The 71,785-nt window shown below is 41.4% G+C and overlaps 3 protein-coding genes across 3 annotated transcripts in view; 1 reads left to right on the forward strand and 2 right to left on the reverse strand.

Moving 5' to 3' along the window:
- The first annotated feature begins 375 nt into the window (after positions 1 to 375).
- Positions 376 to 19,840, forward strand: Etnppl (ethanolamine-phosphate phospho-lyase). The gene is made up of 13 exons (XM_090356701.1): positions 376 to 531; positions 2,105 to 2,223; positions 2,434 to 2,593; positions 5,805 to 5,879; positions 8,156 to 8,246; positions 9,688 to 9,804; positions 12,502 to 12,584; positions 13,313 to 13,538; positions 14,947 to 15,101; positions 16,304 to 16,393; positions 16,597 to 16,727; positions 17,449 to 17,516; positions 19,481 to 19,840. Exons 1-13 carry the CDS (start codon positions 476 to 478, stop codon positions 19,607 to 19,609), a joined length of 1,500 nt encoding a protein of 499 aa, XP_090212827.1. The 5' UTR covers positions 376 to 475; the 3' UTR covers positions 19,610 to 19,840.
- Positions 19,841 to 46,348: 26,508 nt separating this feature from the next.
- Ostc (oligosaccharyltransferase complex non-catalytic subunit) lies at positions 46,349 to 55,494 on the reverse strand. The gene is made up of 4 exons (XM_090356703.1): positions 55,297 to 55,494; positions 51,218 to 51,311; positions 48,152 to 48,349; positions 46,349 to 46,925 (listed from the first exon to the last, which is right to left on the reverse strand). The coding sequence occupies exons 1-4, from the start codon at positions 55,433 to 55,435 to the stop codon at positions 46,907 to 46,909; spliced, it is 450 nt and encodes a 149-aa protein (XP_090212829.1). The 5' UTR covers positions 55,436 to 55,494; the 3' UTR covers positions 46,349 to 46,906.
- A 14,831-nt stretch (positions 55,495 to 70,325) lies between these two features.
- Positions 70,326 to 71,785, reverse strand: part of Rpl34 (ribosomal protein L34) — a 4,160-nt gene continuing 2,700 nt past the window's right edge. Inside the window, exon 5 of the mRNA XM_090356704.1 lies at positions 70,326 to 70,526. Coding sequence (XP_090212830.1) covers positions 70,442 to 70,526 — 85 coding nt within the window. The 3' untranslated portion in view covers positions 70,326 to 70,441. The remainder of the gene's footprint in view (positions 70,527 to 71,785) is intronic.

A 71,785-nucleotide genomic window follows, 5' to 3' on the forward strand; every position in this document is an offset into this window, starting at 1 on the left:
AGGTACATTTTAAAAAAGAATAAACTAAAAGAATGCACTAAAAGGAATTGAGAAAGGGAATCCCAGCAAGTACAATGGAAGAGGAGTAAAGGCCAAGACCAGGCAAAGGCACGAGAAGAAAAGGAGGGTTAAAAGCGTTGACAGGGGAGGGGTGGGAGGGGCTGTGGGCACTGAGAGGGCAGGGACAGAAGCCAGCAGTCTGGGGGCGGGCGGAGGTGGCCAGCCAGGCGGGTGACTTGCCAAGCAGGCACCAGGCGGAGGAGGCCAGAGAAGGGAGGGACTTGGCGAAGGGTAATGGGAGGACAGCCCTTAAAAGGAGGATGACCCTTGCTGGTTGATGCCATCAGTGACCTCCGATGCCCAGGGCAAAGAGGAGGGGTTACCCCACGAGAAGTAAGGGGAGGAAAGACCCCTCTACTGAGACGCAACAGACCAGAAAGGGGAGACCCCACCACGCCCCCCAGCACCTGCTGCCATGTGCGAACTGTACAGCAAACAGGACACCCTGGCCTTGAGGGGGAAGCACATCGGGTAAGGGGGTGCGGGAGGGAGTCGTAGAGTGCAGGGAGGAGGGGAGCCGCACGCGGCTGGGAGAAAGCAAGCCCGCTGAGCGTTCCCAAGGCTGCCACCTGCCCGCGCGAGCGTGCTTGCGTGCGCGCAGGGGAACCTGCCTCTCCTGCTTGCGTGCGCGCAGGGGAGCGTGCCGCGTGCCCACCCGGGGCGGAGCCTGATAGGGACCCCCCCCACCAGGGAACCGGGGTGCTCGCCTGCAAACTGCGGAGAGAGCACGATGCCGACTGCACCCCCATCCCACCCAACCCAAAAGCCTGCCATCTGCCAACTCAAATATTTTTCATGATGTCTATAAAAGCAACAACAACAAAAAACTTCAGTGCTTCCCCCCCATGCTTGTTTCATCAGTAAAAGCTCAATCTAGCTGGGGGTTTGGGGGATTGGCGGCGGGAACCTTTAAATTAACCTCTGCCCAAATCTCCAGGACCTCACATCAGCAGAAGTGGCTTGCTTACTCACCTTGGTCTTCCAAACTGCGCCTGGGATTTTAAAACGCCTCTCCCAGACAGTGTTAAAAATGAGTTAGTTCTACACCACTGACCTGATCTCTGGTCCTACATGAGTGTTATGCTGCCTGAGCGGCCTCTTCCAACTGACTTAATAAAATAGCATTCTATTTTTACAGGAGCGAGCCAATGGGAGTCAGAAGTGTGCCTACTTTTTAAAGATGGACATAAATATGAATTCTTATGGTGCAACTGTGAACCCCCAATCAATTGTCTGCAACATTCAGATAACTGGTGTATCAGATCAGAGCAAAAAAAAAAAAAAGATCAAGGGACCCCCCCCTTAAAAACAAACAAGAAACAATGTGCCCTTTGGGAAAATGCTGGTAGTTCATGTACTGAAGTTGGCAGATGATTGAACAGACTGACAGATTTTTCTTGCAAAATGACCAACTTCTTACCCATTAGCTGATCACACCCACTTTTTCTAATCACATATTCTGTTTGTTTTCAATTCTATGTAATTTCACTGGAAACCTAGCAAGGTTAGCAAAACAAATTCTCTGAAAGAAGGAATGTAGTTATATGGTTTTCTCTTATGGTATGTGTATAACCTGAACGATTTTTTCCCCCCTGTGGCCCTTTACCCATAAAAGATTGATAATAGTCTTCAGTTCATTTGATTGTGAGGAGAGCTTAAGATAATACCTGTGAAACATGCAACAGTTTCAGTTTCTGACACATAGTAAGACTCAAAAAGGGGAGAGGGGCCTCCCCAAAGAAAAGGTTTCTATTAGTTTGTGCGATTGTGACTATTCAGTGAGTTGATTCATGCATCTCTAAACAGAACTGCCAAATGATGGCAAATTTAATATAGCAAGCTTTAAGAAATATGAGCGGTGGCATGACTTAGGGATTAAGGTAAAAGGTTCCAGGTTGATATGAGACGAAAATACAAAACCTGTGTGTTCCCCGGGTTGTGTTTTTTCTTCCCTTTACGGAACTGTAACTTTCCACTGATGGTGATTCCATCTAGAAGGAAAAATACTGAGTTGTCCAGACCAAAATATTTCCTTTATTTCTAGGTCCTCATGCAAAGTTTTCTTTGCCGCGGATCCCATCAAAATAGTGCAAGCCCAGAGGCAGTACATGTTCGATGAGAAAGGCCAACAGTATTTGGACTGCATTAACAACGTAGCTCATGGTAAATGTCCTGTCTGTGTCATGCTTTGAAGGAGATGATATTTATCTCAATGTTTCTCACGATATTTATCCCAAGGCTGGCACTAACTGTAGTCCTGTTACTGGAAAGTTTGCCTCAAAATGCGCAAGACATGAGAATACACCTTTTAATTTCTTGTTTCAGATTCCACTCTCTTTCTAGGCACTTAGTATTTTGTCTCCTAAATCGTAGTGGGCCATTGTCACCCAGAAGTGACCAAAGCTGCCTTGGAACAGATGGAGCTGCTCAATACAAATTCTCGATTCCTGCACGACAACATGGTAGAGTATGCTAAGCGTCTTTCCGCTACCCTGCCAGAGAAGCTCTCAGTTTGCTATTTCACCAATTCTGGGTACGTTTCCTGCTCTCCATCTCATTCCCTTTAAACCATCCACTCCTTCGCTCCCTCCCTTTTGCTTTTGTGTTGAGTTAGAGAATAATATCTAAAACATTTGGAGAAAGAAAATTCTTCCCATTGGCTAAGTGACCTCTGCCTAGAAGCCCTACTTTTTATTTGCTTTTTCTCATGACTTGAATGCTACCTGATTAAATAAAGCTCACCTTTTTAGAGAATAAAGACCTAAATGCACATAGTGTTTTCAGAACACAAGTGAGAAACTCCAGCAAAGAAATGGCTCTCCTAAATATGCTAAAAATTTTTGTTTTCAGATTCCCAGGTCCAAAGTCCAAATGTCCCATGTTAGGTGTGGCCTTGTGTCACTATGCCACGAATAAAGCACCATGGTGACAGTGGGGGAAAGGAGTTATTACATGGCAGCCACCTGAAGACAGTGTTTCAGTACCTCTGCAACCATCTTCAGAGGCACAGACATTGGCTTCAGGTTAAATAGACAAAATCAAAACCACGACACCTGGCCAAAGCAGGAAATCAGGAAAACAAATCTTACTCAGCTGGAGCTCTACACCTCCAACCCCTAGAAGAGTAATTTTTTTCTCCTGATTCTGGGGCTTAAACTCTGGGCTTGGGCACTGAGCCGGAGCCTCTCTGTGCTCAAAGCTAACACTCTACCACTTGAGCCATAGCACCACCTCTGACTTTTTCTGAGTGGTTTATTGGAAATAAGTGTAATAACCTGGCTGCCGAATTGTTTTTGTTTTTGTAAAAATGCTTAACCTGCTCGACCCACGGCAAGTGTTAGGACTACCCGTGTGTGTTTTCAGCCTCATGGTCATTGACTGTGGGCACCGTAGTGGGATGTCACACAGCGACTATCACCTGCATGCTGTGTTTACCTCGAAAAGCTCAACCCCACTGAAGGTTGGGGCTGCTCTCTATCAGCCCGAAGCTGGAGAGTAGCCACTACACTACACTGCTATTAAAATGATTCCTAGCTCTGTTCACTGAGTGCTGGTGACTCTATTGCTGAGGAGTTCAGAGCCCCGCAAAATGGCTGGGATATTACAAGAAGAGTCTCATGGACTTTTCTACCTGGGCTAACTTCAAACTGCGATCCTCAGATCTCAGCCTGAGGAGCTATGATTACAAGCATGAGGCCACTGGCACCCAGCTAGAACAATTCTTTTTTTTTTTTTTGCAAGACCTGGGTACTGTTCCTGAGCTTTCTCAAGGCTAGCGGCTCTACCACTTGAGCCACAGCACCACTTCCAGCTTTTGGTTTTTTTCTGTATATGTGGTACCAAGGAATCAAACCCAGGGCTTTGTGCATGCTAGGCAAGCACATGACCACTAGGCCACATTCCTGCCTAGAACAATAATTCTTTTTTTTTCAGTACAATATAGTTTATTATACATCACTATATTATAGCAATGGATAGTGATTTACAAAGAAGTATTATTTACAGGAAGATTACATTTAGAACATAAGAGAACGTAATGCATGAAATCATGAGAAGCACTGTGCCCGCAATATTGGCTTCAAATTAAACCACATAAAAAGATGGATAGCACACAATATTACGGCAAGTTCAGAAATGAATGTTATATTTCTATTTTCTTATGAGGTGACACTGCTCAGAATCTTGTCTAATTGTTCTGTAACTGTATCCTCAACTTTTTCCTGTCTGCTTTTGAGAATATTAGAGTATCAACTTCAATGTACTAACATTTTTACTCAGTCAGGGTAATTTTCTAATCAAAAATATTTTCACTTTGCTCCTTAAAGCCTCTCATATGTCAATATTGTCTTCTGCCTCTGCCGTAATATTTTTCCATGAAAGTCTTGGTTTTATATTTTTCCATGTACAGTGCCAATGAAGAGAATTTTCAAGTCCTGATGATTGATTATTTCATAATTCTCCATCTTGCTTAATCATACAGGCATAAAGCAAAAGCACAATAGATTCTTACCCAACGTATTCATCTATATCTACCCTCTCACTATATGAATGAACAAGGCATCCTATGTTTCTCAGCTTTAGTCATTTCCCGCTCACTGAGTGAGGTCATGGCCTGTGACCTCTAGGAGCTTTCTAGCCCTTCATAGTTTATATTTCCTTTCCAGGTCATTTTCCCCAATTTCTAGAATAATAATTCTTATAACAGGATATGACTTAACTAAAATAGCTTCTTGTAAAATGGCAGCTACCCTTAAAATAACCATGCCTATGTAAAGAAGGCACTTCAACAGAAAAAATTCTCATTCCTACAGTGTGACACAGCATATCTATCCGAAAGAATAGTACTCTCCATTATATGTGATTCTATCCGAACCCCATATCTCATATTAGCTATGCACCTTTATTCTGGTCACTTAACATTTCTGAGACTGCTTTCTTTGTCCATTACAAAGAAATGTCAGCACTTTCAGAATTGTGGTGAAAACACATAAACACTGGGTGCTGGAATCTACTAGGCAGAAAGCATACCACAAATGATTACTTTCCTTCTCTATGTTTGGGTAGTATATTTAGTCTCAACCAGATAGAAAAAAATGACCTTCATTTTGTCAGGCAAGCTACTGGGCCCTCAGCTTCCCATTTCTCCCCTTGAGATTGAGCTTCAGCTTAGCATAGGCTTCATGTCCTCAAAGCTACTGATGGACTGAACAGGTAGATTGAATATGGTGAATTTTTTTTTGGTGCCAATCTTGAGACTTGAACTCAGGGCCTGAGTGTTGACCCTAAGCTTTCATGCTCAAGACTAGTGTCTTTACCACATGAGCCACAGCTCCACTTCTAGCTTTTTGGTGATTAATTGAAGTCTCATGGACTTTCCTTCCCTGAGCTGACATTGAACTGTGATCCTCAGATCTCAGCCTCCTGAGTAGCTAAGAATACCAGCGAGAGCCACAGGCACCTGGCTTAGGGCTGAACTTTGAATCACATATCTGTAATTTTTACAATGCTTCTTGCATGTGTCATTTGTTATTGAGGACATCTGGAGAATTTGTTCAAGCAGGTACATGTGGGCATGGAGTGCATGTGAGACAGAGGGGAAACCCTCAACTTACTACTTTAGTGGTTACCTGGGATCAGAAATTCATAATCATTTCATAATACATGCAAAGGAGATAGTCACATGCTCCCCTCCCCATCCCCCTTCTTTCCCTTCTCTCTCTCCCTCTCCTATGTTATTGTAACAGATCTGAAGCCAATGATTTGGCCTTACGCCTGGCTCGCCAGTTCCGGGGCCATGAAGATGTGATCACTCTGGACAAGTAAGTCTTAGACTTCTGAGTTTTATAAGCAAGAAGGTCTTTGGAGACAAAATTATTCTGCTCTACTGACACAAATACCACAGACCCAAGTGGAGAAAGTTGTGAGATCAACTTAAATCCATTGAATTTAATCATCAGGAAGTCCCTTTTTTATTCAAGGCTAACTACTATTTAAGCCATAGTTCCACTTCCAGATTTTCTGATCACTAGTTGTAGATAAGAGCCTCTCTTGCCCTAGCTCGCTTTAAATCACTATTCTCAGATTCCAGCCTACTGAGTAGCTAGGATTGCAGGTGTGCGTCACCTGGCTCTTTTTTTTTCTTTTATTCTCTTTCTCCATCATGTATAAAAAAGTATGTGTGGGTTGGGAGTTTGGCCTAGTTGTAGAGTGCTTGCATAGCATGCACGAAGACCCAGGTTTGATTTCTCAGTACCACATACATAAAAAAGCTGGAAGTGGGGGCCGGGAGTTTGGCCTAGTGGTTAAAGTGCTTGCCTAGCATGCACGAAGACCTGGGTTTGATTCCTTGGTACCACATATATAGAAAAAGCCAGAAGTGGTGCTGAGGCTCAAGTGGTAGAGTTCTAGCCTTGAGAAAGTCCAAGGACAGTGCTCAGGCCCTGAGCCCAAGCCCAAGACTGGCAAAAAAAAAAAAAAAAAAAAGCTGGAAGTGGTGATGTGGCTCAAGTGGTAGACTGCTAGCCTTGAGAAAGCCCAAGGACAGTGCTCAGGCCCTGAGTTGAAGCCCCAGGACTGGCAAATATGTGTGTGTGTGTGTGTGTGTGTGTGTGTGTGTGTAAAATATATCTTTTAGTTTTGATTTAGTGCAAAATATGCATTACTTTATGTACATCTTTGTTTTCAGAAGTTGCTATACATCTCTTTATCTCTACCTTTTGTACCTAAGTTCTATATTTTAGGACCTCTGTGGACATCTGCTCTGTTTTTCTAACTCAGCACAGTCCAGTAAAAATATAATGTGAGCCATATAAACAACTCTAGGTAATCTGGTAATCATGATATACAAGGCATCATTTGAATCTGTAATCTATAAGATACTACAATACCGTGGTTGTGTGTGCACTAAGTGTTGAAAGCCCAAGGTATGTTTTACATCAACAGTGCATCTAAAATCAAGCACGATGCCAGCGTCTCATTCCTGAAATTTTATCACTCAGAGAAAGAGATTGCGAGGATGAACTTTAAGATCATCTGGGGCAGAAATGTGCATGAAAAACCCCTTCTGAAACCATAGCATGGCACATTCACACACCTCTCTTCCTAAGCTTCCTGAGATCGAAAGGATCAAGGTGGCAGGCCAGCCTGGGTAAAATAGTCTACAAAACTAGATCTTATAGAGAGAAGACAGGACAGCTGACAGATGCATACTATTACAGAAACACACACACAACAATGGCAGTTCATAATCCATGCACACTCTAGACAAGGAGTAAGACTCCATTTAAAGAAATAACCAGCTAGGTACTGGTGGCTCATGCCTAAATCCTAGCTACTCAGGTAGCAGAGATTTGAGGACTGTGGTTGAAAGCCAGCCAGTGTAAGAAAGTCCATGAGACTCATTTCCAATTAACCATCAGAACATGGGAAATGGCACTGAGACACAAAATGATAGAACACTAGCCTTGAGCACAAAGAGCTGAGAGACAGGCCCTGAGTTCAAGCCCCAGAACCATCAGAAAACAACAAAAAAATGTGTAGATCTGTGTCTCAGTAGTAGAGAACCTGTCTTGCAAAGGAAAGGCCCTGAATTCAAACCCCAGTGCTGGCAAAAAAAATTACCAGCTAGACATACTGGTATATGCCCATAGTCCCAGCATCCCAGCTACTAATGAGACTGAAGCGGAAGGACAAGTTAAAACCAGAAAATTCAAGGGCAATATATGAGACACACTTTAAACATACATATAAACTGATATAACTATAAAATACATATGAATTTTACATTAAACTATAAAAATAATTTTTCACATTTAGAGATTTTAATTTAGCATCAAAAATCCTATTACACAAAGAAATTGTTTTTGAGGACACATACTTCGCTTTCTATGTGTCTTCATACAGTGTAAGAGGACATGGACAAACTAAATGCATGGTCTTCCCATACCAAAAAAAAAAACAGAACTAGATCTTGGTTAATTCTGGCCCCAGTGTTAGGCTCTCCCTTGGATGATTTTGGGTCAATGTAGACCTCTGGTTCCTATACTAGACAAGCATTGCTTTTGGAGCCATTGTGTTGTGTTTTTTTTCTTTTCAGTGCTTACCATGGACACCTGTCATCTTTAATTGAAATCAGCCCATACAAATTTCGGAAGGGCAAAGACATCAAGAAAGACTTTGTGCATGTGGTAAGTATAGTAGTATCCTATGGTCGGAATAATGCTAGCTAGCACTAGATAGATGTCTAGAGATGGTTCATCCCACCATTTTCATTGAAATGAAGCCAAAGAAAAAGAAACGAAGATCTACAACAGTGTGTGACTCTGCAGCAGAAGGGCTGCTGAATGACAGAATGTGTCTTAAGGCCCATTGATGAGCTTGACAATAGGCAAGTTCATTAAAAAGTAGCATATGGGGCCCAGAGCATGGCCTAGCAGTAGAGTGCTTGCCTAGCATGCACAAAGACCGGGGTTCGATTCCTTAGTACCACATATACAGAAAAGGCCAGAAGCAGTACTGTGGCTCAGGTGGTAGAGGTCTGGAGAAACCCCTGACATTGCGCAGGCCCTGAATTCAAGGCACCAGACTGGCAAAAAAAAAAGTAGCACATTATTCCAAGTGTCATTTTCTGTCTCTTGCTCTTTAATCTACCATTACTGATACTTACTGTTTCCTACCACTAATACCAACTCAAAATCTTGAGCTGAACTGTGTCTATATGACTGCTAAAAAAATAACTTGCTCTGTGCTGAATTATTATATAGACCTAATAAGTCAAAAAAGCCAACCAAGTTGTCAAAACAGTGGAATTAATGTGCTGTGTTGTGCAAATGAACAACGGACTTTGTCTTTTCCTTTTTCATACTGGAAATCGAACTCAGGGCCTTTTACTTACTAGGATAAAGTACTTGCCACTGAACTATATCTCAGATGAGTAGACTTATTTTATCTTATTTTGGCAGTCATAGGGCTTGAACTTTCCTGAGCTCTTTTGCTTAATACTACCACTCTACCACTTTGATCCTCAGCACCACTTCCAGTTTTCTGGTGATTAATTGGAGATAAGAGTCTTGTGGACTTTCCTGCTGGGCTGGTCTGGAACTGTGATCCTTAGATCTTAGCCTCCTAAGTAGCTAGGGTTTCAGGTGTGAGCCACCAGCCCAAATGAATAGACTTGCTAAAGAAAAACATTACTCCCTCCTCTAAGACATTAAAATCTGCTATCAATGCTAAAACCCCTCTAGTTTTCTCAATGATTATTGTTTGTGTTACTGTGAAATATTATCTTTTTAACTATGGAATCATTAATACTGTTTCCAATCATGGACATTTTTATACAGTTGTAAAACATTCTATACATTCTATAGTACATTTACCTATCTAAGAATGCTTTTTATAGGAATAGAAATAAAGTCTTGATTTATAAGAATCTGAAAACAAAACCAAGCTCCTGTTCATAATTCAAAGATATCAGATCTCTATGGCAGTCAGACATGTGGAGAGAAAGAACAATGGAACGTAGAGTCACTAAAATCAGCATGATTACCTTTCTAACATGCCCCAGGGGGGATGACTGCAAGTTTTTCAAAGAGATAAATAATGAGAAATTGCATCATTTGATATTTTTAGGCACCAACTCCAGATACTTACAGGGGAAAATACAGAGAAGATCACCCCGATCCAGCCAGTGCGTATGCAGATGAAGTGAAGAAAATTATCGAAGCAGCTCATAACAAGGGGAGGAAGGTTGGTGATATTGGAAGCATTCTTATATCTTCTTTTTTTTTTTTTTTTGCCAGTCCTGGGGCTTGAACTTAGGACCTGGGAACTGTCCTTAGCTTTCTTAAGGCAAAAACTCTACCATGTGAACCACAGCACCACTTCTGACTTTTTCTGTGTATGTGATACTGAGGAATGGAATCCAGGGTTTCATACACGCTAGGTAAGCACTCTACCTCTAAGCTACCTTCCCAGACCCTCACTCACATCTTTTATAAAATAGATGACATTGTTTGCAAACTGCCAGACCAAAGAGAAGTTTTCCTTTTAGTCTAAGTGTTCCTCTCAGGTCTCTGCTGTGATTTGCCACTTGGTTCCTATTTCAAGAAGTACAATGTTACAGTCATGTCACTAAGCCTGTTGAGGGATGCTGGAAATGCAACCACTGCTCCTTCCAGGGCTGGTGGTCTACTCCTGACCTCTGCAGTGGCATGCAGAGGATGGCGGAAGAGTGCATTAGGAAAGGTTCTGGGCAATTTCTTCCATGAAGGGTTAATGCATGGTAAGGGGAAAAGCCAGGGCGGCTCTGGGCCTCAAAACCATTGCAGACTTTCAGACACACAAAAGAAATCTCTGTGCTATTTCAGACTTCAAACAAAGCCTGAGGCTGGTCTGTGCCTGAGTAGACAGAAAAATATCGTTGAGACTGAGCCTGAATTTCCAAGACAGAACCATTCCTCCACTAGAGCAGCAAACTAAAGCAGACCCTCACTTTTTCAGTCTTTACCCAACTATCTTTGTTAAACAGTTAATACTCAACCCATTAGGAGTTACCAATGTAGATATTTAGTACAGCTTGATAACACTTTGCTTCCAACTGACTTATGACAGACACGGCAATTTAAAAATTTAATAGAAACCAAAATTATTTCCTTTGTCCAAAGATCCAAAGAATTCAATTTTTTTTTTTTTGGTCAGTCCTGGAACTTGAACTCTAGGCAAGAGCATTGTCCCTGAACTCTTCAGCTCAAAGCTAGCTCTCTACCACTTTGAGCCACAGCAACACTTCTGGTTTTGTGGTGGTTAATTGGAGATAAGAGTCCCATGGACTTTTGTGCCCAGGCTGACTTTGAACTGTTATCTTCAGATCTTAACCTACTGAGTTTCTAGGATCACAGGCATGAGCAACTGGCACCCAGCTATTTTTATCTTTTGAACCTAAAAATCTGTTGCTCCTTCTCCTTCTCCTTCCTCCCCTCTTCCTCCTTTTCTCTTTCCTCTCCTCCTTTTCCTTTGATGTCTATGCAGACCCTAAAGCTCTCTGTTGAAGGGAAGTTCCTAGACTCCCTCTCCAGATACAACCTATACCTCTTTACAATGCAGTAAACAAATGCTTTCAGGAAAAAAAAAATCACTCCACATGTACCCTTTGATTCAAAGGGAGGATGCCAATCACTTCTCCAGAATGTTAGTATACAATATTCACAAGCACATGCATGAATACCACCATGTTACCATGGCTAGAAGCAATGAGCAACTATCAGGCAAATGCTTGAGTGTTAGACATGCTTGCAAAGGAAGTCCAACAGCCTCAATTTGTAGCTATCACTAAATAATTAAAGAAGTAAAAAAAAAACTAAAGAGGTTATTTAGTGAGCTGTTTAATGCCTACCAATACAACTGTTGAGGAATAGTCTGAGATCTGCAGTCTCTTGATTTCCTATCTCAGTCTTGTAATTTGTTCTCTTACCTCGTGGTGATCTATTTCTTCCTTTCCCTCCAGACAATTTCACCTGTTGGCCCTACCCTAAGTTGTCTGCTTGTGTAAGCCTTAGCTCAGGGCAAGGCCTAGAAATATAGCAGACTAACTTATGGTATAGGCCACAAGGCTACCCTTCCAAATGCTTGGTGCTAATTCTAGCCTTAAGAAGTCCTGTTTCAATGTATGGGAATTAATGCACCATCTATCTGGAAAATATCATGTAACCCTTCTATTAATTACAATAAAAATATATGGAAAAAAAGAAGTCCTGTTTCACAGAGCTTTGAAATAGGCACCTGGGTTAACTTTTTAGATGTTCACACCAAGATCTGATCAAACCATCCATCTTCTGCAGCACATTCTGTTACCCTTACAAGGCCAGGAGGAGGAGAATAAAGGAGTTTATGAGGGGAGTCATATTGCCTGGGAGAAGGAGAGGAGACAGAGGGGTGGCAACCATGCCAACTGGTAGCTAGGTAATAGAGAGAAAGAGTCTGGGAGCCAGGTGGAAGGGGAGGTCAGGTGGGAGGGGAGACCAAGTGGTCAGAGGAATCTGGTGGATCCACCAGTTCTTGGGCAGGGTGGAGTTACAAGCATCCCTGGGGGGAAATACAATGGGACTGGCTGAGGATCTGATGTGGGTGAGTATAACTAACACATTCTAATTACACCACCACCACCACCGGAGCTTCAAGTAATTAGGAAGAGGTAGAACTCACTCTCTTACCTCCATGTCCCTTAGTCGATTTATTGGTAGATCCTGATCTTCAGACACTAATGATTTTAGATCAGTTGCTTCTTTTTTAAAACAAAAGGCTGTTGGGCGCTCACCATAGGTCTCTTCCTGGCTAGTTTTATAATCAACTATCCTATCCTATAAGAAATGCTCTTCTTGCAGGGGGTAAGGGGAAAACCAATGAACTCTGACCCTCCCCCACACACACACAATTTTCTCTTTTTAGATTGCTGCCTTTATTGCTGAATCCATGCAGAGCTGCGGTGGTCAAATCATTCCTCCAGCAGGCTACTTCCAGAAAGTGGCAGAGTATGTATTTGCCTTGCTTGTCCTTGGCCAGACTGAGGGCACTGTGAAAATTCTGTAGGGCCAATACTAATTGTTCACATAACAAAGGTTAATCGGTAAACAGGCACTACTGACCTTTTGCATACTCAGGACCCTCAGACGCTGATCCAGCAAATGAAGTATTGACCCACAGAGCAGCAAAGCCATCTTTAGGACTCTGATGCAGAACCTGGCCTTGAATCCTGTCTGATTTGCTGGGCGTATCAAAGCCTAGAGAATTAGTAGAAAACTAGAAATCATCCCTACTGAAAATCACTTGATTCTCTTTCCCACTTAAAATACTTCCATGTAGCTCACATTAAGCAGCACAAATTCAAACAATGTGACAGGTGTCTCATCTAGAAATAATGTGATTATATTGTAGAGTCTATCTGAGGTTCTGAATACTAGGATATCTTTAAGGCAGATTAAGGCTTCAGGTTATTTTGTGTATGTGTGTGTACTGGAGCTTGAATTCAGGGTTTGGGCACTGTTCCTTAACTTTTTGCTCGAGGCTGACACTCTACTATTTGAGCCATAGTTCCACTTCCAGCTATCTGCTGGTTAATTAGAAATAAGAGTCATATGGACTTTTCTACCTGGCCTAGCTTCAAATCAAGATCCTCAAATCTCAGCCTCCCGGGTAGCTAGGATTGCAGGCACAAGTTTGGGGAATCTTGGTGTCCTGAAAATACATCTTTGCTTTTCAGATATGTGCACAAAGCAGAAGGAGTGTTTATAGCTGATGAAGTCCAGGTAGGCTTTGGCCGAGTTGGGAAATATTTCTGGAGCTTCCAAATGCAGGGAGACAACTTTGTCCCAGATATTGTCACCATGGGGAAGCCAATGGGGAATGGGCATCCGATAGCATGTGTGGTGACAACCAGAGAAATTGCCGAAGCCTTCAACAACTCCGGGATGGAATACTTCAATACGGTAAGTTATGGTATACAACTTTAATCAGAACTGAAAAAAAAACCATAATGTACAATCTTATACTTTTTGCCAATATAATGAAGAATAAGGCTCAGTGGTACCAGCTAGACGCCACACGATTGTAGTTAAACTTTGATCTAGTCAGATTTTCTTTTAACTGGTACAACTATTCTATTTTTCTTATACATATTTCCTCTTGGTAACAAAGTCTTATTAATTTTTCCAATGTTAGGTGACTATCCTCTTAAACTTTAGAGGTTACATTTTCATTAACAATGTGATCCTCTTCGATATAGATATAGACATATTTAAACTCCAAAAACACATCTGAAGAATTTATTTAGATGATTCAATACTGTAAATGTTAGTGTCATAAGAGATACTAATTTTTTTAATTTTTTAATTTAAGCATGAGGCTTGGGGAACAAAAGAATCACTGTAAACTCCAGCATGTATCACAGCACTTCTCACACCTACAGTAAAATGCAAACCAATGATATTTGGGGCTTGGGTGGGGTGGAGTCCTTACTGGAATGTTTTCAGTCAGCTCTTCAAGATTTCCATTACCCAACCACACTCTGAAATCTTTCTTCCAAACAATAAGGAAAAAAAAAAACATAACATTGTGAATTAGTCAATACATTCCTTGATAGTCCCTCATATTAGTTCTACAGCATGATTTTGGAATGAATTTTGTTCAGTCCTGATGGACAGAATAATGCTGTATTCCGAGTCTGAGAAATATTGTATAAGAAAATTCTACTAAAATTATTATTTTCTAAATCATATTAAGTGACGTAAGCCAGACTCAAAGGAACATAGGCCCAATAGTCTCCCTCATTTGTCATAATCAGTAGAAACCTTGGGCTCTCCTAGGAGAGATTTACAATAGAACAAAATCTAGAGACATAGGCCAAATAGTATGACACTAAATGTAAGGACCTCCAGGATAAGGAAATAAAAGCCATATAATGAGTCACTGTTGTCCTTAATGTACTATGTTATCTCTCATCTCTTTTGCTATCCCTTGGTTATCTCATATTGTTACAATATTTCACCTTGGTATCTGATATATTTTATATGTGCTTACTTGGTTATTTGAAACTGGATAGGGAAGGGGGGAAATCAAGATAAGCGGGGGGGGGGGTGAGGGGAAGGGGGGAAAATGGGGACCATGTCATGAGAAAGGGTATCAATGTTTATGAAATAATGTACCTTCTATCTGGTGAATATAGTGTAACCCTTCTATTAATTACAATAAAAAAAGAAAAAAATTATTATTTTCTCAGTATATGTGAAATATATAGGTGTATGACTCAGGTATGCATATGAACCCACTTTTTTTTCAGAGATAAAACAATACCACTAATTCACCTGCTAAATTTTCATTCTTCTTTTTCCTTTACAGTATGGAGGGAATCCAGTATCTTGTGCTGTTGGTTTGGCTGTCCTAGATATAATTGGAAATGAAGACCTTCAAGGAAATGCTACAAAAGTAGGAAATTATCTTATTGAGTTACTGAATAGACAGAAGGCTAAACACGCTCTGATAGGAGATGTTAGGTATGTTTATCAAAAAGTTACTCATTTTTCTAAAGCATTTATCTTTATTCATCTAGTTATTCATTTTTCTAAAGCATTTATAGTTGAAATAAAGTATATGAAATCTACTATAGAAAACACTCTCCGGGTATGGTGGCTCACACCTGTAATCCTAGCTACTCAGGAGGCTGAGATCTGAGGATCAAGGTTCGAAGCCAGTCTGAGCACGAAAGAACGTGAAACTCTTATCTCCGATTAACCTCTAGAAAACAGGAAGTGGGGCTTGGGCTAGTAGCCTTGAGCTGAAGAGCTCAGAGACAGCACCTAGGTCCGGATCAAGCACCATGCCCCCCAGGGGTCGGGGGAAACCCTGAAAAAAAAAAAAAGCAATCAATGCAGAACTAGGTATCAGCACAGTTAATGTGGGTGTATATCTTTCCTCCTTCTTTTTTCTTGTTCTTCTTTCCTCCATTTTATATTCACTTTCCTTTTTATAAAGTTAGGATAATTTTGGCACCCAAAGAGAGATAAAAGGAAGAAACTTAAATCTGAGTGATTTGTGGCAAATTACTTAAAATGTGATCCTAAAATGGTGGATAGTTTAGCTTTGTATGTATATTGATATGTGAACATTTCTTTCTATATAAAACATATATAACTATTTACCATTATAAGAATAGACAGAGAAATTAAATGGCATGAGATGTGGCTTAGCAGTAAAGCATCTGCCTAGCACGTTCAAGCATCTGAGTTCAAACTCCACCAGTCCTGATTGCTTTCAGGAAACCATAAGCTGAAAGTAACAGTGCACAGAATTGATATCATGGAATAGTTAAAATCAGTAACAATTAGAGAGATCATATTCACCTTCAAATTAAAACATCTGGGCAGGGTATCAATGCCTACACCTGTAATTCCAGCTACTCAGGAGACTGAGATCTCCTGAGACTGAGGGTCACAGCTCAAAGCCAGTGTGGGTAGAATAAGTGGATAAGACTTTTGTTTCTAATGAACCAGCAAAAGCGAAGAAGTGTGGTTAAAGTGCTAGAGCACCAATTAGTAAAAGCAGCCAAAGGACCATGTGTAGGTCCTGAGTTCAAGCCCCATTACCAGCATGCATACATAGACACACACAATAACGTTTGGAGACAGTATTACTTTTCTGTGACACTGCAGTGTGTTGATTGCTTGTATGTGTGTTCACTGTTTTCCACCTTCCTCAGAGGTATTGGCCTTTTCATTGGAATTGACTTAGTAAAGGATCAGGAGAAAAGAACCCCAGCCACAGCCGAAGCTCAACACATCATCTACAGGTAAATTCATCTCCACATCTGTTTGATATCTTGGCCCCCTTGAATGTTTGCTTTACTCCTGCTTACCTCTCAAAGAAAAAAAAAAGATAAAATTAAGAACAGGGGCATCTTGAGTGCAAAACATTTTGTCTCTAGCTGGTTCATGTTCATAAATAATCCTATTTATCCTCTGTATGCTTTTGTCTATTTCCTGCCTTCATCAGAATGAAAGAAAGCGGAGTGCTCCTCAGCGCTGATGGGCCACACAGAAACGTGCTCAAGATCAAACCTCCCCTGTGCTTCACCAAGGAAGACGCCAAATTTATGGTGGATCAACTTGATGGCATCCTGACAGGTTGGTGCCCAGACCTTAAAGATGTCTTCTTGCCTTTTTCCCTGGCCTGTCTTCCTCCTATTGAAGGGAGGTAAGGCAGAAATAAATGGAGAACTTTCCATTTTGAAGGAAAAACAGATCATTTAAAAAAAATAACTATGTGGACTCTAAACCGTTCAGCTTCAGCTCACATGACTTCAAATCTAAATTGTTAGTGAAATCCATAGTGGTTCATTTGTTGAGACAAGGTCTCATGATTACCCAGGCTGGACTTGAATTTTTTTAAATTAATTTGATCATCTTGTAATAGTTGTCCAAAGGGTTTCAGTTCAACCTGTTAGTTCATAACTACACTACATCTTGATCAATGTCACCCTTCCATCCCCTCCCCATCTTTCCCAGCCCTACTCAGACCCTCAAGTTTGAGTCAACTGCCTCAGCCTCTCAAGTGCTGGGATTCCACATATGTACCAGTATACCAACTAGAAATCTGTTATTTTACCATTTTTACCATAGAAAAAGTACATTTTTAAAACAAAATGTCTTCATTGTATCACACACCACCAATATGCTGTGTGTATTGATTCAGAACCAGACAGTTTAGATATTTTTACTATGTGTTGTAAAACCCTTTTTAACCTATACTTGCCTTTTGGTTGTTTTGTTAGGTATATCCCTATTGACAGTAAATTTCTTTCAGACTTTCACGTTATTCTACCTTCTCTATGATACTTTTATTTAGTTTTAGAAGAAGCCACAGGGACTGGATCTGAAAGTTCAATCTCTGTGAATACTCCGTGCAGGACAAAGGTAAGAGTTTAGTTTACTTTAGTTTTAGGGGTAAAGTTTAAAGCTTTGGAGAATTACCAAAAAGAAAATGTATAGTGGGCCAGGAGCTTGGCCTAATGGTAGGGTGCTTGCCTAGCATGTATGAAGCTCTGGATTTGATTCCGCAGTACCACACACACACACAGAAAAAGCTGGAAGTGGTGCTGTGGCTCAAGCAGTAGAGGGCTAGCCTGGAGAAAACCCAAAGGTAGTTAGTTCCCTGGCCCTGAGTTCAAGTCCCGGGACTGGCAAAAGAAAAATGTATAGTGACAAAACAAACACCATGCTAAGGTTGACCTAATTTTTGTCATTTTAAGGGCATAATTAAATTGCCAAAACCAGTATCTCATTTGAGAGAAAGCCAAAGCATATCCTAAGGGGATTATACATACCCCTACTAAAATAAACAGCAATAACCAAAAAAAATCTCCAGTAGCCTGAAAATATGTTTAAAATAGGAAGAGCAGTAGAAAGAAATGGCCTAAGGAAGCACCTTCCCTTTTGCTCTGAGGGTCACATGACGGGACCCAGGGCTCACCACCAGCAGGGGCATTCGTTGTAAGGCCCCCAAGTACGAAAGCTCCATTCAGAAATGAGCTCAAGTGGAAGCCTGACTAGCAACAGGGGCTGGCACCATCCAGCCCTGAGTGGCCTAGTTTCTCCATTTGGTGTCCTTCCAGCACAGGGGCTGCTCCTTCTCCTCCCAAGCTGCACAGGGTATGAGCAAGAATACCCTGGGGTTGAGAAACAGAAAAACAAAAACTAGTGAGGCTTCATTGCATAATTTGTTATTTGTTTATGACTTCGATGCATGAAGGAACACTCAGTGCCTAGAGCCTGCCTGATGGCCAGGAAAGACAACAAAGTCCTGTTCACCAGTAAAAACATCAGGCTGTTAGGGCGAGAGCAAATGATTTGCCAACTGCTCCGGTCTCTTCACACTACTCAAACCAGTTGTAGGAAACCAGGAAATCTGTTTTGTGTGGGGGGGGGAGGTGATATATCACATATCAAAGTATATCACATCATCACCATTTTGGTCTTCTTTATGTCTGAATAATATTCTGTGATGCATATATGCCACATTTTCTTTGTCCATTCATCAGCTGATTGTCCCCTAGGCAGATTCCATAATTTAGCTATTGTGAATTATGTCATGAGAGACATCAATGTAGATGAGGCACAGTAACTCATAGCTACTCAGGAGATAAGCACTGGAAGGCTCAGGGTTCAAGTGCAACCAGAGCACAAAGCAAATGAGACCCGACGTAAACCAAAAAGTTAATCATGTTGGTGTGTACTCGTTATCTAGCTAAGTGGGAGGCATTAGTAAGGTGATCATATGATCATAGTTCAGGCTAGCCTAGGGAAATAATAGAAAGCAGAAAGGATGAAGCGAGTGGCCCAAATGGCACCTGCTTAACAAGTATAAAGCTTGATTTCCAGCCCAGTACTGCAGAAAAAAAGTATTCAAACATCTTTATGGATCCCTATTGTATACTGACTTACATTCTTTCAGAAGTATGCCCAGCAGTGGCAGAGCAGGATTCTATGTTAGATTTTGAGATATCTCCATACTGATTTCCATAATGGCTGTAGTAATTTTCATTCCCACCAATGCTGTACAGTGTCTATCATCTTAAGAGTAAGAGTGGTTCCTCAAGTCTAGGACAGAATGGATTTACCAAGCACTGACACGGATCTTTCAAATGCCAAAAGTTCACCCCAAGGAGCCTTACCTGGGAGTTAGCAAAGCTGATACACACGCATGAGATGTTAACTTGCATTCCTAATATCTGTTAAAGGCACTAACAAGGGATTGATGAGGAATATCTGCATGGGTTTGTGTTTTTTTTCTTTTTGATGGGCATTGGATGTTAATTCCTCCTGCAGAGACTGGGTGGGGGCAGAGGGCAGCTGTGGAAGTTCTGTTGCCTATCTTACAGATGCCTGAGGAAGAACATGGAGACCTGCTTAGCAATAACACCACGGACCACACAGAAAATCCCAGCAGAAAGAGAAATGGCATGTGCCCAAGCAAGCATGCACCCCTCAGGAAGAAGCTCAAGACATGACAGATGATCATTATCAAGCAAGATAGATGCCCAGTGTTATTAAGAATGGAGGAGTTTTTTTGTCATCTCTTAACAAGCCTTTTGTACCCTTGAAGAGTTTTCATTCAATTAAGACTTTCAATCAAAAGGATAAATAAGTAACAAGATTAAACCAAGTAATAATCAAATGATGTCAAGATTCTTAGTGAAGGCCAGTTTGATTTTGCACATCTGTAATCCCAGAGGCTAGAGGGCCAGTGAATAGGAAGAACATAGTTCTAGGCCAGCTTGCGTGAAAAAGTTAGCAAGCTCCCATCATACATGTCCAAAATACTAGGCATAGTGCAAAACATTTGTAATTCCAGCTACAATGGAAATATAGGTGCTAAGTTTGAAGTCTAAGTTGACCCTAGGCAAAAGTACTAGACCCCATCTAAAAATTAAAGCAAACCAGGACTGGAAGTATGTTTCAAATGGTATGGTGATTGCCAAGCAAATGTAAGGCCCAATACTAAAAACAAACAAACAGGACAAAAACCCCACATGATTAGCTATGCCTCTACCCTGTTAATTCATTTGAAATTTCTGATGTTACTCAATTTATTCCATTAAAGTTAAGCTTGCAAATACAAAATTAAGTTGGCATCTTCTTATATTCTAATATTTAAAATTAGAAAGCTATGTATAGTAGATGCCTTAACTATGGAAAGTTCTTTAAAATATTAATAATGATTTAGCATGGAAGAGTATATTTATGGACTACAATAAAACATGATATAAACAAAAATATTCACTAGTAAGTATTTTCTCTTAAGAGAAATGTTAAGAGTTGGTGGGATAGAATGAAAGTCATTTGGGGGAACAAAATCATATAAAGCAAATATTACAAAGTGAATGAAAGCCAGGTGCAGGTGTCTCACATTGTAATCCTAGATAGTTAGAAGCTAGAAATATCAGGATTGAGATTCAAAGCCAGTCCACGCAGGAAAATTTATGAGGCTCTTACCTCCACTGAACCACAAAATGCTGGAGCTGCAAGTTCAAGTGGTAAAGATCAGCCTGAATGAAAAAGGGATAGCACTCAGGTCCCGAGTTCAAGTCTCAGGACTGGCACCCACACATGTTTGCACACACACACACACACACACACACCTTGCCCAAATATTATACTGGAGTTGTATACAATTTCATCACTTGTCCCTATCCTTCCATTTCTATCACCTGGAATTATTTTCCTTTTCTGTTTTCTTTTTTATTTAAAGAACACCATAAAGGGTTTGAGTGCCTGTTTCAGCCCCATGTTTCACAGATGGAGAAACCAGAGGCCACAGATGTTCAGAGACTGGCTAAGGTGCTTCATCTCCCCAGAAGCCATGCCATGACTGGTACCTGATGACTGAATCCTGCTAGTGCTTTTTCTTCCAGACCCTTTCATGTCAAAATCAGAAGCTTTGAAAACTAATGGACGGTCAAATTTACTAATGAAATGCTATAAACGCAGTTCTTTTGATGAATTGGCTTTTAATTACCCACAAACATAAAGCAAAACTGATGGACTGTTCATCAATCAGTGACAGCCATGAAGTTGTTACCTAAGAAAACTCACCCAAGTGATGCAGTACCTTACCCACAATGCTGCTACTTCAGTAACATTAGCTTGAACATAATGAAACACTGGCCACCAACTGCTCACTGAACGCATCTGGCTACCTTTTATATCAATAGCAATATCCTCTCTGGAATGAAATAAGTTCTCTAAGTAAATACCTAGAGTTCATTTTCTATTCTTTGGGGGAAAAATTGAAATCATGGCCCAGGATTTCGAGTAGAAGCAGCACAGTGGGAGCAAGAGCACAGACTTGGAAAGTGATATCAGTGTATGCAGAGCCATGGTCCTGTGTGGCTCCCTCGGGCCTGCCTCACATCCATGCTTGTGTTCTCGCTAGGCCAGGAACTGACAAAGGAAACAAGACAGAAGAAGGAGAGAGGTGCCCGCGCATCCATTCCTTTTTACAGACTCAGTATTGGAAAGCTTTCCTCCATTCATCATCCTGAAACAAATAGCTTGTAAGGACAGTGGAGTGCGGCGTGGTTCACACCTATAATCCTAGCTGCGATTGGACCACTGCAGTTTGAAGCCAACCAGAGCAACCCATGTGACTCAGGTAGAGGTGGCCTTGTGCTGCAAGTGGCAGAGAACCAGCTCTGAGCAACAAAGTTAAGGGGCAATGCCTAGGACCTGAGTTCAAGCCCCCAAATCAATGCATGCACGCACACACACACACACACACACACACACACACACACACACACACACACACACGCCAAAAAAAAAAATGGGCTTCTGAAGGTTCAGTGATTATGTCAGATCCAGGTCAATGACTTTCAAGTCTGGAGAAACTATCTCCAGGACTGTAGCTCATAATCTGAATCTGTGAGCAAATACAGTCATATGGCACAATTTATCTGATAGCCAAGATTCAAGTGCAAGACACAGTAGTGTCATAATTCCAGTGGCATTCTACACATAGAAAAAGCAATTCTAGATGAAATACACACACACACACACACACACACACACACACACACACACACACACACACAGAAAGCGAGTTACAGCAATTCTGAAGGAGTTATCATGATACTCCAAGTTATCTTACAGAACCATGGTAACTGGCATAAAACCCAAAGAGACACACAGAAGAATCAGCCCACACAATTATAACCATTAGTTTGTTGACAAAAGTGGCAAAACATACACTGGAAAGAAGACAGCCTCTGTAATAAGAGGTACTGGAAAAACCGGACAGCTATCTGTGGAAGGCAAACCAGATCCCCTATCTCTTGCCCCATACAAAAAGCAATACAAAAATGATCCAACACTTAAAAATTTGAAAGTACAAGAGGAAAGCATATGGAAAACACTTGACAATATAGATATAAACAATGGCTTTTTGAATAGGACTTCAGTACCTTAAGGAATAATGAAAATCAAAAATGGGATGGCATGAAATTCAAAAGCAGCAAAGGCATTCAAAAAGCATCAGGAGTAAAGACACTGCCTACAGAATAAGAAAATTGCTAGGTATTCAACTAATAGAGATTAATATCTAGAATATACAAAGGACTCAATATAAACATCAAAACAATCTAAGCAACTAACACCCTGATTCCTTAGGTGATGTGTAGGAAGGTGAGATTTTCATTTCTAATGAGCTCACGAGTAAAGACAATACTGCTTCTGAGGACTCTGCTTTGAGAATTTCTACTACACGACCTAGGCTAAGGTAAGGAAGATAGACATTTATGGATACCAGGTGATCACAGTCCCAAAGAGAAATTTAATCCATTTGAATGAATAAGAGAAGTAAAAAAATTAAGAATTAAGGGAAGAAAACAGTAAGATTTCAGAAATGATTATTCATAGAGGCCTGAGCATGGGGAATAAGATGGAAAAACCCACTCAGCTATCAAGAGAGAATTCTAAAACCCTCTGAATGACACAGAGTTTCCGCCAAACCTACAGTCAAATCAATACCAATTTTTTTTCAGCAGTAGCATAAGAAGCAGGACAATGAAATATTTTAAGTTTTAAAAGAAATGTCAAGACAAATGACATTCAAATATGTAGACATTATAAAAGCTTCCTTCAAAATGCCTGAATGTCAGCTGGTCTGTCTATGCAAAAGATCGACTTTGAAGACAGATGTAGATTCAATATTTCAGTTGCAGGAAAGAAAAGTATAAGATATTCCTCAAGGGACATGGAAAGAAATAATTGAATTTCTTGGTAAAATCAAAGCAAAGGTGAACTATTTATAATAGTAAGAAGTAAGTTTAAAATCTCACCATAGCCAAGTGCCTCATGCCTGTAATCCTAGCTATTTAAGAGGCTGAGATCTGAGGATCACAATTCAAAACCAGCCCAGGCACTAAAGTCCATCATTGTGGCTCAAGGGTCCTGAGCTGAAGAGCTCAGGGACAGCACTCAGGCCCAGAGCTCAAGCCCCATGACTGACAAAAAAATCTCACTGTATCAGTGAAGGGGAGACAAAGAAAAGTGAAATTATGTGGAAGCTTTTCTTAAATTAACCCTAAGTGAAACTATCTTGTGTGATTATTGTTCTTAATGTACTATGTTATTTCTCTTTTGTTGCCCTTTGGTCAATCTCGTATTGTTACTGTATCTGACTTTGTTACCTGATATATCGTATATATGTTTATTTGAAATAGGAAAGGGAAGGGGGAAACAAGATGATTGGAAGGGGGTGGGGAGAGGGAAATGGGGACAAAAACATGAGAAGGAGTATCAATGTGTGAGAAGTAATGTACCTACTATCTGGTGAATGTAACTGTAACCCCTCTGTATATTACTCTGACAATAAAAAAGATCATAAAACAAATATAATATTTACAATAAATATAAATGCATGAAATTAAGATTCCTAGGTTCATTAAGTGACTATCAAAGAAAAATCTTATATAAATACAGGTCACAAAAGACACCATAAAAACCTAAGGATCAATATTAAATGTAAAAGAACAGAAAAACTTATTAGACAAACACAAATCAAAATACTGGCAGATCAATTTAAGGTAGAACATATGTGAAAATAATGGCTAGTGTGTGGTCAAAGCCAGGAACAGAGCAAGGATGCTGGCTATACAAAATTGTTTTCAGTATTGTGTTAGTTGAGGATCCTATACTTAAAGAGAAGAGATTTGAGATGTTATTTTCAAAGAAAGCCTTGTTGAAGACAGAAAGGGAAACTTTATTCAGAAGGCATCACGGATGTTTCGGTAGTGAGATTGGGCTGAATTCCAAACATAACAAATCGAGACTCATGGCTAAGGGAAAAGGTAGACATTAGTGGGTGGAAAAATACTAAAAAGAAACATCAAGATTGCAAGACTATTGCTGAAAGCTGGACAGGGTAGTAAGAGATTGGAAGCTAAAGATGAGGAATTTGATCAGATGTTGGGGTGTTAATAGAAGGTGAGAATTTTCTGCTAACTTGATTCAACAAGATTTATATACTGAGTAACCAAAACCCAAGAATTTTCAAAGTAAAGGACAAAGAAGGGTAAATTGCCTGACCAATAACTAACTGACCAATAACTAACATAGTATCATTAGTAAATAGTAAATGTATTTGTTGTCATGACAACCCAAGACTAAGAATGAGGCATCATTTATTATAAGTTACTGTTTGCCAGTACCAGGATTTATTGTTTTTGAGCTAGAATATTGCGGTCTACATGAACTTATGTAGGGTTCCCTTCAGTCCATAACATGATGTACACAGTGTTTGGGGTTTTTTTCCCCCTGACTCGAAGTTTTAGATCTGAGATTGGCACTAGTGAGTCCTAGCTATTCAAGAGGCTGAGATCTGAGGATTGTTGTTTAAAGCCCTCCCAACCAGTAAACTCTGTGAGATTTAGCTCAATTAACTACCAAAAACAAACAAACAAACTGGAATAGGAATTGTGACTCAAATGACAAGGGACTAGCCTTGGGCAAAAAGCAACTCAGGGACAACCACCAGGCCCTGAGTTCCAGCCCCAGGACAGGCAAAAAAAAAAAAAATCAGATCTATAAATGGTTTGGAGTGGGTTGGCATAGAGAATTATGTCTACAGGAGCACTCATGGGCACCCATTTCTTGCAACCACATTTTAATGGAGAAAAGTAAAAGATCTACTTCTGTGACCAACACAGGAGCTGGCTTTTCTTCTGCTCTATTCAGATAAAGAATGCCTGGTGGGGGACCGGGAGTTTGGCCTAGTGGTTAAAGTGCTTGCCTAGCATGCATGAAGACCCGGGTTCGATTCCTCGGTACCACATACATAGAAAAAAGCCCGGAGTGGTGCTGAGGCTCAAGTGGTAGAGCTCTAGCCTTGAGAAAGTCCAAGGACAGTGCTCAGGCCCTGAGCTCAAGCCCAGGACTGGCAAAAAAAAAAAGAATGTCTGGTGGGGTAGCCAAGTTCTTCCTCAAAATCAAGTTGAAGTTCTATCTTTCAGGGCCACCAGGGTTTTTCCTGGCATTTGAAGTTATCTGACAGCTCAAGGTTAAACTAATTCTCTTTCTTCTCATCAATGAAGTCCCATTGAGTCTGGTTTAAAAAGGAGGGTGAAGTTAGTGATTTTTCCCCTGATATTCAAAGTTATAAGAGCAAAACAGAAAAGCCAAGGTAGCTTTGATGGATTAGGAGAAAACTTAAAGCTTCTGTAGTTTGTTATTTATAGGAGGCTTGCCTTAGCATGAAAATGTGAAAAGCAATGTTTTAACAGAAACTGCTTTGGGAATTCTCAAATGAAAGCAGCAATTTGCATATTCAGTAGGAGAAAATTTCCTGGGAAGAATACAAAATTCTAAGAGAACCCTCAAACTAGGTCATTTTGTTTTCACCAAAAAAAAAAAACAACATAGACAGTAGGAAAAGAAATCTATACCTTTGAAAACAAAAGCAAAGATTTCCTCTAAAATCCTTCAACATGACGGGATCCAATTTTAAAGTGAATTTGAATAAGAAGCATTGTTCCACAAAGACAAACTCTTAGTGCAACTGTTTCCATGTGTCTTTTTGAAAACATCACCAAGTTGAATCTAAGAGTGACAGAAAAGAGTCTTTCTCGCAGTGTCCGTTTGCATTGCATGGTCTTCCTGCATTATCGTTGAGTGTCTGACTTAGTTCTGGATACTGTAATTTGAGTGTGCAGACATGGTCCATGGAATGGAAGGCCTGCCAATGAGAGCATCCTCTGAGATACCAAATGATTATTACACTCAGTGAGACTTCTAAAAGAGGGAGAACATTGTCTTAACCCCATAATTAAATGGCAAAAGTCTTAAATTTGTTTAATGACTAGCCATGTGCTTTCAATAATGACTGAATCCGAATCAACCAAAAATGGAAAACCTGAGATAAAGACCTAGGACAGATCAATTTGGAACAAATCCCAGGAAGTAGAAGGAAGTGGGGAAAATGAGAGTAAAAGGGAGAAAGTTCAGCTTATCTTCTCCCCCACCCCCAGGGCTGACTGGAGCTGTCTAATAGATTGAACAAAAGGACACAGTTTAGAGCTGGGCCATGGTAGAGTTGGAAAATGAAGTTTTTCTCCCTCCAGCTCTCCTCCATTAGAGAAAGGTTGTGTGATTGCCAGGAAGATAAGAGATGCTGTTTAGTGTTGTTTGTTTTAGGAAGCTAAGCTTTCCTCATTGAATAATGCTGATGAAGTTCCCGAGATTCCCTGCTTACAGCCCCGACAGCCAACTGCATCTCTAAGTTTTACACAGCCCACTCATGGTCCAAAAACTTCCCTCACACTATTGACACCAGGAACAAGCCTGGGAGGTAGGAGGGTGGTTTATATGTCTGCATAGCAAGGGCCACTGTGCCTGTTCTGAACCCAGCAGAAGAAAGAGCGCTGGAAGTAAAGCAGTGCTTCGGGAACCATTGTCCAAGCCAGTTGATAATTCACTTCTACAAATTACAAATCATACTTCGATTTTTTTTTTCTTGAAGACAAAAAAAAACTGGAAACCTAGTTTTGTACCCAGGCCTCCATGTAATATGAAACTCCATCATGATTACTTTTCCTTTTTTTTTTTTTTTTGCCAGTCCTAGGGCTTGAAGTCATGGCCTGAGCACGGTCCTTGGGCTTTCTCAAGGCTAGTGCTCTACCACTTGAGCCAGAGCACCACTTCTGGCTTTTTTCTATGTATGTGGTACCAAGGAATCAAACTCAGATCTTCGTGCATACTAGACAAGCACTGTACCACTAGGCCAAACTCCCAGCCCAATTAATTTTCCTGTTTGATTGCCTAATCTTTAGTTGTATCCACCTCTCTCTTGATCTCTTAGCCCCTATTCATTTGATAGTACTTCCAGGAGACTGAGACAAAGGATAAATGGTAAGAAAGACCTTGATGCTGCGAAATAAGTAAGGCTAAATGAATGGTTAACAATGTTCTGGTGCTACCAGGTGTCTGCCCCAAAGCACTTTGTCTCCTTTCTCTATTGTTACAACTATATACATACACATACACACATGCTGTATATATATATATATATATATACTATCTATACTAGATACTAGTATATAGTATTATAATACAATAATATAAAGCATATACTATTGGATTATATATAGTATATATACTACAAATACACATATATGTTGTACATGTACATATATAATATTTTAAGACTAAAGATTAAATATATGACATTAAGTATTTAAACACATAGTATTTTAAGATTATTAAAAGTTAGATTTAATTTTTACTTCCCATGGTTTGAAATTCTTCCACATCACATTCCCAACTTCTGTGTTTGTGTCTGTATGCACAGGATTGTGTTCAAACTAAGCATTCAGCCACTTGGATTTGCCACTCATTTTCTCTGGCTACAAGCCAGTGACTGACACAAGGAATGTTGAGTGACAGTCCGCCCAAAGGAGCCATTTCAAAGCTCCTCCGTGCTGTGCTGAAGGAGGCAAGGAGAGCTAGGGTGGCTCACTTAGAAACCAGGAGATAACGTATGATGAAATAAGTTGACCAGCAAGATATGGAGAAAATCTTGTCAGTACATGAAAAGGACACAGCCAGCTCTATCCAGACTAGTCCCAAGTTCTTCATAGTTCAAGGAGTGTAAAAATAATGTTATTTGGGGCCAGGAGTTCGGCCTACTGGCAGAGTGCTTGCCTAGCATGTATGAAGACCTGGGTTCGATTCCTCAGTACCCCACACACATAGCAAAAAGCCGGAAGTGGTACTGAGGCCCAAGTGGTAGAGTGCTAGCCTTGAGAAAGTCCAAGGACAGTGCTCAAGCCCTGAGCCCAAACCCAGGACTGGCAAAAAAACAAATGTTATTTTTATTAGTTTTTTTTTTAAAGAGAAGGAAGACCACTGGTGGCTCACACCTGTAATCCTAGCTACCCAGGAAGCTAAGACCTGAGGATCACAGTTCACAGCTAGCCTGGGCAGCAAAGTCTGCCCAAATAGAGCTCACCAAAAGGCCCCAAATAGAGCTCAAACCCAAGTGGTAGCTCCCTCTAATATATTATGCCAACAATAAAATAAAATAATAAAAGAAGCAAAAGACAACTGAAAACACAGAGAAATCTTACTGGAATATGAGAGATTCTGAAGGAAACAAATCATTGTGATAAAACCAATTCCTACAGTGGTTCTCTGTTCTCTAACACTGGAAATTGCAATAAAGTATTTAGTCATCTGTTAAAAAAAAAAAAAAGAGAGGATCAGGGACAGCACGTAGGCCCTGAGTTCAAGCCCCAAAATTGACAACCAGGAAAAAAACAAAGAGCATTCACCAAACAGAGGAATAACATACATGAACACCAAAGGTCTTGTATGGAAACCGAAGGAAGGAAAGAGAATGAGTAGATTAAGTCAAGACAATGAGAACAGGGTAAAAATTGAGAGGAAAGACAAAGGCAATTTCAGAAGAAATTTCATCATTTTCTACAAAGCAATGAAGAGACATGAGAAAAGCTATCCACCAACAGATAAGCATTACTCTATCAGGTGAGAGTGGTCACACATTCCTGTAATCCTAGCTACACAAAAGGAACCAGCAGTAGAACTGCAGTTGAAGGCAATCTCAGGCAAAAATCTGAAACCCCGAGTGGAGCTTAAGGGTCCAGCAATTCTTAGGCCCTGAGTTTAAACCCTAATATGCCAAGATAATTTTTTTCTTTGAGACAGCTGTCATGGTGAGAACAAAACTGTGAGTCTGGAAATGGGTACTAGTCCTCTAGCTGCCTTGGCAATTTATACCAACTTGGTAGCTCAGAACAAGAGAAATTTCTTCCTTGAGAGGCCTGGAGGTCAGATGTGAAATGAACCCTGGGAGATTAAAGAGTGCGGTATGGCCAGGTCTGACACATCAGAGGCCTTGGGGAGCCCCAGTTCTCTTGTCTTTTCCCACGGTTGGGACCACCTGCCTTGCTTGGCTCAGGGTCCATTTCCTCCCTCATCAAGGCACAACAGGACAGCTTCAGTGTCTGGCATTCCGTCTCCTCCTCCCTTGACTTCCTGCCTCTCTCTCAGAGGGACTCTTGTGGCCAAGCCAGACCCAGGTGGTTAAGCCAGGATAATCTCCGGGTCTCGAGATCCTTCCCTTAGTCACATCTGCAAAGTCTCTTTGCCATATAAGGTCACATTCACAGTGGCAGAAAGCCCAATAAGGACATCTCTGAGGTCCATTATTCAGCCAACTACAGTCCAAGTGAAGGTCAGATGATGAGCCCATGAGGGGTCAGCAGCTGGGAGACTTGCGTATGCAGAGTCCCCCACGTGCAGCCAGTGTGACTGAGTGAGGCAGATTCCCAGCAACCCCCACAAAGGCAATATTGACCTGACAGAGGGGTTATGTCCCACTGCCTGCCACTTTCATCACCTTAGGTGTAGGGCAAAGTGAAGCTGGCTCAATAAAGCTTATCTCTAAACCACTCTCTGCCAGTCACCAATTGGCAAAGGGCTTTCTCCCCACCCCATTTCACTCTGTCCTTGGATCTAGAAAAAGTGGACCTGTAACCTTTGACCCTACTGCTAGGCCCTGCTAGATTGTAGGGAATGGCGGTAGTTTTTTAAAGAGCTTGTGCTGAATTAAGATATACAAATCTAGATATAGCAATAGAGCTATATTGATATATTTTTAGTTCTAAGTTAGGGATAAATGTTGGCCCCTTAATAATAAGATACCCAAAATCATAAGCAAAAGCAGTAATTAAGGTATCCTGAGTTGATTCCTAAATATGTTAAAGATCTTGCTAAGCATTTCAGGTGCATTATTTTGTTCACCTTCATATGTCGAAAAGCTTACCCAAGTGATAGTTACTAAGTACATAAATTTGCATAATGACCAATATGGATGGAAATTGTGGCCACTCTTCTTATTTCTGCAGTGGATGAGTGTCATAATAACAGTTAAGCTCTCCTGTCTCTCTTATTTTATCTGTAGTTGAAGATCTCATATGATAGACTTGGCAAATAATGGTACCCTGGATCAGTGAGCATCAATTTCTCACGCTAAATGAGCTGATGATTGGGGAATGGTGGCTCAGTATCCTAATTACTTAGAAGGCTAACCTCTCCTTTTTTTTTTTTTTTTGAAGTGCTAGGACTTGGATTTGAGGCTTTGAATTCACAACATAAGTTAAGACATGTTTTCTAAGTCAATGCTCTGTCATACCCTTATCCCTTTGTTTTGCTACAGTTATTTTTCATATCAGGTCTTACATTTTTTCCCCTGGATGGCCTCCACACCACCACCCTTCTACTTATATCTCTGTTTAAGTGGAATGACAGGTATGTGCCACTACACCTGGCTTATTTGTTCACATACAGTTCAGGCTGGCCCTGAATGACATTCTCCTCAAGAACCATCTCTTTCTCCAGCAGCTGAAATAACAGGTATGAGCCACAATGCCCAGTCGTCAAAATTTCCTATAATGTTCTATAATTTCTATAAGTTCTTAGCCCTAATAACACACGATATTTGATCCAAGCATACTTGTGGTTAGTAAAGGAATCTGGACAGCCCCTTGGAGTCTGTTCGTGGACAATGAGAGAATTAAGTATGGATTTTCTTCCTCCCCAGTTCTCTTCCCCTACTGTAAGGTGCCTGTCGCATTGAAACAGCCAATCAAAGATCCAGAGCTATCACATCGATTTTTCCTCTGACAAACACATATTTTTTTGTTTTGTTTTGCTGGTCCTGGGCACTGTCTCTGAGCTTCTTTTGTTCATGGCTATTGCTTTACCACTTGAGCCAAAGCTCCAGTTCCAGATTTTTTGGAGTGTATTGGCAGTAAGAGTCTTACAGACATGACTGCACAGGCTGGCATTGAAACTGTGGTCCTCACATCGCAGCCTACAGATTAGCTAGCATTATAGGGATGAGCCACTGGCACCCAGCTTACAAAGATATTTGGACCCAACTTTCAACACTTCGGTGTTGAGTAAATGAACAAATGAATAAGTGAAAGAATGTATAAAACTAAACAAGGCCTGGAAGCCAGATGCCAGTGGCTCACGCCTGTAACCTTAGCTACTCAGGAGTCTGAGATCTGAGGATCACAGTTCAAAGCCAGCCAGGCACAAAAAGTCTATGAGACTCATCTCTAATTAACCACCAGAAAACCAGAAGTGCTGCTGTGGCTCAAGTGGTAGAGTGCTAGCCCTGCACTGAAGAGCTCAGGGACAACACCAGGCCCAGAGTTCAAGCCTCATGATTCACACACACACACACACACACACACACACACACACACACACAAATACTGCTAAGAAGGGACCTAAATTGAAAAAAAAATGCAATCTAGGGTATCAGATCTATAATCTCATATCTATAATCCTACTTCTTAGCGGGAGACATCTGAAATTTCATGTTCAAAGCCATCCAGGGCATATAAGTCCAAGAAACTCTCATTTTCAATTAACCAGCAAAAAGCAGGCAATGGGGCTATGGCTCAAGTGGTAGAGTGGCAGCCTTGAGTGAAAAGCTAGACAAGATTCCTACCAACACCCACACACTAAATGAATAAAGCTGAGAACGTGTTTGCAAGGACGTGTGTGTGTGTGTGTGTGTGTGTGTGTGTGTGTGTGCGCGTGCCTGTTTGCCCCTAGTCTCTGCTGGGTGAGAACTTTCTCTGACATGCAAATTTTGAATATGAGTTGAAAAAAATTACATTATGAACAGTTTAGATTTTAGAAGTAAAGAAAGAAAATGGAGGTGTGGGGTGTCGGTAATCACCGAACTTCAACTTTCAGAAAAACAAAAAACAATGATGGCTTCAGCTAGATGCCAGTGGTTCACGCCTATAATCCTAGCTACTCAAGAGGCTGAGATCTGAGGATCCTAATTCAAAGCTAGCCTGGGCACAAAAGGTCCATGAGACTCTTATTTCCAAATACTAAAAAAAGCTAGAAGTAGAGTTGTAGTTCAAATGGTGGAGTACCAGCCTTGAGGAAAAAAGCTCAGGGACTGTACCCAGGCCCTGAGTTCAAGGCACAGTACTGTACTAATAATCATAATAATAAATAAATGGTTTCAGTGAGGTAGAGACATGGCTGAGGAATTGGGGGATAGGAGAAAATGGAGGGTACAGGTAAGGGGAGTCCAAAAAGAAGGAAAGATGAAAGAGCAAAGGGCTTCATCTAGGACGTTGGGCACTTTGAGCATTGCCTGGCATTGAACCCTGCTGGGTCTTTTATTCCCTGGTCCAGTGTTTTAGGAGATGTTTATCATAAGCCTACTGTGGTTTCTCATCACAGCCACTGTGTAAATGACTGAGCAGAGTTATTGCTGCCCCATGTAATAACTGAGTTTGGGCAGGCTACTTTACTTGCATTCCTTAATTTATTCATTGCACAATGAATAAATCTCATTGTTAATAATAAGATAGACAGCAAGGGTTGAGTTTATTTGTGCTAAGAGCTAAGACAAGCCCATGGCAAATGATACATTCTCAGTAAATGTGAGCTGCTACTGATGCCTGGAAAGTCACTTGAGTGTCAAAGGAGGAATGTTATTTTTAACAGATTTTCATTTCCTTCCATCGCCCCATCACACAATCCAGTTCAAAATTCCCACAATTCACAGTCTACTCAGCTTTTCCAGACATCAAAATGCAGATTGCTCCTTTCTGGCCTATTTGTTTTATTTTGGCCAGTTCTGGGGCTTGAACTCAGGGCCCGAGCACTATCCTTGGGCTTTCTTCAAGGTTAGTGTTCTACCATATGAGCTCCAGCACCACTTTCAGCTTTTTCTATGTATGTGATACCCAGGAATCAAACCCAGGTCTTCGTGCATGCTAGGCAAGCATTCCATTCCTAGGCCAAACTCCCAACCCCTTCCTGGCCTATCTTACACTAGATCCTCCTGGTTTGATTCATGCCCCTTCCTTTCCTTGTGGCAGCTGTAGGACCTCAGCCTTTGTTTAGAGTCTGCTGTGCAGAAACATCCTTAATTCTTCTACAACTAAGACACTTTAAAAAACCCACTAGAGATGGGTAGCGGTGGCCCACTCCTGTGGTCCTTATCTACTCAGGAGGCTAAGATCAGGCAAATCATGGATTGAAGCTAACCCAGGCAGGAAAACCATGAGACTCCATGTCCAAAATAACTAGCAAAAAGGTAAGTGGAGGTATAGTTCAAATGTCAGAGCACCACTTGAGGAAGAAAGACCAGCAGACACTAGGCCCCAGGTTCAAGCCCTAATTACCTTGGGAAAGCTGGATAGAAAAGTTTTGGCTAGATTTCATTTCCCTCTCACCATTTTCCCTAACATGTTTTTGTATTCTCGCAGTCTATGACAGGGGTTAAAAATGGCTGATTCATCTTAAGATGATTAATTGACTTTAATTCATTCTTATGCCCAGAACAGATAGCTCTCAGGGGACTCAACACAAGATTTACTTAGACTTGAGAAATGTCTACAGTTTGCTTCAAATCTTCGTCTCCACTGGCCCACCATGGAGCATGGAAATCTCATCTAATTCCTGCCAACCCCATAAGGGTATTATAAAGGTTAATGAGGCAATTTCCCAGCCGTTTCAGGAGTGCTGAGAATCGGTGAATATTGTGATTTTAAGATTATGAAGGACTTGCAGTTGTTAGGAAATAGCAGATGTTCCCTCAGGATATCAAGATACAAATTCTTAACGTTTTTTCAGATTTGGGTGAATTCAGTTTCCTCCTATTTTTATTATTAGGCATTTGGCTGGTGTTTTTGATGAAGTGCAATTCTGAAAAGACTCGTGTAAAATCAGAATATTTAAATACAAATGTTTACATGTGTGTATGTCTGTACAGAAACTATTTTATCCTGTGCTTCGAACCAGTTCTGGAAAAGTAAAAGGATGTAATATGGTTTCTTTTTTTCTAATTTTATTTATTTATTGTTTATATGGTTCCAGGGAATCCAACCCACGGTCTCATGAATGCTAGACAAGCACTCGACCACTAAGCCACATTCCCAGCCCTAATATATTTTCTTAGTGATAAAACAAAATAGACAAATGAGTTTATTGGGATTACCTTATTGTTAAGGTAATAAAATGTCAATACCACCATCAAGATCTCTCTTTGCTGTGAAGTAGGGTACCTGTGGTCCTTCTGCTGGAGTAGCTGGACAGCACTACCCCAGCTTCTCAGCATCACACTGAAGCTGAGAACAGCATCCATCCTCCAGAAGCTCAGGACCTACCCAGTGAGGCCTGACCCCTCCCACAGTGTCTGTCAATCGCATCACTATTCACTAATAAATAGAGGCAAAATTAACTTTCCTCCCTTTCCAATATACCCCAAGGTTATCAGCCCTCATCGGGCTGACTTTTGCCTATGTAGTTCATTTCCAAATCCAACTGGTGATCACTTCTGTTCAGTGTTCATTTAGTTAAGGAACTAACCATATTCTACAGCTTGTCATCATGGACCTCAACATTTAAATTGGATATCAAACATTCAGAGAGCTAGAAGGCAATGTAATAGACCCAAATCTAAGAGGCCAGGACTTGCTTTTGAGCAGATCCAAGTCTACAGATGGAGAGAAACTTGTGGATTCGATACAGTGCCTTGTTACAAGCCCCATCATGGAGAGACAGCTCTGAGACACTGAGGTGCTGGGAAGAACGTGCAGAGATGACAAGCTACCCGTATTCATACTGCTTTAATCTGCATAACACAAAGCATGAGTCCCCTATTGCCTGCCTGCCTTGAGCCTGAACAGTGCTCCAGACCTCCAGATTAATAATAACTTGTGCCAGGCACTGATGGTTCACGCCTGTAATCTTAGTGATTCAAGAGGCTGAGATCTGAGGATCTCAGATTGAAGCCAGCCAGGGCAGGAAAGCCTGTGAGACTCTTATCTTCTTATCTCCAGTTAATTGCCAAAAAAAGCAGAAAGTGGAACTGTGGTTCAAGGGGTAGAGAATCAGCCTTGAACAACAACAAAAAATCAAATGCTCAGGGACAACATCCAAGCCCTGAGAGTTCTAGTCCCAGGACAAGAACAAAAAAACTGACTTGTATTTTTATGACTTTTTCTGTCTCGTATTCATGACATTCGATCTATGATGCTGACAGGGATTAAGAAATCCCACACTGGGATAAAGTCATTCAAGATGCCTCATTAGCATGGCTTTCATGTTGGCCTCATGGACTGTTAGACCAGTGACTCACACACCAGCTTTGTGCAAAGTGACCTCTACAGCACTAAGGAAGTCAAGGACCGGGCGAGTGCGGGGGGGAGGGGGGGGGAGGGCGGGGAAAGAAGGAGACCGGTCTCTCAACGGGACCTAATTTGAAGACATATTAAATAAGCATGTCAATTTGTGCAACTTATTTCCAGCATGACCCAAGCCACTTTTCACCTCCCCTCGAGACTTGTAATGAGCAACACTGCTCTGTCTTCTTCCTCCCTCCTAGCTGAAGAACACAATGCCTGTGTAGCCAGAGAAAGTAGCACCAACAGTCTGGGCTTAATGGACTTATGTGTAAAGCAGCCCTTGAGTCCCCCCCGACACACACACACACACAAGCTTGTTCTCTGGCTAGTGCTTGCCTTCCTGCTCAGAGTAATTCCATAGAGATGTCTATTGCACACTTTTGCTCATGCTGCCTCAGTTACTGTCCCCAAGACCCTCTAGCAGCCAAATCCACTTGTGCGCGATGGTGGTAGTGCCATCTAATGGTTCTGAGGTAGCATGTGGTCATCTTTGTCTCCTGTTAACCTCTACAGTCCACTCCGTAGGTCTTATTAATGTCTGTCTGCCTTTCTGTCACTGTCAAGCACCATTCAATAAGGTTGCTTCATTTTTCACAGTGGGCTGTATTCTGTTTCTGGCAGTCTTGGTAGAAGCCATCAGTGGGTATCTGTGGGGCCTCCAGGAGTGACCTGAACACAGAGCAGCTGAACCACTGAATTTAGAACATGGAGACCTGGATGTTAAATTGTCTGTAGGCATTTCTGTCAGAAGAGGGTCGTGTGAGTGGCAGATCAAATGGTCAGTCTGCTACACACAGGGTCAAGCTCTGGTCTCTTTGAACCCTTCCATGAAACAGAATCCTTTAAGAAATATCATAAATATGCAAAAAATTAAGTCCCTGTTTATCTTCTTAAAACCTGTGTTTGATATAGCCAATTAGGGCTGGGAATGTGGCTTAGTGGTGGAGTGCTTGCCCAACATGCATTAAGCCCTAGGTTCAATTCCTTACTACCACATTCAGAAAACAGAATTGGAACCTGCAGATTTCTCTGGATAAAACTCTGCACCAAGGCCCAGACACCTAATGACAAGGCTGTGGTCTGCCTTGACTTCCTGTGACACATACTCACGCTCGTGAAATAGTTTGATAAAGACCATGTGGCTACTCCTTGGACTGAGATTGGGAGGAACCACCCAATATTTATGGGGTGCTTTACCTCTGGGAACTCCTTTAATCACCATTTCCTTCATACCCTTTGTCTACCTGACATAGAGCATTTGTTTTTTCAAGCAGGTCTCCCCAAGTAGAATAGGATCCCTTTGAAGACAAGAACTTAAGCTATTCACAACTGTATGGCAGCAACTGAAGGATACTTCTCTACTTCTGAAAAGATATATTCTCTGGAGATGTACCGATAAGCTGAATCTGTTGACCAGCAGTCATGCCTCTGAAGAGTAGTATGATTTTTGGCCTTCATTTGGGGAAATTGCTCAGTTCACACAGTGAGTTGGGGAGACTGGGGAGACTAAAGCCAGACTGACCTCCTACCCTACATTATGCCTCCATGCTCCAGACCTCTGAGCATGCTGTCCAGCTTCTCTGGGAAGAAAGCCTGCCTCTCAACCTTTGTCTATTTCAATCAGATTCTGAATGGTACAATTTCCTGTGGAATAGATGCTAACTATGATCATCAGCAGTCAAGTTTTATCCCTAGCCCCCGCTGGAGGGAAGTAACATGGCTGCCATTATAAGGGAAAGCGATGAGGGGGGAGAGAAAGGGGAGGGGATAGGAAGAGGGAAGAGGAAGAAGAGGAGAGGGAGGAGGGGAAAGAGGGGAAGAAGAGAGGGAAGAGGAAAAGGAGAAAGGAGGAGAAGGAAGAGGAAGATGAAAGAAGAAGAAGAAGAAGAAGAAGAAGAAGAAGAAGAAGAAGAAGAAGAAGAAGAAGAAGAAGAAGAGGAAGAAGAAGAAGAAGAGGAAGAGAAATAGGAAATACAAGGAAGAGGAAGGAAGGAGGAGGATAAGGAGAAGAAGGAAGAAGAAAAAGAAGAGGAGAAAGAGAAAGAGGAGGGGGAAGAGGAGGAAAAAGATGAGGAGGACGAGGAGGAGGAGGAGGAGGAGGAGGAGGAGGAGCAGGAGCAGGAGCAGGAGAAGGAAAAAGAAATTTACTCAGTTCCCTTCTGAAGAGCAGATCTGCTTACACACATTCCCCAAGCCCAGCGAACCCAGGGCCAAATGAGCCATCTCCACACAAGCCATCGACCTCCACCCTGGGGGCCTGGAGGGGTGCTGGTAGAGCAGTGCCAACCAGAAATGCATGCTGCTTTCTCTGCTGGGAATAACAAAGTCCTTTTCTCTGAACCAGAACTCTATTGCTAGGGTCCAAGAAACAGTAACAGTCAGGCTCATTCACCTGCAGACAGGGTAAAATTCCAGCCCATGGGCACTGTCAATTTTGGAAAAACTTAACCAGGTTGTAGAGTACAAGAAAACAACAGTGACAAAAGTCAGTATCCCTAGCAAGTAGCTAAATACTCATTGACTCAATGATACAGAGAGCAAATCAGTCAAGAACTTATTTACTTCATGAACATTTCAGGTCTAAAGAAACAATGAAGGGGCTATGTGTCTGACAATAGTCTATTGTCAGTCACTGCTCATGAATCCATAAGGATTCATCTGAGACAGCTTACATTGGACAAATAACTCACACATAATCTTATATCATGAGTGAATGGACCAACCAAAGATGGCAGAATGTCAAGGAGAAGTTTGGGGCCATTTTCCCAGATTACTTGCTTCCCTTTAGGAACTCTATCTGATATTTACCTCCGTAGTCTTTTGCTTCTAGTCTACAAGATTGGGAACATGATTCTGCAGGTTCTTTGAATTAAATCAGTCTCAAGGATGTGTGACCAAACTCACAAGGTTTAATTTCTAATGCCTAATTCCTGTTTGTGGAGTCAGTGCCTTCACAGTGCTTGCATACTAAACTATACTTGGCTAATTCATGGCATCCAATGTAACATCAAATGTTAGGGTAAACACAGCATGAGGTCTAGTTTGAAACAAAATGAAGAAATTAGAAGTATCAATAGAACAAAATGGTTGGTGGCCAGGACGCAGCTGAAAATAGAGAAACCATAAAAATAATCACGGGCATAAGGAGTGAAGTTGAAATTAGGAAGAGCCAATTTCAATTTGAGTTGTCTGAGGAAGAAACTAGGAATAAGAAAATAATCAAACGGCTAAGCATGGTAGCTCACACCTATAATCCAAGCTATTTAGGAGGCTGAGATCTAAGGCTCACAGTTCAAAGTGTGGGCAGGAAAGTCTGGGAGACTCTTATCTCCAATTAATCTCCAAAAAATTGGCTTAAAGTGGTACAGCGCTAGCCTTGAGTGAAAGAGCTCAGAGACAGTGCCTAGGTCCAGAGCTCAAGCCCCACAAAGACAAAAATAAATAAATAAAATGTTTGCATCAGTAACCACTGAGGGTAGGAAAATAAAGTAAACCTGCTTGTGGGTGCTAGGACCAGAAGATGCAGAGGCTGTATTCAGCATTTTAGGGGTGTGGTACAAAAGTCTGCTCTTCCCAAAGCTCTGGCCAGCACCAGTTGCCCAGGAGTCCATGCAGTTCAGACATGATGGCGTGTTGTGGTGACTGTAGTGGGTACTCAACCTCTGGACACCTCAGAGAGGAGACATAATACCATCTCGAATGTGACGTGCCCAAGTGTATTTAGGAGAACTAATAGTTTGCCCTGGTCTACCTCTGAGAGTGATTTAAATGTTTGACAGATCTTTTATTTATTCGATTATTGAAGCAGTTTTAAGTGGTGTGGCCAGCTTAAATACAGCTTATTTTGTCCAGTGTGTGTGTGTGTGTGTGTGTGTGTGTGTACTAATCTTGGGGCTTGAACTCAGGACCTAGATGCTATCCCTAAGCTGTTGTGCTCACAGCTAGTGCTCTAACACTTGAACCACAGTTTCACTTCTGGATTTTTTTTTGGAGACAAGAGTCTCACAGACTTTCTTTCCCAGATTGGCTTCAAACTTCAACCTCAGCCTCCCCAAGTAGCCAGGATTGCAGGCCACTGGTGCCTAGCTTTAAATGCAGCTTTAGATGCATGTTAGAAATGCTAAAGTACAGTAATAACTACCACTTTATAACTGAATGTGGCTTTTATGAAACTATAACTGAAAACAGATTTTTTAAATACTGTCAGCAATACTGCTTTTTGTTTGCTTTTTTTTTTTTGAGGAAGCAGTGTTGTTTGTCTAGGCTACTAGGCTGTGATTAGGATGGGTCTAAGAATGTAATTACATGTATGTGAAGCAGCAGCCTGACACATACAATAGGCAATCAAGAAGTGCTTCTTCTTTTTTTTTGGTTGGTCATTGGGCTTGAACTTTGGGCCTGGGTGCTGTCCCTAAGCTCTTCAGCTCAAGGCTATCACCCTACCCCTTGAGCCACAGTCCCACATCCACTTTTCTAGTGGTTAACTGGATATGAGTCTCATGGTCTTTAGTGTCTGGGCTGGTTTTGAACCTCGATCCTCAAATCTGTCTTCTGAGCAGCTAGGATTACAGGTGTGAGCCTCCGTACCCAGTTAAGAAGTGCTTCTTAAAGATTAATAAACTAGTGAAACATCTGAATAAGCTTGAACTCAAGTACTACTCAATTACCAAGAGCCCCATCTGCTGGCCAACGAAAATTCTGTAGCCCTGAAAATAGTGATTCGTGAACCCAATATTATTCAATATTAAAGAGAATATCAAAAATGAAAGAGACATTGACAATCTTGTTGAAAATGTTCCCAGATGTGGCGTGTCACCTAAGGATAAAGACTCCTACTCGAAAGGAACCTGGCAAGACCAAATTAACCTCTGCCGAAATGCCCACTATTAATAAAAAGCCAAATAAGCAAGCAGACTGGGTGAGCAGTTCAGCGGGTTCTATCCCCCCCAGACTCAGCTTCACAATCTTATGAGCAAACAACTAGACCAGGACACAAATCGTCAGAAAAAGAATTCTGACTTGGCTGGAGCGCTATCACTTGAGCCAAGCCCTCCAGTCCAAGCACTAGAACTCAGGGCCTAGACACTCTCTCAAGTTTCTCGACATTTCTGATGCAGTGTCCAGCTCCGAGCCCAGCGGGGGTTGACAGCATCAGCCTCACAGGTTTCTCATGTGTTTGGGGGAACTCTTATGATCTTGAAGCTGAGTTTGCACATCCTAATAACCAGCCTTCTAAGAGGAAGCAGGAGCTGCCAGGCTGGCTTAAAACTACATGGCACTGGGGCCGGGAGTTTGACCTAGTGGTAGAGTGCTTGCCTAGCATGCACGAAGACCCGGGTTCAATTCCTTGGTACCACATACTTAGAAAAAGCCGGAAGTGGTGCGAAGGCTCAAGTGGTAGAGCTCTAGCTTTGAGAAAAATCCAAGGACAGTGCTCAGGCCCTGAGCTTAAGCCCAGGACTGGCAAAAAAAAAAAAAAAAAAAAAAAAAACTACATGGCACTGACACAGTGTCACTTCTGCATCTTGTTACAGTATTTCACCTTGTTATCTGATATCTGGCAAGGCTAATTTCTGTAAAACACGTGGGTACCCAGGGGCTGGTGGCTTACTAATACTAACTGATAAAGCTGAGATCTGAGGATCACAGTTTGAAGCCAGGCTAGACAGGAAAATCTGAGACTTTTAACCTCCAATTCACTAATTTTTAAAAAGCCAGAAATGGAGGTATGGTTCCAGTAGTGAAAAAGCCAAGCAAGAATGTGAGGCTGGGAGTTCAAGTTCCAGCACAAAACAACACAAACACATTTTTTAAGTATATGTATAGGATCTATTGTTAGCACCATCTTTGGAAACTAAAATCATCCCAGTAAAAATAGTGCAGCCTGTACAGTGGACTGTAAATTATAGCTATTTCAACCTATTATCCTGGCTAAGACCTTGGGGGCTCTGTTTAGACTGGTGCTTGCAGTCTTCTATCATGAGCAAACTTTTTCTAAGGTGGAGCTAAGGCCAACATAAGCACATGTGGGGGTTCACCCTCAACAGGAGGCATCAGAACACAGGGGTGCTTCGTGAAGTGGAGATACTATCCATTACCGAAGGCAGCTCCTTGGCTTTCTCTGGAGGAGTGGCATCACACACTGCAGCAGATACAACATCGATCACCAAGACCTGCTTTTTGAATAGACATAAAAATAAAAGCAGACATTCCATGTGTCTAGTCTTTATCACACATGCCTGTGTGTGTGGATTTCTACCACTCCTGTCCCCAGGGGAGAAAGTATAATCACACATTAAATAAAAGGGGAGAAAAATAACTAGGGAGACGTTGAGAACGTATGTTCCGGTGGCTGTGCACCAGCTCATTTAATTCTCACAGCATTCCCACGGGGTAGGTATTCGTTATCTCTTTTACTAAGAAGAGACTCTGAATCTAAGTATCTTGATGGAGGTGACACAAGTGGGATTCAGGTAGACAAGGACTGTCTAAATGTAGTCACCATTGCTGAAAAACATTGATAATAACAGAAATAACTTGCCACTAAAATGATCTTAGTAAAAGCACTCCCAAAAGAACACGTGTTTTCCCCCATTTGTAGGTAACAGGATTTGATCTGAGTCATGTTCTTCTCAAATTGCTCTCTACCTCTTAAGCCATGCCTCCAGTCCAGTTTTTGCTGGTTAATTGGAGACAGTATGTCTTGAACTTTCCTGCCCTGGCTGGCTTTGAACCTCAATCCTCTGGATCTCACCCACCTCATTGGCTAGGAATGTAAGTGTGAATCACCATCTCTAGTTTCAGGAAACTTGTTTTTTGGTGTGTGCCAGTCCAAGGGCTCAAACTCAAAACATGGGTGCTGTCCCTGAGCTTCTCTGTTCAAGGCAAATGCTCGACCATTTAATCCACACATCCACTTCTGGCTTTTTTGTATTAATTGGAGATAAAGTCTTACAGATTTTCCTACTTAGGCTAGGTTTGAACTGTGATCCTCAGATCTCAGCCTCCTAAGATTATAGGCATGAGTCACAAGCACCTGGTTAGGCAACCTGTTTTTAAACAAAGACAACCCAGAGTGTAGTCAGAGATTCTTAAAGGAGTCATACCTAAACAATAGTAGGATTAACCTGGGGAGAAACACGGAGGCAGATGGCAAGCTTTCAATATCTGGAACATTAGTTGTCATGAAGTACCACTGCTATGTTTAATGTAGAACTAAAGCCAACTAGCCAGGCAATGATGGCTCACATCTGTAATCCTAGCTACTCGGGAGGCTGAGACGGGAGGACAGCAATTTGAAGCTAGCTCAGGCAGGAAAGTCCATGAGACTTATGCCCAATAAACCACAAGAAAACCAGAAGTGGCACTGTGACTCAAAGTGGTAGACCACTAGACTTGAGCAAAAAAATTCAGACGGCACCCAGAGCCCAAGTTTAAGCCCTACAACTGAGGGGTGGAATGGGGCATCCAAGGAATGGCATCACTGGTAATGCCAATAGAAGCTAGAGCTCTCATTTCAGTGAAACTATGATACTTTATAGAAGTGTATAAACTCAGTGTCATAAGCTTGGGCAACACTAGATTTTATAAAATAGCTAGACCACTGGTACAGGAGGGCTAGGGGATGACCAAAGATAAGAGGTAGGAATGTATATTGGAGGAACCCTTTTCTTAAAAAAAAAAAAAATTAGTGGTTTTTGCCTGGCATTAGTGGCTCACACCTGTAATCCTAGCTTTCCAGGAGGCTGAAATCTGAAGCTCAGCATTCAAAGCCAGCCAGGCAGGAGAGTGAAACTTAAGTCTCCGATAAACAACCAAAATCACGAGTGGAGCTGCTGTGGCTCAAGTGGCAGAATGCTAGCATTGAGCAAAACCCAGGCCTGAGTTCAAGCCCCGGACTGGCAAAAAATAAAATAAAATAAAATAAAAAAATAAATTCTAGTGAGTAACTTTTCCAAATTAGTCAATTAGTCTATTCTCTGAGAGTTGTGTTCTCAGAGAATAGTACAGAATGGAGAAAATGTCCTCTATAACAAAAGTTGCCAAAGAGCGGGGATTCTCACCATGCACAGGAAGTGACCAATCCTAAAAGCATGCCAAAGAACCTGCCAAAAATGGACAAGTCCCTACAGAAATACATTTCTGGGACTGGGAGCTGGGCCTAGTGGTAGAGTGCTTGCTTAGCAGGTTCGATTTCCTCAGTACCATACACAGAAAAAGCTGGAAGTAGTTCTGTGGCTCAAGCCTGGAGTAAGCCCAAGGACAGTGCTCAGGCCCTGAGTTCAAGCCCTGGGACTGGAAAAAAAAAAAGAAAAAAGAAATGCATTCCTTCTGAGTTCTCCCAGCAGGAGTACTTATACCCGTGTGTACTCCAGATCGGTAAGTCTATAGCATCATGAAATCTTCCAATATTCCAACATATTATCCTTTGATTAATGGCTTGAGTATCCCTTGCAATTAAAAAGCTTTACTCAGGGCCGGGAGTTTGGCCTAGTGGTAGAGTGCTTGCCTAGCATGCACGAAGACTCGGGTTCGATTCCTTGGCACTACATACACAGAAAAAAAGCCGGAAGTGGTGCTGAGGCTCAAGTGGTAGAGCTCTAGCCTTGAGAAAGTCCAAGGACAGTGCTTAGGCCCTGAGCTCAAGCCCAGGACTGGCAAAAAAAAAAAAAAAAAAAAAGCGGACCGGGAGTTTGGCCTAGCGGTTAAAGTGCTTGCCTAGCATGCATGAAGACCCGGGTTCGATTCTTCGGTACCACATACATAGAAAAAAGCTGGAAGTGGTACTGAAGCTCAAGTGGTAGAGCTCTAGCCTTGAGAAAGTCCAAGGACAGTGCTCAGGCCCTGAGCTCAAGCCCAGGACTGGCAAAAAAAAAAAAAAAAAAAAGCTTTACTCAGTACCTAGTAAGATAAAAATGAGTAAAAGATTTTGGCAACAAGTGTATTAGTACTTAAAGCAAACTAAGGTCTTGAGCAACTACTGCTGCAATTCATTTAGAAAATTCTCATTATTTTGCTTAGAAGGATTTGCTAGGATTACTGTGGATGTTTACTTCAGTTGCAGAGTTAGTGTGAAGTCACGTAAGTGAGCGAGAACTGAGATGATCATGAAGAGTCAAGTTGGAGTTCTCCCATTTTGGCTTGAACTGAATTCAGCTGTTGTTCCCATAAGTGCTGCTGTATTCTGGTGTGGAAGATCAGTGTCCAGTCATACCGATAGGAAATATCCATTTATTCATCCAGTGACAGTCTCCAACAGATGCTGAGTAACATAGTGAGCAAGATGCATTCTTGTTCAGGAGGAACTTGCAGTCTAGGAACTCTGCACAAGTACTCTCTTTGCTTTAGGAACAGAGGATAGGGGAAGGTTGTGATTTGTTGTTGCACTATGAAGTATGCTTCACTGAATTAGATAATGATATAATTATCCCATAAAGAAGCCTGAAGTTCTGATAAGAAAAAATAAAAACAAAAAACAAAACAAAAAAATCATAGCGAATCTTAGCGCCATCTGGTGGTGAGAAACGGACAGTTTCTACAAGGTTTAAAGAAAGCAGACCTTGTCTACCACCTGTGTTCGTCCACCTAAAATGTTAAACAAGATTTTAATTCATGGCAAAGTAACCCCCTCCCCAAAATAAATTAGTAATGAATCAAATCTTCAGAGTTAAAATGTACATACAGGATGTTTCCCTTTCTCAGTGGCCTATCACTGTTACAGCTTGCCTTTATTATTTTTCTGTTATAGTTTTCAGTACCATAATGCTGTTAAAAGTTTCAACCTACTGATTATTGAATGTTTGCTCTATCAAGCCTTTATTAGTGGTATTATTTGGGATGAAAATCTTAGGCACTTCCTAGGAAAAACAGGTACTTAACACTTGAATTAAATGAGCCAATCTTTTTTTTTTTTTTTGCCAGTCCTGGAGACTGAACTCGGCCTGAGTACTATCCTTGGACTTTCTCAAGGCTAGAGCCTTATCACTTGAGCCACAGTACCACTTCCGACTTTTTCCAGGTCTTCGTGCTAGGCAAGCACTCTACCACTGGACAAAACTCTTGGCCCCCTTTAATCTTTAATGAGTGACTACAAGTGTATCATTCTTGGCGGAAAGATGTCACCTGACAGAACACTTCATTAAAAACCTGAAGATCTTAGAATATAAACAACGCCATTGGAGAAAAAAAAAATAAATAAAAGGCTATATTCAGCCAGGGAGAATTGAAAGGCTTGACTAGGAGAAAGTAGAAGTTGTCTGCAGACAGTTCTTCCTATTCAAAATGTCAGCTACTGAAAATGAATGGCTACAGGGGAACTTGCTGCAGCAATTTCACAATTCTGACCCCCAAATGTGTATTTGACAGATGAACAGTTGACACCTTACAAGGCAACCTGCCAACTATCTTGAGATTGCAGGCTACTTAAAATATACGGAAAGAAGTTCAAAAGGTAGGACTGACTGATTTACAGACAAAAGGTGAATACTATCAGGCAGGCAGGTATTAATTAGAAAAAAAATCATTTATTTCTGCTCCTTTCACACTTCATACTGCTCAGGGGACAGTCCCAGATTTGCATCCACAGAAGCACACTAGCACTCACACTGTTTAAAGGCAAAAGCACCATCGGAGAAGCCACCCAGTAGTGGAGAGCTCTCGGCTCACAGATCTCGCCTCATGTTGAACTTCTTAAAATCAGAAATGTCATCTCCAAAAAAGGATGTGAAGGGGACTGTAAAAAATAATCACTTTATTCAATATTATAGTTTGAGAAGTGGAGTATTTTTTTTCCCCCTTCAAGAAATGAGAAACTAAGAAAATGCCACTTAACATGGTTGGGATATCAGAGCAGGTCAGTAGCAAAAAATACTGTGATAGAGTTGTCTCTGATACCAAGAAACTCTAGTCTGAGCTTTGATGTGCTCCCCAGGTTTTCACTCAGGCTTCTTTTCCTGCTCTTCTTCATTCCTTTTCGCATTTTCACAGAGGACTGAAACAGACTTTCAAACTTCTTTCACCAGAACAAGTCTGGAGTCCATTGATTTCTCCTCAAAAGGCACTCTATCCCATCAGATAGCCCCTGCAGAAATAGAATATATACATAATAAGTGAGCGGGAAGGAAGATTGGGAAGGGCCTGATTTTATGATGAAAAATGACAATCCCAACATAAAACTGTTAATCCACACTAAAATTTTAGCTAAGACCTTGTCCCCTCAACCCCAAAAAATAAATGACTAGGCCTCAGTTCTGTTATTCTTCCCCTCAAAAAAATAAAGCTACAAAGCAATATATTTAATGTATAGAATAATAAAAATAAGCCAAGAAAATGGTAGGTGAAAGGTAAGATTAAGAATCAAACTGTGGGGCCGGGAGTTTGGCCTAGTGGTTAAAGTGCTTGCCTAGCATGCATGAAGACCCGGGTTCGATTCCTCGGTACCACATACATAGAAAAAAGCCAGAAGTGGTGCTGAGGCTCAAGTGGTAGAGCTCTAGCCTTGAGAAAGTCCAAGGACAGGGCTCAGGCCCTGAGCTCAAGCCCAGGACTGGCAAAAAAAAAAGAATCAAACTGTGTATGGTGGTAAATGCATATCATCTTAGTAACCAGGAGGCTAAGGTAGGAGGATTGAGAGCTGGAGTCCAGCCTAGGATGCACGTGAGAACTTGACTAAGAAAACCAGAATCATAGCTTCTTGACAATTCATTAAGAATTAAACCTTTTGTAGAATTTGGCCTGGAGGGGCTGGGAGTTTGGCCTAGTGGTTAAAGTGCTTGCCTAGCATGCATGAGGACCCGGGTTCGATTCCTTGGTACCACATACATAGAAAAAAAAAGCTGGAAGTGGTGCTGAGGCTCGAGTGGTAGAGCTCTAGCCTTGAGAAAGTCCAAGGACATTGCTCAGGCCCTGAGCCCAAGCCCAGGACTGGCAAAAAAAAAAAGAATTTGGCCTGGATTTCTAATATCCCTAATTATTGTCAGAAGGGACAAAAAGAACAGGGAGCTACTCACAGTGAGAAGTCACTAAGAATGGTCATTTTAGAGGAAAAAAAAATTACCTCTAGTCATAATGCTGAAGGGAAATACATTTTGTTCATGGACACACATGGGTAAAAAAAGCCAAGAACACTTACTGGTGTCAACATTGTTACTAGCCATAAAGCAGGGTACTGAGGCAGGCCACTAATTTTAGAAATTCCTTTTGATTTCTATCTGTTTAAATGAGTGTTTTATGAAGTCTGAGTAACTCTTTTTCAATTCATAAATTACAGTTAAAATTGCTTATTCTGTAAAAAGTATTTAAACTTACGGCAGTTTCATTCTCATGAACACCCGTGCCATGAAAAAGCTCAATAGGACACAGACAAATCCAATGAACAGCAGAAGAAATCTGTTGAGCTTGGGAATATTTGGTGCGTTGGATCGGTCTAGGATTATGAAACCTAAACCTCCCATTGTAAACAGGAAGCTGGATGCGAGGCCTTCCATAATGTACTGTCCATTGACTCTGAAAGAGAACATGGCAACACAAATAACAATTCTAGAAAAAACAAGCCTCCCTTTAGACTAAAATTTTGATTTCCGTTGACACTAAAACGTTACTGTGCTGACCTCTTTTTTTTCCCCTAACTTTAACTATCATTCATTATTATTCTGCTCATTCATCCAACAAAAACTTACAGAGAGGCGTATATACCAGCCACTGTTCTAGTAGGTCCTAAGTATGCAAGTAATAAATGAAACAGACAGAAACCTTTGTCTTGGCTGGGAATACAACTCAGTGGTAGAGTGCATGCCCAGCTGCCTGGATTTACCAGCCCCCCCATTTCCCAGAGGAAAGAGTGCTCTGTCTTCAGAAAGTTTCAAATATTATGCTAATTTCTGCTTTCAATGTCAAATTACTTTTCAAATGATTTTTTAATTAAGCTTGAACTTTCCAAAATATATGTTTCTTGGAAGCTGCTAGGCGCCACTGGCTCAAGCTTATAATCTTAGCTTCTCAGGAGGCTAAGGACTAGAGGATTACAGTTCAGAGCCAGCCAGGAAGAAAAGTCTGTAAGACTCCATTTCCATTTAACTGGCAAAAAGCAAGACTGAAGGAGTGGCTCAAGCACTCGAGTCTAATTTTCCTAGGAATATAGTATTGTTCAATGGTCAGTTCAAGGACCTCAAATTTCTCCAGTGAAGAAACACCTACGGAGGGCACAGAAGAGGTGGGGCAAAAACTGAACAAATACAGCATGGTGCTCACTAGACAACTGGTAGGTGGGAACAGAAGAAAACTGGGAGCAAGTAAAGGGGTGACACTGGCTCTACAGTAAGAGCAAAACATATTCAAAAATAAAGAAATGTCCATAGAACATGATACAGAAGGTTGAACTAAAAGATTTCATTAAAAATGCATTGAGGGGTCGGAGCATGGCTTAGTAGTAGAGTGCTCGCCTAGCATGCAGGAAGCCCTGGGTTCCATTCTTCAGTACCAAATACAAAGAAAAAAAGCTGGAAGTGGTGCAGTGGCTCAAGTGGTAGAGCACCAGCCTTGAGAAGGCCCAAGGACAGCAGTGCCCAGGTGCTGAGAGGTGCTGAGTTCTAGCTGCAGGACTGGCAAAAAAAAAAAAAAAAAGGAAAAGAAAAAGAAACAAAACCAGATTCTAGCAGCTCACAGCTGTAATCCTAGCTATTCAAGAGGCTGAGATCTGAGGATCATGGTTCAAAGCCAGCCCAAGCAAGAAAGTCCCTGACACTGTTCTCTCCAATTAGATACCAAAAAGTAAGAAATGGAGCTGTGGCTCAAGTGGTAGAGCACTAGCCTTGGGCACAAAAGCATAGGGATAGCACCCAGGCCCTGAGTTCAAGCCCCAGGATCAGTACCAACAAAATAAAATAAAATAAATTTGCATTTAGTAGGTTCAAATTCAAACAGAACTAAAGAAGAGAGTATGAAAGGTCACCCTGCTAAAGAACTCCTATCAGCAGTTTGTTCCAGAGAACCACAATATGTCTATCTTTCTAGGATTAATATATACTTATATTACTTATTGACAGTATTAGGGTTTGAACTTAGGGTCTTTCCCAGCTGCTGAGCAATGCTACCTTCAGCCAAGGCATAGTTTATTCACCCAAAGTGTCACTATAAATATAAAATGCATAGATATTCAGGTAGATATTCACCAAGTGGGTTTTAGAAACCACTGGATAAGCTCCAGTGGTGTGTCAACATGAAAATGGAACTCTTAAAATCTCAAAAATCTTTTTTTTTGTTGTTTCTTTTTGCCAGTCCTGGGGCTTGAAGGCTGAGCCTAGGTACTGTTCCTGAGCCGCTTTATACTCTGCACAGCTTTACAGCAGCACTCCAGCTTTTTGAGTACTTTATTAGAGATCACATTCTCATGGACTCTCCTTCCTGGCCTGGCTTTAAACTGTAATGGTCAGAGCTCAGTCTCGTGAAGCTGCTAGGATTACAAATGTGAGCCCCCAGTGCCTAGCTTCCTATAATTTTTCAAACTGTTGATATAATAAATGCCTTAAAAGTGCTGAGAATATGAGTCAGTGATAAAGCACTTGTCTATAATATGTAAGGCCCCACATTCAATCTCCCCTACACTTCTAGGCCACATACATGGTCTGTCATACTTTCTCAAAGCAGCTACTTCATCTTAAAAGCAGTCTTACAGTATATAAATGGACACACTTAATTCCAATAAAATCCTATTTAACAAAAGAAAGTCTACAATTTGCTGACTCAAAATAGTCTATTCTCCTTTAAAGTGGAGACATATAATCATTGTAGTACTTTCTTTCTTCTTTGGTTGGTTGTAGGGCTTGAACTTGGAGCCTGATCACTGTCCCTGAGCTCTCTTGCTCAAAGCTAGTGCTCTACCACTTTGAGCCACAGTGCCACTTTTAGTTTTTGAGTGGTTAACTGGAGTTAAGAGTCCAATGGGGATTGTACTGCCCAGGCTGTCTTTGAACCACAATCCTCATATCTCAGCCTCCTGAGCAGACGAGATTACAGGCATGAGCCACTGATACCCAGCTTGTAGTACTCTATTTTCTAATAAATTAATAAGATACTTCTCTTATCCTTGGCTTACTTCCTGTCACTTCAGGATTCCATTTTAAAGCAAGTCATTGTCTAAAAGATAGATAAACCCCACAAGTTTCACTACATTTTCATTTCTTGAGACAAGGTATTGTTATACAGCCCAAGCTAAGCTTACACTAGCCCAGGGTAGCTTTGAATTTGTGAACCTCCCACTGTTACCTCCGAGTGCTGGAATTACACACACATGTCCGCTTCACAGTTTTAAAGAGGTTCATGCGCCCCAGCCACCTTCTTTCCTACCACCAAGTCATTCAAGAAGGTGCTCCTCACCTGTAAGCCAAGAAGGCTACTGGCCTCTGGTGTCCATGCTCGTCAGTCATTGAGCCAACACTTGGAGGTTCAACAATAACGTCATAAATTATTCCTGAATGTAAGACAATAGTACAGATGAACAGATGAGATTTGAATTCCTCTCTCTCTCTATTTCTCTTTCTGGGTTGGCCATGGAGCTTGAACTCTGGGCCTGGGAGTTGTCCCTGAGCTCTTCGGCTCATACCACCCTATCCCTTAAGCCATAGCGCCACTTCCAGTTTTCTGGTGGTTATTGGAAATAAGAGCCCCATGGAATTTTGTGCCCAGGCTGGCTTTGAACTGCGATCATCAGATTTCAGCCTCCTGTGTAGCTAGGATTACAGGCGTGAGCCACAGGCGTTCGGATGAATTTCTCATTTTTTTAAAAAACAGGATTACAATGTTCAAGTCCACTTATATTAGAGAAGCCTGCTTTTATTATATTATTATCATCAGACGAGGTCTAGGTAATCTTCTAAGTTCCCCAGAAACTATTCTGTTTTAGAATACCATCTAAAATCATTCTCATCTCTAAAAGAGGTTGACACCTCTTTATAAAGGAAAGTTTCATAAACTTTCGTAAAGGAAACTTAGTAATACTTGCTAAGACTCAAAGAATGACTCCACAGTAAATGATGTTTTAACATTAAAGGTTCTATGTTAGTTCACTAAAATGTCCCTCATATTCCTGGACTTGTTTCTATAAATTGAGAGATATGCTAGAGACATTTTCTTGTGTAAGTGTACAACATTTAAAAACACACCATCTGGCAGATGGGCGGGATTGGTGATTCACAGTTACTGATGTTAGTGCCCATGGTAAAATCCCAGTGTTGACTGTTAAAGTCTTAAGTTATACTGTCAATATCTACTCCTTACCTCCTCCACTGCTCTTAAACACCCTCACATCCAAAAGCACTGAAGGCCTGTCTCCCTTACCCCAGCCATGTATAACAAGGACACACACAAGAATTCCCTTACCTTTTCACCACTTTTCTTTTTTTTTTTTTTCCAGTGCCAGTACTGTGTCTTGAACTCAGGATCTGGGAGCTATGCCTTTTATACTCAGGGCTGAAAATATACCACTTGAGCCCAGAGCCCCATAGTTTATTTATTTATTTTTGGTGGTGGTGGTGGTGGTGCTCATGGGACTTCAACTCTGGGCCTGGGCTCTGTCCCCGAGCTCTTCAGCTCAAAGTTAGCACTCTACCACTTGAGCCACGGTGCCTCTTCTGGTTTTCTGGTGGTTAACTGGAGATAAGAGTCTCATGGACTTTTGTGCCTGGGCTGGCTTTGAACCACAAACCTCAGATCTCACCCTCCTGAGTAACTAAGATTTAGAGGAGTAAGCCACTGGCGCCCTACCATCCCATCTATTCTGCAAACTCCTGGTTACCTGCCTCCATCTCTTCTCCTACGGTCCCTCCCTTTAACAATGGTCAGAACTCCGTGCCCCCTTTGCCTTCTCAGGGACTGCATCCCTCTAGACATCTCTTTCCCTGTTCTCTTCAAGCTCTCCTTCCTCACATCAACCCTCCCTTGTCTTAAGACTTGTACGATTTCCTTTGCTAAAGGAAATCAGACCTTCTTCTGGGAAAAAAAAAAAAATAGGCAAACTCATCCTTCAATTATGAACAAACTTCAGTCTAGTTATTGCCACCAGGGATGGGGATCTTACGTAGGCTTCCAGTCACCTCCAAATTTACTGGACAATTTCCAGTAACCCTCAGTACCATTTCTGTGATACTCCCTGTTTCTCTGCAACCTGAGGCTCCTTGTCAATATAAAACTACTAAGTCCCTTAGGACATGCTCCAGATCCTTCTCTATATTCTCTCCTTTATTCAACTCCAGGGCTTTCCAGTCTATATGTGTTATACACTATGTATATTATCCCTAGCATCCAACCTAGTACAGGCTAAGTAAACTGCCAAAACCACTCATCTGTCTCTTGGTCCCACATCTAGCCACACTATTCCCTCTGCCTAGCATATCCTTTCCACTCCAAATCTGTATGTCATTTCCTTAGAAATCATGTCTAATCTAAATGATGCTCCTAGCTCTACTGTCTCCTAACAGCTTATTCATCTTCTCCACTGCATTATATGATATTTAAAACATCTGGACTATGACACTGTAAGACTCAGGTGGGCAAGATCATTATACTTGTTCAGTTATTCCCTGAATTAAATAGTTACTTTCTAAATGTACACTCATCACGTGTGTGTGTGTGTGTGTGTGTGTGTGTGTGTGTGTGTGTGTGTGTGTGTTTCAGTATTGGTGCTTGAACTCAAGGCCTTGGTGCTGGCTCTTCGCTTTTAAGCTCAAGGCTTGCACTCTATCACTTGAGACACAGTTACAGTTCCACTTCTGGAGTTTTGCTGATTGATTGGAAATAACAGTCTCAGCCTACTGAATAGTTAGGATTGCAGGCATGGGGCATCAGCACCATACACCGCAAGGTTTTTAGAGAGAATCCTGTCCAGTGGCCCTGTGCAAGCTATTTCATGATCTTGATCACTAAAGCTATCCTTTCTAATTTCTGCCCAAACAGTGGGGCAGACAATCTTTCCTGCCAACACAGAAAATATGGTGAGATAAAAAAAACTAAAGCTTCTAACACAGAATCTGCATTCCAGGGAAGTAATAGTTACAGGAAATAAATTGGCAGACAGATGATTACTAATTTTTTTTTTCTTAAGAAGCCATATACAGGCTGGGAAAGGCACTTGCCTAGCAAGTGCAACCTCATAGGTTCAATTCCCCAGTACCAAAAAAAGAAAAGAAAAAGCCAGCCACATGCATTTTAAATTTAATTTATTCAACTGTCCCTAATGTGCAAAAATACTCACACTGACACAATGCTAGACAGCATCTTAACAACGTAAAAAAATATTTCAAATGTAATCAGAAATGGCTAGGTACCAATGGCACATGTCTGTTCATACTAGCTACTCAGGAGTCTGAGATCTGAGGGTCCAGGTTTAAAGCCAGCTCGGGCAGCAAAGTCCTTAAAATTAATGTCTCCACTTAAACAGTAAAAAGCTGAAAGTGGAGCTGTGGCTCAAGTGGTAGAATACCAGCCTTGAGTGGAAAACCTAAGAGCAGTATACAAGACCTGAGTTCAATCCCCAGTAGTGGCACACAGATGCATGCATGCAGGCATGCACACACAAAATGTAAGTCAATTACCATACTTTGGATAAGGAAAGGGCACTATCCAGAGTTAAACTTGATCAGTGTCCTATTTCTCTCTTGGTACCAAGTATTCTCATAGCCTATTTAAGAAAATGCCAATAATACAAGGATTCCCCTACAAGTAGACCCACTTAAATATCCTCAAGGGCTTTATTTTTAGACTCCACGTTAAGTATACCATAATCCAAAATCTAAAAGCAGACGTTAAGTAAATCTTAGGAATCGTAACTTGGTAAGAAAGCGGCTCTGAGGAGTGCAGTCAGACTGCCAACTCACCACTACACCAGGCAACACCCCTTGGCAATTTGCTACTTGAAAAACTCTTGACAGTAAAAACTGTCTTGCTATTACTTTTTTTTTTTTTAAGATTTTCAACTTCTGGCTTTTGAATCACAATGTGTTCTTTAAATCTCATCTCCCGTCTCAAATACTGATCAAAACTCTTGGTCTCAGAAACATCAGGACTTTGGTTCACTGTCCTCCAAGGCTCCAGAAGCCAGGACACCGTGGAAATGCAGTGGATGAAATTTGACTTTCCCAAGCCCTCTGACATAACAAGAATCCAAAGTAATAACATTAAAAAAATGAATAAATAAAACCACCAATCTATGTTCAGCTCGAATCTCTGGACAAGACACTAGAAGGAGAGAACAGTTCTCTCCAGACTTCAGACAGAGCCTAGGGGCAATTAAATCTCCTGGACCTTAGCACCTGGGACCCCAGAATGAACCCCTGGAACTCCACTGTCCCCCTCCACCCTCGGGGGACAGCGCGGCGCCGCCCCTCCCGGGGCTGAGAGCCGGGGGGACCCAGGCGCCCCCCACCCCCCGGAGCTCGCCCGGGCCCCAAACCGCCCGTTACCTCCGGTGATGAGGAAGTAGGACACGACCACCAGCGCATACACCGTCATGGCCGACGGCATGTGCACCCAGGGCGGCTTCTTCAGCTTCAGATTGGGACATTCGAGCACCAAGAACGGGACCCGGTACAAGGTCTCCATGTTGGTGGCGGCAGGGCCAGCTGGCGAGCCTCCAGGCCCACGCGCCACCCGGAAGCAGGCCCGCCCTCCCTGCCATTTGCGCGTGCGCGAAGAAAGACCCGGCGGATCCACAACGCTCGGAAGTTAGGTTTATCTCTACAGAAGAAAAAGAAGGAATTTAAAATAACGCCTCAGTGACATAGCTAATCTTTATTATTTAATTCCTGCTTTGAGACTTCTACTCAAAAAGTAGCTTGAGTTATTTTAATAAGAAATTACTTGACTAGGTACCTGTAAGGACCTGCAAGAGCTTCCGACGTGGCCGAGTCCCACAAGCGGAGAGATTCGAATAGAACGGAGCCCCGCCCACTCGCTGACGCAAGGATCGTGGAAGATGATTGGACGTTGGACGCCCCAGGTTCTCAGCCCTGAAAGATGAATGGAAAGGTGGGGAGCGCTCCGCCTTTTTCATAAACATTCCCCTCCCCCTCCCCCCGCCCCTGGAGATCGAGAAAGCCCAGAACAGCTGAGTTTTTACTTCGCACTGTTAAATTATAGCGATGATAATAATAATAATAATTGTTCATAATTGCTAATGTTATCTAGGGGTTTGGAAAAAAAAATCCCGCTCAGATCTATCACATACATCAACAGGACTATTCCACAAGGATGCCTTGATGCACATACCACGAGAAGCGTAAAATGTTCTTCTGAATAACTTGTTCTCTCAACTTTGCTCCCTCCTTCACTCATAACGTAAAACCACGGTAATTTATAAGCGATTAAAAAATCCCTCAGGCCAGAAGGCTTCGAGTTGTCTTGATTTCTCCCCAGCTACATACGAACAGAAGTGACTCTTTGGGACTGTAGTATCCACAATATCTGTCATTTATCTGCTTCTCTGGGTCATACTGTTATCACTGCAGTGGGAGCCTAGATAGTCTTTTGTCTGGGCTACAGTTTACAACTTAAATGGATAAAAAATACAGGACACAACGAATCTGTCTTTGGAAGAGAGCTCAATGGCCTGAAGGTTTGGTTTTGTTTTTCTCTTTTCCTTTTCCTTCCCCCCCCCCTTTATTCTTTTCTCTTTTTTATTGTAATTAATAGAAGGGTTACATTATATTCGCCAGATAGAAGGTGCATTACTTAACAATCATTGCTACCCCTTCTCATGTTTTTGTTCCTGTTTCACTCCCTCTACTCCCTCCCAATCATCTTGTTTTCCCCCCTTCCCTTTCCTATTTCAAACAAACATATATACAGTATACCAGGTAACAAAGTTAAGTACAGTAACAACATGAGATTAACCATAAAGGCAAAAAAAAAGAGAGAGAAGAGAAATAACATAGTACATTAAGAACAACAACCCCACAAAAGAAATCTCTTATTTCCATATCCTAGAGTTCATTTCATTTAGCCTCATTCTGTATGACTTTATGTACATAGGTTTTGAGCTTTTGTAATTCTCTGCACAGCCCATATTTCTGCCACATTGTCTTTTTTCCCCTCCAACTTATACATGCAAAACTATGGAGAACACCCTATGTCTACTTGATTAGAGAAGAAAAATGGAAGGCTGGATTTACAGATAGTTCTTCCCAGTGCAATAAAATTTTCTGAAATTAACTGGCTTTGTAATACAGTCTCACTGTGGGGTAGTTTGGAGTTGAAAGGCAAGAAGACTTAAAGAAAGTTGTAAAGAAAAAAAAATGTATCCAATGGACGTAATTTAGCAGTGTACTCTGTCCATTTGGCCTGAAAAGAATGATGGCAAGACTTGCAAAATCTCTAGAAATGCGCTGATGTGTGGATACCACCTAATTGTTTGCCAAGATGGTCAGGGTATTAATTCAAAACAACACAATTGGTTGGAACCGGGACTTTGGCCTAGTGGTACAGTTCTTGCCTAGCATGCATGAAGACCTGGGTTCAGTTCCTGGGTGCCACACACATAGAAAAAAAGCCAGAAGCGGTGCTGAGGCTCAAGTGGTGGAGCTCTAGCCTTGAGAAAGTTCAAGGACAGTGCGCAGGCCCTGAGCTCAAGCTCAGGACTGGCAGAAAAACAACAACAGCAACAACAACAACAACAACAAAACAAAAAAAACAAAAAAAAACAAGCACAATTGGAAAGTTATTGAGAAGGTCTAGAAAGAAAGGAATGTGCATAGAGAAAAGTGGTGCTGGTGACAGTAATGTTTATTATTCATTGCTCCATCACTCCCCAAGCGTAGATGAGCTCTGTTAACAGCTAAGGAATCCAAGATCACCCAGACATAACTCCTTCAAGAAAATTATGCAGCCAGGCATTGGTGGCTCACTCTGTGAGGCCAGTACACAGAGGGTGAAGCAGGCAGCTGATATTAATGAGTTAGAGGCCAATCTTAGTTATTTAGTGAGGCTCTGCCTCCAAAGGAATCAGTGAGAAACACACACATGAACACATGTAAAGGTGAGACAAAGCAAGTAGGGACTGTTTTGGAAAGCATCATAGATCGCTTTTTGGAAGTGGTGAAAGCTGCTAACTCTGAGGAAGAGGCACACACATGCTATCGAATGTGGTGTATAATGACAGGAAGTTCACAACCTAGACTTAAAAGAGAGGGAAGAGAACTGAAGACAGCTGCCTTGGGAATCACATAGTGAGAAGAAAAAAAGCACCAGGTAAATGCAGGAGATCAAAGGTGCAGGAGAGAGCCAAGGGAGACTTAGCAAAAAAGCTTTAGAATGGGAAGGTAGGTCCAGCAAATCAGACCAGAGTACAGCTGGAGGAAGGAAGCTGTCACGTTAGATAACTGGGTTAGCCAGTGAGCACACTGACAAAAGCTAAGATTCTAACCTGCCTGGTTTCTAAGTGAATGCTCATAAATGTTTGATGAATTAATTCATTAATGTCAATAGTGTGATGACATCGGAGAGAGGGGAGACAAATTGGGTGGGGATTTTAAAAAATTATGACTGTGAATTAATATGGCCTGGGTCAATATGCATGGCCAGGTGTTAAGAGAAAGAGACAGCTGAGATGGGGGCATAGAGGAGGTTTTAAGATGGAGACTTGAGCTGGGGCACTGGTGGCTCATGTCTGTAATCCTAGCTACTCAGGAAGCTGAGATCTAAGAATCACAGCTGAAAGGTAGCTGGGGCAGGAAACTCCGTGAGACTCTCATCTACAACTAACTACCAAAAATAAAATAAAATACAGAAGAAGAACTCTGGTTGAAGTGGTAGAACACTAGACTGGAGCAGAAAAGCTCAAGGATCCAGACCCTAATCTCAAGCCCCTGGACCAGCACAAACAAAAACAAAATGAAAAATAGGGAAGAAAGAAAGAAAAAGAAAATTCATGCCCACACGATTACAAAACTTTTTTTTTGCCAGTTGTTGGGCTTGAACTCAGGCCTCAGCACCTACCTTGGGCTTTCTCAAGGCTAGAACTCTACCACTTGAGCCACAGCACCACTTCTGGCATTTCTATGCATATGGCCCCATGATTGCAAAATTCTTATTAAAGTTTTGAGGTGCCAAAGCGCTGCAGAAGTTGGTACCTGAGAGTTCCTGTATTTTCCAATGTAAGAATACTGCTGGGAAAAGCAAGAATTGACTAGGGAAAAAAGGAAAGATTTGGGACAAACACTGGGAAGAATGAATTGTTATGTAACATAAAGGTCCATATATATACATACATACACACAGACATACACATATGCATATATGAACATATACACATTTGTACATATATACATGCATACATGAATATTGCATTTTAAAGAAAAGTAATTTAGTACTAAGGATCTTGTACTTGCTCAGCTTGCTTGTTCAGCTTGCTACCATTGAAGCTATGCCTCCAGCCCCTTTCTTTGCAAGTTATTTTGGAGAGGAAATCTCATGGACTTTTCTATCCAGAATGATTTTGAACTTTGATTCTCCAGATTACAACCTCCTAATAGGAGGTTAGGATTACAGATATACAGACACAAGCCACTGGCTTGTGTGTGTGTGTTCCAGTGTGTGTGTTCCAGTGTGTATGTTCCAGTGTGTATGTTCCAGTGTGTGTGTTCCAGCTGTAATTCCACTTGTGGCCACAATAGGGCAGGAGTTCTCTTTTCTAGAAATAAATATGCTCAATTTTATCCTGGCCAAAATGTATTTTGGATACCTTAAGATTTACAGACTATATTCACAAGCATAATAAAAAGGCAAGCTAATTTAAAAGAAATTTGCCTCAATACTATGATCAAATAAGTTAATTATGCAATTAAACAGTACATAAATGTAAAGGGCTTCTTCTGGCATTCAGGCACGTCTTTAAAATGTAAATGGCTTTCTCTTTTAATGATGAAAGAAAAATCTCATGGACATCACTTTCAGATGAATAAAATATCAAACCTAGGATCTTTTACTATCTAGCTGCCTTTCAAATCATATAGATTTATAAATTTAAAAAAATATTTGGCAAGTTTTGATAACTAGATCTTAGAAATATTTCTAGTTAAGCTTTTTTAAGTGTGTTTATTAAATTACAGTTTCCAATACAGAAGCCTATTAAAAAAATGGTTATGCAGGGGCCGTGAGTTTGGCCTAGTGGTAGAGTGCTTGCCTAGCATGCATGAAGACCCAGGTTCGATTCCTCGGTACCACATACATAGAAAAAAGCCAGAAATGGTGCTGTGGCTCAAGTGGTAGAGCTCTAGCCTTGAGAAAGTCCAAAGACAATGCCCAGACTCTGAGTTCAAGCCTCGGGACTGGCCAAAAAAAAATGTTTATACAGCATCATCTTACAGATGATTCTTGTTTCTAGAAAAATAATTTATTCACAGTTAGGAAATCACAAAAGATAAAATCCTGAAAAGTAACTACCATGTTCTTTTTTTTAATTGTATTTCATTGTCCGGGTACCATCTTTTAATGTACCTTCTTTCCTATTCCTTCTTCCTATTCATAGGTTTGTAAAATGGGAAAATATCTTTCTAAGATATATTTGATCCCAAGATTAGGAAGGCATTTAAACAACAGACTTTCATCTCTTCAAAAGATTTAGAACTGAAACCCCAACTATAGTCAGATTGCATGTGTGAAATGTGGCTACAGCATAAGCAGCAGAGGCCTGTGCCCTGGGCCTGCCACTCCATGCACACCTTTCAGAGCAGGAAGGAAGCTGAGCTTCCTTCACACTTGTAATACTAGCTACTTCTCAGAAGGCTAAGATCTGAGGATCATGGTTCAAAGCCAGCTCGAACAGGAAAGTCCGTGAGACTTTTGTTTCCAATTAACCACAAAAAGGTGGAAGTAGAGCTGCGGCTCAAGGGGGTAGAATGCTAGCCTTGAGTACAAAAGCTCAAGAACAGACCCAGGCCCAGAGTTCAAACCCCAGGATGAGGGGGGGGAGAGGGGTGTGGGGAGCAAGGAAGGAGAAGGAAATCAAAGTGCTTCCTCATCCCCCCAAAATGGTCTTTCCAGTGGTATTTGGGGGTGTGTTTCAAGCAGCAGCTGCTACCACCACCAGAAGCCTAGAGCAAAGACCTCTGTCTCTAGGGCTGTCAATTGATTCCTTTCATACCCGCTGAAGTCAATTCAACAGAACAAAAACAAAAATACCCTAGCTTAGAAATGACAGAAGACCCTTTAAGACATTGATTGGGCCATACTCGCACACATTGAGAACAGTATGTTTTCTATATATTGAATGAAATATCTAACTTTTTAAGAATGTTGTAAAATATTTCCATATGTACATTATATCAAAGTACTTTCCCTCCAGTTCAGTTGAAAGGAAATACCCAGAGCATTCGGCCCATCAGAATAGATGTCTCCAGCTGTGGTTTTCAGATGCCCTAACACGCTTCTGCCCAGAACTAATCAAATACAGCTTGGCACTTCAGAGTGTGTGTGTGTGTGTGTTTGTGTGCCTGTGTGTGCGTGTGTATGTGTGTGTACGTGTGCCTGTGGTGTGTGTGTGTGTGTGTGTGTGTGTTTGCATCGGCACAAAGGGAAGAAAATATTTCAGATGGCACATGCTATAGGAGGGTATCAGTTGGCTTTTTGGTTTATTTCCAATATTATCAGCGGCCTTTTATCATTGAAAATGAAGAACCTCCATGCTGACCACAAAGTGCCCTTGGGGTGGCCTCCATTCATGTGGCAGAAGGCTGGTCTGTAGCAAAGCTGGAAAGAGCATGGAAGTGACACCACAGCCCATTTCACTGCCCCACAGGACCTCTGAAGTCCCAAGTATTTTCATCTTCATGTTTACGTAAGGAGACTAGCCACGAAGAAGCTAAGACTCTTGCTGCACGTTATCTAAGCGGAGAGTAGTAGACCTACAGTGGAATTCCTCTTCAGCTCCTACAAATTACACATTTCTGCTCCCATCCCTTTGGGAAAGAGCAGACTGAGCTCTGCGTTGGTGACAATGGACAAGGAAGATCTATCCAAATGCAGGGTTGGGCCCAACTTTCAGCTATTTGCAAAGATCTTTGATGAGACTCAGATATCTACATTTTGACAGCCCTCCCCTGGCAAATTTCTGGATTAATCTAAAGTATATTGACCTCAGATTCTATCACCAGGCTGAGCTGGGATACAGAAAATGCAGGCTCCCCAGGTTCTGGGGGCTCACGACGTTAATCCTAGCTACTCAGGATTCCTAGGTCTCAAGACATCAGGCATGAAAGTCTGTGAGACTCTTCTCTCCAATAGATTAAAAAAAAAAAAGCTGAAAGTGACACTATGGGTCAAGAGATGGACTGATAGCCTTCGGTAAAAGAAACTCAGGATAGCGCCCAGGCACTAAGTTCAAGCCCAGGAGTGGCACAAAAAAAAAAAAGGAAAGAGAGAAAAAGAGAAAGACAGAAGGAAGGAAGACATGAAGGAAGGAAGGAAGGAGAGAGAGAGAGAGAGAGAGAGAGAGAGAGAGAGAGAGAGAGAGAGAGAGAGAGAGAGAGAGAGAGAGAGAGAGAGACACGAGCAAGTTCAGGTAATGAATTTGGAGCTCTGGGTTGGTTCCAGCCCCACTGAGTTCTCACCGTTGATTCTGTCCTTGCATTACTTGTTAGCTTTTGCATTGTGCATTGGTATTAAACAGGGCACTCCTTGATTTCAAACAGATTGAGTTACCAGCTTCTCCTGCTTGGCATTCCTCTAACAGGAGTCAATCTTTCAACCCACCATCAGGAATTATAAAATCCAGAGTATAAATAGTCCTCGAGGGAACACATTGGCTCATAGTCACACAATGGTTTGTGGCAGGTGTGTTCTGAGATTAGGTTTTTGAAAAGATGAAAAAGGAACTAGAAGTCACATGTATTAATTATCTGCGAGGTGGCAGGCATATCTAATCCTTATAACAGCTTTGGAAGGCAGGTATTGTTATTATCTTTTAGGAGGTTCCTAACACACAGAGAATCCCAGTAACTTGTCGAGGCCACATAAGGACTTGGGAGGGGAGGCTACACTGTTTGTACACCACGCCATGTATTTGCATGTATGGAATGAAGGTGCCAGCGAGGGAGGCTGGGGATATGAGAGTATATTCCAGAAAATTTCCTTGGGGTCAGTATCATCATAGTGCCTGGGACACATGATGTACACTTAACGTTTGTTGAATGAATTAATGTGACTTCTTCCAGCCATCAAAGGGAACTTTCTAAATGCTAATGAGCTTAAAATCTTTTGATGATTTCCAATTGCCCACAGGAATGGTTCTCAAACTTATTCCAAAAGCAAAGCACTAAGAATTCATGGTGCTCTTAGCAGAACATGATAGATTTATATATTGTGTTAGAAACTATCATCCACTAGGTTTTATGCAAACAATATCTAGCACCAGAGATATAAGACAAAAATTGGAAATCAGCAAATTTAGCCCACGTATTTATACATTTTTATTTCTATTTTGTGAAAATTTGGGAACCTCACATTACCTTGGAGAAGATCAAAGTTTTGTAGATTGTTATTACTTTCTCCTCAAATGTTGAATTTCTCCAGATTAATGTTTAGAAGAAAAATATACTCTTCCCTATTATAGATAGTGCTTGCATTGCACTTATTAAAACCATGGAAAAATACTTTGTGTGCTTATATTGAAATGGATTCAGCAAAGGCTTAGATAATAATAAACAGGTTTTCTACATACATAACATCCGATTGGATATTGGAATGTCATGTAGTACTCAGGACAATTTTCAGCCAAGACTAACTTGTATATTTTATTAATATTCCAGCAAATTCCCCAAATGCCTTCTAGTTTGAACCATTGTTTTAAATTAATCAACCATGAGTCCTTAATGGTTGACCTAAACAGCTAGACTTGAAAGTCCTAAAGGACATTAGTGATATCTCAGCAACCCCCATCTAATGCCAGGAGCAAAGCATATACACAACTCACTAGCAGAATAAGTGAGTGAGTGACCGAAGGAAACAGAAATAATGGTAGAACCAAGTCTAGGCCTTTTGAGTTCCTGGTCCAACAAATACCAATTCTCTTAGAACAGGGATTTTCACATTGGTGCAGTTCAAAGTCATAGTGTGATTACAACTCTTGAGGCACTTTAATTCCCGAGGTTCTGAAGGTATCTCAAGGAGTCCTGACACATTATTAGTTTTTCCTTCCTTCCTTTGTCTCCCTCCTTTTTTCCCCCTCCCTCCCCTTCTTTCTCCTTCCTTCCTCTCTTTCCCTTTCTTCCTTTCTCAGTCTCTTTCCCTTCTCCCTCTCTTCCTCTTCCAGTCCCCTCTCCAAAATCCTAATAAAATGCTTTAGACAAACATCTAAAAAAGAAATAAAAATCACAGCACTGCACTGTACCACACCGTTGGTTTAGTATTATGTCGATCTCTAACAAATTCCCTCAAGATGAAGGAGAATTAAAACAAGCAGTCCTTTCATTCTTTCACTTCCCTGTTGAGCTGAGCTGATTAGATTTAATGAGGCCAATTTCTGCTAGTCTACTGAAGTCTGCCATGAGCTGCAGTCAGAGGGCAGCGGTGGCAGGGTCATCCAGTACAAGAAAGTCCACAATCTATCACCTGTAGGCCCGATCAGACCTGACACCACCTGTCTTTGAAAATAAAACTTTACTGGAACACAGCTGTGTTCATCCTGGTGTATTTCCCATGTTTGAGTTGAAGAGTGACAGAGGCCATATGCTTGAGGTGACCTGTCTATGGTCAGTAGCTCAACTAATCTATGACACAAACAAACTCTATTGAAGACAATGTTGATCTCCTATGCCAGCTTTACAAGGTAGTATTTATATTTCATTTTGTTGTTTGAGAGGGAACTTTTACCTTCAGTAAATATTTTATTCTTTTCCTACACAGACCTGGATTCAATACAAAGGTCATTTTAGACTTTAGGGCCTGGGCTCTGTCCCAGAGCTTTTTTGCTCAAGATTAGAACTTTGGGTTACTTGGAGATGAGTGTCACATAGACTTTCCTGCCCAGGCTGTCTTCGAACTATGATCCTCACATCTTCGCCTCCCAAGTAGCTATCATTATAACTATTAGCCACTGATGTCCAGCGAAACAAAATTGTTTAAGAGCCAATCGTGACAAAATATGTACCATAAACAACAGGGCTCCTGATGCCAACAGCATCCTTAGTAAAGTCTGGTAATATACCATAGCCTGAGTAATATCCAGTGCTGTCCCAGTAATGCACACCCAGTTTCCTGAGAGGGAGGGGATTTGTAACCTTTGCTAGTTTACTATGTATAGGTGCTTTCAACAGATTGATTTTGAGCCGGGTGCGGTGGCTCATGTCTGTAATCCTAGCTACTCAGGAGGCTGAGATCTGAGGATCAAGGTTCAAAGCCAGCCCCGGCTCTCTTTTCTCCAGTTAATCATTAGAAAACAGGAAGTGGCACTGTAGCTCAAGTGTAGGGCAGTAGCCTTGAGCTGAAGAGCTCAGAGACTATGCCCAGGCCCAGAGTTCAAGCCCCATGACCACCTCCCCCCCAAAAAAATTGATTTTGACATTGGGAAGAGTCATATAGCACTGCTTTCATAACCCAGGATTGGTCAGTTCTAGCCCAAAGCTAATTGTAGGGGTTGGACCTAATAATTATAGAATAATTATTAGCATCAATAACTAAATCTACTTTAGTCTAAGTATAGTTTTAAGTATATACTTACATTTAGTACAAGGTATAAACCACCTTATTCTGACTATATCACAATCTTACCCAACTAAGATTATAAGTTATTTTAGTTGGTTTGGCGAAGATGAATAGTTTAGACTATAAAGTTAGAGATACTCTCCTGATCTTAAGAGTAAAAATATGGCATTTAATTGCTGCAAGCAAACTTGATTTGCTGATTTCAACATATGGAGATTTTCTGCTTTTAGAAGGAAGAGACCCCCTTCAATCTTCTAATAGAATTTATAAGCCATTCAATGGAAGGGGAAATTCTAGACTTTAAAAAGAAACCACTGACGCCATTCACATGTCTTTTCAGGAACCTGTCAAGATTACTTTGTCACAAGCAAAACTGGATTCAATAAAAGCAGCTTTTCACAAACTCAAAAACCAGCAGTCCATTTTGGCTAAATGGACAGAGCTGCTGCTGTGTTCTGTATTCCCAATACCATTCTTCAAAACCACTGGGTGAATCTCAAGGAAAAAAAATCACATCAGCATAAATAAACCCAATATATGAGAATATTACAAGCCTTAAAATAGAGAAAAATTAAAGCTAGCTCAAATGTTCAAATGAAAGGGAATTATTTAAATTAGGGCACATGGATTTGATGGCACACACAACCACTAAAATAATTTTTCAAAAGAAATACAATCTCTGGAGTTATATGGGGGAAAAGGGTTGAAAATGTATATATTCAGTATGCTTTCAATTTGGATCTATAATATCTTGCTTATGTTTTAAAAATGTAATAGGAGGAAAAAAATCTATTAAAATTATCTGAGTAGTGAAATTAAACAAGATTTTTTTTAACTCTACTCGTCCAGGCTTTCCAAATTGTCTACAAAGATGTTTTCTAAGCAAAATAAACTCACTTTTAATTTAGAAGAGGTTAAATCGCTTAGCATACAAATTCTTTGAGAAAGTATGTTGCTTTAATGTTTTAGCTTTCTCAATTTTCACAAAGTTAACTCACTTTTGTATTTGGCTGAAACTTGATAGTCAGCCCTCAATTGAAGATCCTGGGCTCAGACAGTTTTTCGAACTTGGTGGTACAGAGGCAAAAGCCTAGACAATTACAGTTCAATTCTTTTAAAAAACCAGCTACTTAGGAGGCTGAGACCTGAGGATCGTGGTTCAAAACCAGCCTGGGGACCAAAGTCCATAAGACTCTTATCTCCAATTAACCATCAGAAAAATGGGAAGTGTTTCTGTGGCTCAATGTGGCAGAGCCACTAGCCTTGAGCTGAAGAACTCTGGAACAGTGCCCAGGCCCTGAGTTCAAGCCCCATGACAGAATAAAACTACAACAACAACAACAAAAAACCCCTAGTCATTTGGCCAATTAACAAGTAATCAATTTCAAGCTTTAGAGGACTGTTTTGAGTGCATGATTAAAAAGTGACATATTGGGCTGGGAGTTTGGCCTAGTGGTAGAGTGCCTGCCTATCCTGGACATACATGTATGTGGTATTCCTCAGTACCACATACACAGAAAAAGCCAAGTGGTGCTATAGCTCAAGTGGTAGAGCTGTAGCCTTGAGAAAAGCCCAACGACAGTGCTCAGGCCCTGAATTCAAGCACCAGGAATGGCAAAAATAAAACAAACAAAAAGAAGGAAAAAAAGATATATTCATTATGCTTCAACATAATAAACCCTGTCCAAGACCAATTGATACCCATTATATTGAATGGTACAAAACCTAAAGCATTCCCTCTAAAATGAGACATGTCCACTCTTACTATTATGCAGCACAGTAATTTAAATTTTAGCCAGACGAATAAGGCCAATGAACTGGATACAAAAGGAAAAGAAGTCAAACTATCCTTGTTTGTAAATGATCTAGAACTATGCCCAAAAACACTCTACCAGAAGATTCTTAAATCTGATCAACACATCTAGAAAAGTACCAGGATACAAAAATCAGCAAGCAAAAATTGGTTGCCAATAGTGAACTAAAGAACTCAAACAATCCCTTTCAGGGTAGTTTCAAAAAAAAACAAAGGCCAGGGGGCTGGGAGTTTGGCCTAGTGGTTAAAGTGCTTGCCTAGCATGCATGAAGACCCAGGTTCGATTCCTTGGTACCACATACATAGAAAAAAGCCAGAAGTGGTGCTGAGGCTCAAGTGGTAGAGCTCTAGCCTTGAGAAAGTCCAAGGACAGTGCTCAGGCCCTGAGCCCAAGCCCAGGACTGGCAAAAAAAAAAAAAAAAAAAAAAGGCCAACAATAACCAACACTAGGAATAAAGTCAATCAAAGATGGCACGCATAAAGAATTTTTTTAAACAGTATATCACTAAAAGATGGAAGACCACCCTTGTTTACGGATCAGCAGAACTGCTATTTTCAAAATAGTCTATTACTAAAAGCATTTTCCAGATTCACTTTAATCTCTATCAAAATTTCAATAACATTCTACACAGAAAGAGAAAAAAAATCTTAAAACTCTTCCGGAAACATACACACAGAGTAATGCTAGAGATACCACAATACCTGACTTCAAAATATACTATAAAAATCACACACAAAAAAACCCTAGCATAGTACTGGCATAAAACACACAGATGAATGAAATATAAGTAAACTATTAAAAAAAAATCACCTCTAAACTAAGTGGCTTCCACAGCAACAACAAAAAAGTAAACCTACAAAGATATGGATCACTGACACATGTGCTGAAAACACATATTAAAAAGAACGCTCTGCAACAAGTGGTGCTGGGAAACTGGGCATAAACATGTGAAGTGTAAAACTAGATCCCTTGGGGCTGGGAGTTTGGCCTAGTGGTAGAGTGCTTGCCTAGTATGCACAAAGACCCCGGTTCGATTCCTCGGTACCACATACATAGAAAAAAAGCTGGAAGTGGTGCTGAGGCTCAAGTGGTAGAGTGCTAAGCCTTGAGAAAGTCCAAGGACAGTGCTCAAGCCCTGGCAAAAAAAAAAAAAAGAGAAAAAACAAAAAACAAAACTAGATCCTTTCTCCCACCTTGCACAAAAATCAAAACTACCTTGAGATTCCTTCTCAGTTCAGTCAAAATAGCCATCTTTAGGAAACAGAATACAAGGGGCCAGGCCTGTTGGTGTCTTTAATCTGAACTATGCAGGAAGTGGATTTGGGCAAAAGTGAGATAGGAATGTATGGCTTGAAGGTAGCCCAGGTAAAACCTTGAGAGCTCATCTCAAAAAAGCCCCGTATGGTGCTGTTTGGGAAACCCAGAAATTGAGTCTCAGGTTTATCCTGGGTAAAAATGCCGTCTGGAAAATAAAGCAAAAGTGGGCTGGAAGTGGCTCAAGCAGTAGGTTGTTTGCAAGCACAAAGCCTAAAGTTTTTCTCAGTACCACTTAAGAAAAAAGAAAGACTCAGAATTTGGATGGAATAGTAGGAACTCCTATGGGCCTGACAGCTAAACAAACCTGAGTGAGGGAAGGAAAGGAAATTTAAAAAAAACAGAGAGGGAAAGAAAGAAAAAGGAGGGATCTGGGCACTGGTGGCTCATGCCTATAATCCTAGCTACAGGTTCAACCTCAGCCCTGCAGGAAAGTTCCTGAGACTTATTTTGAATTAACCATCAGAAAAAGGGAAGCAGTGCTGTGGCTCAAAGTGGTAGAGCACTATCCTTGAGCAGAAAAGCTCAGGAACAGTTGCCTAGGCTGAGTTCAAGCCCAGGACGGGGGTGTGGGGGTGTGGGTGGACGGAAGACCAAAAAACCAGTGTTGGTAAGGAAAGGTAGAGATAACCCTATGATCCTTACACATTGCTGAAGGTAAATAAATGACAGCCAGTGTGGAAATCAGCATAAAGGCTCATCAATAAATCATAACTTTACATTATAGTGGAGTATACAACCGAAAGAATCCACACCATCAGCTTACAGCCAACATCACTAGTTCCTATTAGCCAAGTAACGGAAAGCCCAACAGCCATCAACAGACAAGTTTCGAGCAATGCCACCATCAGGTATTGCAGTTACAAAAATTCTCAAACAGTTCATTCCCACTCACTCAGCTGCACCTGTTACCCTGTCCAGTCAGCCTGGGTAACATTCCAAGTCCTATCTCCAGAAAAAGGAAAATGACCTAGAACAGGGTAGGGGGCAGAAGACAAGTGGCAACACTTTTACCTAAAGGTATTTACTGTCAAGACATTACACTGCATAGGTAAGTCTCCTCCAGCCAGTTACCAAAGCAAGCCCTATAAGAGAAGTAAACTTTTCCTGTGGCAGGGCCTGAAGCTTGAACTCAGGCTGTTCCTCTGGGCTTTTTTGCTAAACATTAGATTTCTACCATACCTCTACTTCCCATGGAACTAGGTGTGGCAGCAACAAGAAGGTAGAATGCAAGGAGTGTAACCAGGGGTGAAACTGAAGCAGTGTTAACATATGTATAACTATGAAATCCTCCACCCTCGGTGTGCGAATCACTTTCCTCCCAAAATAAGAATGGACTTTCATATACAGAACATCTGCAGCAAGGATAGTTCACTAGGCAGTAGGAAGAACGAGCGAGGTGAATGAGAACTATTACACTCAAGAGTGGTCGGAGGCTGGCAGTGGTAGATTTCCCTGTTATCTCAGGTAGGCACGTAAATTAAGAGAAAGGTTTGAGTGCGGATACAAAAGAGTACCAATGGTAATATGCAAAGTGTCATTAAAGGAATGTCTGCACATAAAAGAATTCCAGTAAGCAGTGACTTTCACCTAGTTTCCTTTCAGAAAGTGGCCAATTAATAATTACTAGAGATCGAGTGTGCAAACATAAAACAAATCACGAGACCGCATACAAAACAAGCCTTCTGACATTTTATTACACAAGCCTTTTTATTCATCAAAAAGGTTCTTTGCTAGCAATTTATAGACCTCCTGCATCCTCAGCACACACAGCAGCTTCCTATTTTTATTTAGCCTTCTGGCTCTGTGCTTGTGCCTTTAGCACTTTCACGACGATTTTCTGCTCCTCAATAAGGAAAGCGCGCTTGATCCTAGAAAGGAAAATACATACTGAGTAATTTCTAAAAGCAAACTTGGTTTAATACTGAACAAGTACCATAAAAGGACTGAACAGAGGCCGGGAGCATAGCCTAGCACGCACGAAGACCTGGTTCAATTCCTTGGAATCACATACACAGAAAAACCAGGAGTGGTTCTGTAGCTCAAGTGGTAGAGTGCTAACCCTGAGCAAAGTATCCAAGGACAGTGACCTTGCTGAGTTCAAGCCCCAGGACTGGCCCCCCAAACCAAACAAGGAACCAGAAAGTACATGAAATTCAGGCTATAGAGCTAAACCTCTCAGCCCAACCCTCACTTGGTACTGGTGTAAAGTACACTTCTGTGATTGCACCAAGCAGTGTCAATGCAGCCCACAGGAGCCTATGCTAGCACTTTGAAGAGCTATGTTCCATATAACCTGTGCTGCATTAGGACTCAGCAGCACACAGTGGTGCTTAACTTACATAACGTCTTCATTATATTGTGGGAAACGTTCATATAAACCCAGCACTGGGCCAGGAGTTTGGCCTAGTGGTTAAAGTGCTTGCCTAGCATGCACAAAGACCCGGGTTCGATTCCTTGGTACCACATATATACAAAAAAAAATCCGGAAGTGGTGCTGAGGCTCAAGTGGTAGAGCTCTAGCCTTGAGAAAGTCCAAGGACGGTGCTCAGGCCCTGAGCTCAAGCCCAGGACTGGCAAAAAAATAAAAAATAAAAATAAACCCAGCACTATGCTGCTAACTAATATGCATATTCGAATCCTAAAACAGAATCAGGTTTTATAAACTTTAGGGGCCCAAGATTTTAAAAAGCCAAAATCCTCTGGCTTACAAAAGAAAATCATAAAGCATGAACCCCCTCTACCTAGTTGTTTTCCTGTTTCGCAAATGAAGTCTTTGCTATGTGAACCTGAGCAGTACATTCTGGTGTCTTGGCCAAACACTAGAAAAAACTCCCAGTTTAACCTTGCTATTGCTACCCTGCTGATGTTGGAGAGGGAGGCACTTGGCACAGTTACCTTCATGGCTCTACTATCACTTCTACCTAATAATATCCGAAGGACTGAGTCCTGCTGAACGCTTCCCTTTGTAACCCCTATCTCACTTTGGGCCTCATCATCCTTCAGAGACACATTACACGTAAACACCCATCTTCGTTCAATGAGTCACTTCACTTATGCTGCCGCAGTTTGTTTCTGGTACAACAATGGCAAATGTTCTGTCCTGAGAAATCCCCACATTTAAAAGAAT

The sequence above is a fragment of the Megascapheus bottae genome, chromosome 23, assembly GCF_031878675.1.
Source record: "Megascapheus bottae isolate mThoBot1 chromosome 23, mThoBot2.hap1, whole genome shotgun sequence".
NCBI lineage: Eukaryota > Metazoa > Chordata > Mammalia > Rodentia > Geomyidae > Megascapheus > Megascapheus bottae.

Coding starts and splice junctions, on each gene's coding strand:
- Ostc (XM_090356703.1), bottom strand. CDS start 55,435: ATGGAGACCTTGTACCGGGTCCCGTTCTTGGTGCTCGAATGTCCCAAT. Junction 51,312..55,296: donor CTACTTCCTCATCACCGGAG/GTAACGGGCGGT, acceptor TCTTACATTCAG/GAATAATTTATGACGTTATT. Junction 48,350..51,217: donor GTAGCCTTCTTGGCTTACAG/GTGAGGAGCACC, acceptor GTTCTCTTTCAG/AGTCAATGGACAGTACATTA.
- Etnppl (XM_090356701.1), top strand. CDS start 476: ATGTGCGAACTGTACAGCAAACAGGACACCCTGGCCTTGAGGGGGAAG. Junction 5,880..8,155: donor GATGTGATCACTCTGGACAA/GTAAGTCTTAGA, acceptor TTTTCTTTTCAG/TGCTTACCATGGACACCTGT. Junction 9,805..12,501: donor CTCATAACAAGGGGAGGAAG/GTTGGTGATATT, acceptor TTCTCTTTTTAG/ATTGCTGCCTTTATTGCTGA.